Raw genomic sequence first — 72,089 nt, forward strand, 5'->3', positions numbered from 1 at the left:
TATAGAAATATTTTCCTATAATCAATCACATCCCGAGAATTCCTTTTTATATTATTGCTTCATTGTTGTTTGATTGTGTCGTAGCTGCTAATAGCAAACAAACTCCCCCTCCCCCAATTGACATTTGTGTCACCCCTTTAGACTTGTTTGCATGACTTTTTTGATAATTTCTATTCCTATGCTGATTAGACCACATTTGTACTTCCTAATTGAATTTGAACACATAGGGCTCCCTGTGGGAGTCGTCCCCAACTCTTCGTTGGGTTTTATACTGCTTAACGATCGTTTGCACCTAGAATTGGATCACGTGTGCTTCAAACGTTAATCAAAATGGCACCGCTGTCGGGGAGTAGAGTTGTTTGAAATTCTTTTATTAAAGTTGAATTGTGATCTTTTTGGTTGTAAGTGAATCGACTTAATTCAGTTTTTATTTGTGTTGCTTGTGTTGAACAGAGGAAGAGATAAGCGTAAACAGGAGTAATGATAGCCAAGTGGGCCACCAAGAAAAAATTGGGAACCTCAACAATGTAAATGACCCAACTCCATTGGGTGATGCGAGTGAAATACGTCTACCTCCAATTGAAGGGAATGTCGTCTTCCATGTCAATAGCACAATTCTACAGCTCCTCCAAAAGAAGGAATTATATGGAGGATTGGCCCATGAAAACCCACATGCGCATATTCGGAACTTCGTGGACGTTTGTGGTCTGTTCTCATTCAAGATCGTATCACGAGAATCAGTCTATCTCAAGTTGTTCCCATTCTCTTTGATGGGTGAGGCTAGTAAATGGTTGGCTGAGTTACCAAGGGATTCCATTACCTCTTGGGATGAGCTAACTACAACATTCCAAGTGAAATTTTTCCCCCGTCAAAGATGATGACCCTTAGGGATAGTATCCAAGGTTTCAAATGCTTCGAAAGTGAACCTATTCATAAGACATCGCTGAGGTTTAAGAAGTTGGTGCTTCAATGTCCAACCCACGGGCTGTCGAATCATATATTGCAGCGGTACTTTTATAGGAGCCTTGATTTGGTGAACAAAGGAGTTGTTGATCAACTTGTTCCCGGTGGTATAATGCAACAACCCTACGATGTAGCGTCTCAGCTTCTTGATGTTATGACCAAGATCAATAGGGTATGGTACACTCTTGAAGACCAAGTCTCTTCTCTCACTTGCAGAATGACAAAAGAGCAGATCAAAAAGGATCAAGAGAGAGAGCAAAACATGGCCAAAATGATGACCCAACTAGATCTATTCACAAAATATGTCATGGGTAGTGGTATGAGAATTGTTATTGCAGTTGGTGTTGGTGGAGTGAATCCCGAAGAAGCATATTTTAAAGCTATTTACAACAAGGAAGTGAACTTCCTAGCTAATCAAGGAGGCAGATATCTCCAAAACTATCCAAGACCGGGTGGAAACCTGGGTCGGAATAGAGATGAGGGATAGAGATATCGTCACAGAGAATGGTGTGATTGCAATGCCACTTGGAAGGAAAGAGAGGGGGACAAGGACAGGTATGTCCCACCCCATGAGCGTCAAAAGCCCAAGGAGTCTGAAAATGTTCGTATGAAAGACATGCTCTCACGTATTCTCAACAAAGTTGAAGGGTCGGACAAGGTGTTGAAAGAGATGACAGAGGATGTCTCTATACTTAATTAGATAGTCACCTCCCATTCCGTGTCAATCAGGAAGTTGGAGACCCAAATGGGTCAAATTTCTTCTCATTTTAACCCAAGGCCAAAAGGGGGATTGCCAAGTGATACCTTGGTGAACCCAAAGAATGATCCTTGAAAGGGTATTTTTGTCATGCCACGACATTAACTAAGGCGCTTCTTGGGAGACAACCTAAGTTTTCAATGCTTTAATTTTTTTATTTTGATTTATAGGTGATGATTGTGCTGGTTGAAAAGTGAAAAGTGTTGGAAAATGGGTCGTTTGGCACGCCAAAGTCTAGACGGCGACACGCTGAATAGGTCGGCGAGCCCGACTTTGCCGACTGTTTGACCCCCCAAATTGGTGGGAGTCTTGTAAACTCAGCGAGGTAAAATACCATTGGCGCATCGCCGAGTGGATCGGTGAGCATGACTTACTCCGCCAAAGGTGCCATGAACTGAAAAGTTTTAAAGGCCAAACGGTTTAAAATTTCAAAATCCTTCATCTTCTCTCATTGTTAACTATTGTACTCTCTCACCTCACTTTAGATTTTGCATATTTCATTATTTTTACCCACTCTTTTTGTGAAATCGTAGCTCAGAATTGTGGAACTTTGCCGCCTAGCTATTCAAATTCAAAATTTGGCACTAAGGTTGGTTTTCCGAACCCCATACTTTAATTTTGTGGTTGAAATCATATGCAATAAGTAATTTGTGGTTGTTTTGTGTTAGGTAATTGCAATAATTGTGTTTAATTGTTGGATTGCCGGTAATGGATTAAGATATGTGCCTAAATGCTTAAAATGAATCAATTCACGTGCTCTTGCTTGTAAAATTGAGTTTTAATTATTGGTTTGCAGTTTATATATGTTAGGTCTATTGGGGTGAAGTCTAAGTAACCCTGAATTGTGCTAAATGATGTAATTTACCCAATGATGGAGCGTTTGACGTCATTCTTAAGGGCAAAAGTTGTCAAATGGCCAATTTTGGCTGAATCAGGGGAAGTCTGAGTACCCTGGGGGCATGGGTTGTATGGTTCTAGCATGAATTTGATGGTGTTTGTGTTTAATTTGGAATTTTGGGTCTGCGGGCTTGATTTGAGAAATGGGGTTGAAAACTGGCATGTTGGGCTGTTTGGCGAGTCGAGCTCGCCGAATGGTTCAGCGGTTCGCCAAAGTCCCCCACAGATCGCCCTTAATTTTCAATATTGGTTTATTTCATTTTGTAACTTTCTGCGAGATGCCTGAGCTCGCCGAGTTCACTCAGCAACTCCCCGAAAGGTCCTCTTGATCGCCCTTTCTGCGCCCCTAACCCTTAAAATACATTGTAACCTTCGGTGAACTACTTCTAGCTCATCGATTAGTGTCGGCGATTTGCCGAATGGCCCTGCACATCGCCGACCTATCTTGAGTTTTGAGAATTTTTGCACTGGTACTTTAGGCGAGCCCAATCTGGCTCGCCAAAGTGACTCGGCGACTCGTCGAACGGTTTGGCGAGTCTTTCTGCAATTAAATTTCTACACTTTTCTTGAACTTTTTCTAACATGTTTCTATGTGGTTTGCAAGGATGGCTAGAACAAACATAAAAGATAGTGGCATGCCGCCCCAAAAATGGGCACGAGGGATCATAATAAATGAGGAAGTAGCTGCTTCCAGCACCCAGGGCAAGAAGTTACCTCCGAAGGGAGGCAAGGGAAAGGGCAAAGCGCACATAGCTGAAACACGTGAGTATAATTCCGGTAATGAGGGAGAGTCACATGATTCTCAGGTTTCATTCTCTGAGCCTGAGGACGACCAGTTGTCACAAGCCTAGAAAGCGAAGTTACGCTCTAAAGCTCTCCATGATCCGTCTAGGATTCCGGAGCCTACCCCTCCAGCTTCAGCTCCAGTGCCTCCTAGGCACGGACGGTGGTTCCCGCACCACCAGTTTAGGGTCCTCCTCCCAGTTACTCAACTGGTTAAAGGCCGAGGGATTGAGGACCATATTGAAAGAGAAGAGTTTGTCCACAGATAGTGTAGTGGACACGTATCTAGATATGTGGGACACTCTCCGGTTCCACAGATTCAAGATTTTCACCAGGCCCACTGACCCATACATTCCCACCTAGGTCCGAGAATTCTACTCAGCCTACAGTGATCTAGTACCTCAAGGGAAGAAGAAGGCTAGTACTTTCAAGCCAGTGGAGTTTGTGATGGTCCAAGGGAGGAAGGTTGGATGCCGCAACGGCGATATCAATATTGTATTTTAGAGGGATACGGATTTCGTACACGATTACCAGAGTATGACTACTGCAAAGACTTTGAACAACCTGAAGGGCTGGCTAGCCCCCCTAATTTCTGACACCACCCCGAGGTGGATTGTAGCTAGAGCACCTATCGAGAAGAAGGACCTAAGCATAGTAACTCAATAGTGGTTTAGATTCATCGGCAACACAATCATACTGTCACAGAATAAGTCCATTCTCCGCCACCCAAAGGCAGCTTGTCTCGGGTCTATCATAGCCAGGAAGCGGCTGAATTTGGGATTGACTATCGAGCAGGATATAGCCATGAGGGAAGACCACAAGTCCCTTCCCTTTCTAATACTGATCACAGAGTTGTGTGATCGGGTAGGAGTTCCTCGTGATGAGAACAAGGATGTTAATGTTACACCCATATTTTCCACCGATATCTAGCGCATAGAAGCCGAGTACATACGGGACGAGGCTGATAGGAGGAGAGAAGCTCCGATGGATACATCTATAGAGGTTGATATCGATACATTACCTGCAGAGGCAGCCTTGCCTACTCTGGCCTACGGGCTACTTTTAGTTCCACTCCTTCTGAGGCCCCGAGTTCTTCTATTGTTCCCCGGCCCCCTAGATCTGTTGCTAGTACTACTGCCTCCAGGACTCCGATCACCAAGGACATGCTTCTCAAGATGGGGCACCTAGCCCATTATGCCTATGTGCATGCTTCCCGGCTAGAGGACAAAGTTCCCTGGATGATTGAGAGAGTTATTACTGTTGCAATGACACCTCTCAAGTCTTCTATTGATGCCCTCATAGCGAGAGTAGAGCTTTGTGAGAGAGGGAAGGGTGTTACTGATGCGGTGATAACTTTGAAAGTCAATGATTCTGAGCTGAGGAAGAATGTGGGCCATCTGAAGTCCACATATTTTACTTCAGTTTTTGGGATGGTGGAGATCCCATATGATTTGATTGTTGATATTCCATCATGTGCTGAGGTACCTTTCGCCACCATTAGAGATGATTCTAGGGCTGATGTTGTTGCTGCTGAGTTCGAGGCCGAGACAGATGAGAAGTAGCTTGAGATGCGAGATGAGGTTGTTTATGAGGACTTGGTCGACCTAGAGGGTACCATGTTTGAGACAGCTAGACATGCCTCCTTGAGAGATACTTCTATGGCAGGTTCTAGTTGAGCCAAAGTTGATGAGACACCGGGCACTGATGCCCAACCTGAGAGTGTAACCCCGAGCATTAATGCCCCGACAGATGGAGTGACTACGATGCAGACTTCACCCCAGGATTAAACTAGCAAGATGATTTGTTTACCTCCCTCTATGTTGTTTTAATACTCTGTTTTGTTGTTAGTTGCATTTAAGGACAACTGCTTACTTTTATTGAGCGGGGTGAGGTATTTCCATACCTACCTCTTGTGATTGTTTTATGAATATTGGGCTTATTTAGCTTATTGATATATATCTCGGTTGTTGAATTGTGTTGTGGATGTTTTAGCTTGTGGCCCATTGTTTTGAACGAAAATAGTTTGTGAACCTAATCTTAAAATTTTGCCACCTCTTTTGTGTGTGCTTGTGGCTGTTCTTATGCAAATTTGAGTGTCGGTTATGGTCAATACCGATGACTTGAATAGTGCTCCTAATTTAACAAAATGAATGTATGCCTACTATGAGGAAAACGAAGTTACATAGGTAATATGTGAACTTTTAACATCTCATTGTGACTAGCTAGTTGTCGAATGAGTCTCTTGTGATGAACATTGCACGCTAGCTAGAAAGTGTGGAGTCTTTTTTTATATTGGTACCAATGCCTTGTGTGATGAGATTACTTTGAACATTGTGTGTGACGACGCCTAGAATTTTCCCCGTTGGTCCGGTTGGTTGAGTGATGCAAGCACTTGAAATGATCTTAGGCAAGAATTTTGAAGAGTGAACCAACTTGACAATATACCTCTTTTGTGGCCAACCTTGTAAGATGTGTGAACCTTGCTTGGCACCTTTTGAGCCTTACCCTTTTTCTTAGATGAAACTTGAGCAATTGTGACCTCTCTTTGTCCATTCACCCATAACTTTCCTGAAGTATGGTTTGTTTGAATAGCCAAAATCCTAAGTTGGGGGTGTGGTGAAAAGAGAAGGAAAGTCAAGAAATGTGAGAAATCCCCCTTTCTGTGATTGATTTGAAAAAGATGGAACCCAAAAAAAAGGAATTAAAAAAGAAGAAAGAAAAGAAAAAAACCAAAAAAGTTGTGAAATATGATGAGACCACAAATTGGACTCATTTAGGGCTTTATTTTAATGGAAATAGTTTCCTTGAATGCTTGTTTTATCTCAATACCTAATTAAAATGCTGAGGTTTCAGGTATTTGAAGTTTTAGTGGAAGCATGGACACTTAGGTACAAAACGGAGCAAATAGGGCTGAAAAGAACAAGAAATGGAATCCTGCGGATCGCTGAGTTTCACATGGCAAGTCGCCGAAACGACAAGAACCGCCCTTCGTTCCAGTACGCGAAGCCTTGAAGGAAGTGGATCAAAAGGCGGGGAAAGGAGCAGTCGACGAGTCACCAATCAACTCTGCGAAGCAGTACTGTACCGCCCAATGATCCAGAATGTGAGGATGCCAAAGGCAAGACACTGAAGGCGATGAGCAGACCAAAAGGCGGATCGCCGAGTTCATCAGCAATCTCGACTAATGTCGCCGAACAATCCTCCACAGCACAATCAGTGAAAACTATAAATACTATTTAGAATTGTAGTCTTAAGAGATTTTTTGGAATGGAACAATTATTATTTTTATTATTATTATTTTCACTTTAGAACATATTCTACCTGATATTTTTCTCTCAAGTTTGGAGAGGGTTTTGTAGAGAGTTGAAGGAAGGAGGACTTATTCCCTAAGTTTGGAAGTGGGTCTTCTCTATTCATTTTCCTTTTCTTAATTTAAGATTTAATTTCTTATACCCAGTTGATTTCATTATCATGTTAGGTATAATTTCTTGTTTCATGATGTGTGGATAAAAACCCCCATTCTTGGGGAGTGATTTAGCAAATATGGGTTGATATTCTTGTTGGGTCTTGCTTGCTGATAGGTTAGATGTATTTTAATGGTGATTTAACCTAGTGGTTGTGGTTTAATCTAAAGGGTATGTAGTTGCAAATACAAAGCCACCCATGTGTTTTTGGCTTGCCCGAGAGGGAGGTCGCGAAACCAAAACCACTAGACTGATGGCCTAAGGAGTGGGTCGACATGAGGTTCAGCCCGAGAGGGTGAGCCCTAGTCCCATATCCTAACACTCAACTCGAGAAAGTGATTGGGGTAAGGCGTAGGCTGGTCTTTATGCGGCAAATAGGTGTCCGAGAGGAACGCATTTGAAACGGGGTAAGTTGCCCGAGAGGGAACTTATTTCCATTTAAATCTTAATCTAGTCACTATTATTTTGCAAATGTCCTATCGAAAGCATGTACCCAACATTTTATCTCAACTTGTATTGCGGTCACATCCCAAGAACCTTTCCCCATACTTGATTTTCTTGTTTATTTTGTTGTTTTAGTACTTGTTACAAAAACCCCTTTGATATTTGACACTTTTGTGTCACCCCCTTTAATTTAGAATGTCTTTTATCGCAAATGTCTTTAACTACGACTAACTTGAATGAAATTCTAATTGGTTATTAATTCTCAAAACCGCTCACTTGGGAAATGACCCCAACCCTTGGTTGGGTTACTATATTATCGACGATCGTAGAAACTCATACCGTAGGATAGTGTCGCTGGTCACGATAAGCATCAAAATGGCGCCGCTGCCGGGGAGTGGTGTTATTTAAGAATTTTTAGTTCACTAGAATTTCTGTCTTATTAATCGTAAATTATTAACTTTACTCTTAGTTTTGTTTTCTTTGAGTTTTTGATTGTATGTAATCCCAAGGATCATTGGCAAGAATTTCTGTTTTCCATAGTTTTAACTTTACTAATCTTAGTTGTAGTTTTGCTTTGCTTGTTTGAACATCACAGCAGGGAACAAACGATGGATGATCATTATGGATACCACACGAATCATCCCCTGCTGAAACTACTGAACCTCAGGGACAACCTCTTAATATTTAAACAGGTATGGGATGAAATAATCCAGGACATGTGGTTGAAGTTTCAAACGGTGCTGCAACCATGCCCATCTCATGGGATGATGGATAAGGCACTACTGGAGTGCTTCTATAGGGGTCTTGGACCCAAGAATAGAAGCATAGCTAATCAGATTTGCGAGGGGGCATGCAATACCAGCACTATGAAGTCGTCGAAAAACTCCTTGATGGCATGGTAGCAACCAGCAAAAAAGCCAAAAAGAAGTAGGAGTGGGAGGCACTAATTACCCAGTTGGATGATCTGTCCAACCAAGTCACAGAATTGGAAGTACAAACCATGGGAAAAGAAAAGTACCACCCCCTCCGTGAGTGTAGTCATGGGAAGAAGCAGGGAGGTGTGCAAGGAGATAAAGCTCTTTCACTCATTCAAAAGAAAATGAAGGCACAAGAGGAGATGTTGAATGAGATGAAGGAAACTATCGCAATGCTAAATGAAGCATCAGCCTCTCACTCCATGACCATCCAGCTACAGGATGCTCAAATCGGCCAGTTGATATCAGGCCACTACCCACCATTCGCCGAGGATTCGCCTAATTACAACATGGGCGAATCCGAGGATTAAGAATAACTGATGACTTGCGTCGTTCCACGACGTTAACTAAGGCGTTGTTTGGGAGGCAACCCAAAACTCTTTCTTGCTATGTTTTACCTTAAGAAAATAATGGTCTGTTGTTTGTATAGGTTGAAATGAGTGAGATGATTGAAAGAGGATATGGAGGCAAGCAACAAGTCCAGTTGGCGGATCACTGAAAAGATTTGCGAACACAAAGCATTGTCAGCCAAAACCCTGTGCAACTCAGCGGTCTCGAAAAGAGTTGTGGCGCATCGCCGACCATGTCAGCGATTGCATTGTAGACTGCCATTGGAATCTTCACAGGAGTTGTAGATCCTGTGACATTTGGCGTACTAATTAAATATTTGGCATGTCACCGAATAATTAGTTGAACTCGATTTATATTACCAAACAGGCAAGAACTAGACTGTTTTTGCAGGCCACAGGTTCAAAAGTCCTATGTCACTCATTTTCTCTCACTTCTTCGACCTACCAAATTCACACCTTCACTCTATTTTTATATTTATTGCACTATTGGAATATTGTGGCTAATTGATTTGTGCGCGGATTTGGATTGCATTGTTGCCTAGCATTTCATTAGGAACTATTCAACATCAAAGGTTAGCAGTCTGAACATTGCATGTTAAAAATATTATAATTGTACTCATTTGCATAATGATGAAAGTGTTAAACCTCTGCTGAGTCTCTGAGTCACTGAGGTTACATATATTTTCGCTTGTGAAGTGGTATCTGTTGTATGATTCGAGGAATTTCCACTTAGCTATGCTTTGAGTTAAATTGTTGCATGGTGGGAATAGAAGTTTCTATGTGTTTTCGCTAAAATTGAGTTATATATGCATGGTTACATTAACTGGGGTTGCTGGGTGAAAATTGAAAGGTGGGGTTGATAATGGTCAAAATGAGCTGATCGGTGAAATGAGCAAACGTTGCCAAATTGTTCAGCAGTTCGCATAACAGTTCCATCTAGTTCTTTTATTCAATTTTTATGTACTGATTGAACTGTAACTCTCGGCGGCCAGTTTGGTTTGCATAACACACCCGGCGGCTCGCCGAAAGAGCCCATGTTCGCCTTTCGCCCACCCCTTTTGTATCATGGGTACATCAATTTACGCACATAGAAACACCAATTTTTCTCTTATTTGAATTACTATTTAACTTATCCTCGAAGTGGTTGCAGAAATGGCTAGACCAAATTTTGCAGGGAGAGATGACCACCCAGGCATGTAAAAGCTCGAGAATTTAGAAAAGAGGAAAAGAGAGCCGAGATGGCCAGGCAAAGAAAGTACACCAAGGAAGCTAGGAAAAAGAGACGAATTCCTTTCGATCTTAATGTCCGCCCATGTGAGCGGAGCTTAGTTAATGCAATGCATGCCTTCAGAGCAGCTCAGGAGATAGATCAGATAATTGCAGCAAATCTTGCTGCAGAGGCTAAGGCAAAGGCAAACAGTGGAGACCAAAATGACAATGCTCCAGGGACCATTGTTTTACTTCAAAAAGATGCACCGGGCACTGATGCCCAGACAAATGGAGCAACTGCTTAAGCAGAATCCCCTCTTTACCTCCCTCTCTTTTTTTCTTTATCTGACCTTTTGGACACTTATTACTTGCATTTGAGGACAAACGCTCTTTATTTGTGGTAGGGTGAGGCCCACACCTTTTGTGTTGACATTCATGTTTTGTTCTATATATATCTGGGTTGTTTGCTTTAAGTTGTGTTTTAAATACTTTTTTCTGTGGATGTTTGAGCTTATAGATCCTGCTGTTTTAATTGCAAAACAATTTTGATCCTTTGAAAAAAATTCGCCACCTCTTGTGTTGTAAGTGGCTGTTCTTTTGCAAAAATTTAAGTCTCGGTTTCGATCAATATCGATGACTTGAATAGTGTTCCCAATTGAACAAACATAAATGCACAGCTACGACGAGGCCAAATAAAGTTACATAGACAATATGTGCACTCTTTGCATCTCATTGTGACTAGCCATTTATCGAATTGATTTTCTTGTGAGGACCATTGCACGCTAGCGAACGTGTCTAGTCTTGTTTGACTGAAGTATCGATGCCTTGTGTGATTAGCTTACTTTGAACCATGAACCTAGAATTTGCCTAGTTAGTCTGATTGATTTAGAAAGGTGTACTCTTGAGATGATCTTAGGCAATTTTAAAGAGTGTGAGCCAATTTAACATATACCTCTTTCGGTGACCTACCTGTAAGCGTGTGAAACTCTTTTGAACACCTTTGAGCCTTACCTTTCTTTGGAAGAACCTTGATAAACCCTAGACCTTATTTGATCTGCTACCTATAATCCTCTTGGTTTGTGGTTTAGTGAATAGCCAACTTAGGCCTAAGTTGGGGGTGTGGTGAAAGGGAAAAGGAGAAGTCATGAAGTGCAAGAAAAGTCTTCCTTAACCCATGGTATTGCATAAAAATGGAACCCTTCAATTCAATTCAAAATATATATATATGAAATGTGGAATAAAGTACGAAGGGAATCGGGTTTCAAGCAATCCATGGAGGAGAATAAAACAAAAAAGGGTGACTTAGAAGTACTAGAAAAAGAATTGATAAAGGAAAAGAAGGGAATGCCTTGAGAATGCAACAACTCACGAGGAAAAAGTCACTAAGCCTAAATGACCATACCTTTGCACTCAGCCCCATTACAAGCCTTAGAAAGACCTTTTTGATCTTGAGTAAGCTGGATCGAAAGTCAATTGGAAAATAAGGGCAAACCTATGGGTGACGTACGGTGTGTTCCTCTTTTTGAGTGTGAGCATTGTATCTGATTCCTGATCTTAAATTGACTCATATATGTGTGTGAATATGGAATCATTCTTTGTGCGAGGGCATTTAGATATTTTTGTTGAGCTTGAACTTGCACAAGTAGCAAGTATTGCGAGCATGAGAATCTTTGGTGATGGTGTGTCACAATTTGAATCTTTGAGTACACAATTGATCATTGCATAAGTGAATTGAGTCTTGTTGTGTGCATTCATGATTTAGTCTTGTGTACCACTGTTTGAGGCACCCTTTTTGAACGGCTGAACTTAAGTTTGCTTGAGGACAAGCAAAAGTTTAAGTTAGGGGTATTGATGAATCCACAAATTGGACTCATTTAGTGCTTTATTTTAATTGAAATAGTGTCTTTGAATGCTTGTTTTATCTCAATACCTAATTAAAATGCTGAAAATTCAGGTATTTGAAGTTCTAGTGGAAGCATAGACACTTAAGGCGCAAAACGAAGCAAATATGGCTAAAAAAAACAAGAAATGGGATCTTGCGGATCGCCGAGTTTAACTTGGCAAGTCGCCGAAATGACATGAACCGCCCTTCATTCCAGTACGCGAAGTCTTGAAAGAAGTGGATTAAAAGGCGAGGAAAAGAGCAGTCTACGAGTCGCCGATCAGTTCCGTGAAGCAATATTGTACCGCCCAATGATCCAGAATGCGAGGATACTAAAGGCAAGAAACTAAAGGCGATGAACTAACCAAAAGGCGGATCGCTGAGTTCATCGGCGATCTCGACTAATGTCGTCGAACAATCCTCCGCAGCACAATCTATGAAAACTATAAATACTATTTAGAATTGTAGTCTTAAGAGATTTTTTGGAGTGGAACAATTATTATTATTATTTTCACTTTAGAACATATTCTAGCTTATATTTTTCTCTCAAGTTTGGAGAGGGTTTTGTGGAGACTTGAAGGAAGGAGGTCTTCTTCCCCAAGTTTGGAAGTGGGTCTTCTCTATTCATTTTCCTTTGCTTAATTTAATGTTTAATTTCTTATGCCCAGTTGATTTCATTATCATGTTAGGTATAATTTCTTATTTCTTGATGTGTGGCTAAAAACCCCCATTCTTGGGGTGTGATGTAGCAAATATGGGTTGATATTCTTGTTGGGTCTTGCTTGCTGATAGGTTAGATGTATTTTAATGGTGATTTCACCTAGTGGTTGTGGTTTAATCTAAAGGGTATGTAGTTACAAATACAAAGCCACCCATGTGTTTTTGGCTTGCCCGAGAGGGAGGTCGCGAAACCAAAACCACTAGACTGATGGCCTAAGGAGTGGGTCGACATAAGTTTTAGCCTGAGAGGGTGAGCCGTAGTCCCATATCCTAACACTCAGCTCGAGAGAGTGAGTGGGGTAAGGCGTAGGCTGGTCTTCATGCGTTAAATGGGTGTCCGAGAGGAATGCATTTGAAACGGGGTAAGTTGCCCGAAAGGGAACTTATTTCCATTTAAATCTTAGCGTAATCACTATTATTTTGCAAATGTCCTATCGAAAGCATGTACCCAACAATTTATCTCAACTTGTATTGCGGTCACATCCCAAGAACCTTTCCCCTTACTCGATTTTCTTGTTTATTTTGTTGTTTTAGTACTTGTTACAAAACCCCCTTTGATATTTGACACTTTTGTGTCACCCCCTTTCATTTAGAATGTCTTTTATCGCAAATGTCTTTAACTACGACTAACTTGAATGAAATTCTACTTGGTTATTAATTCTCAGAATAGCTCATTTGGGACATGACCCCAACCCTAGGTTGGGTTACTATATTATCGACGATCGTAGACACTCATACCGTAGGATAGTGTCGTTGGTCACGATAAGCATCAAAATAAAGTAGTGAAAATTGCAAAATAAAAGGGGTATTCGGTGGCTCATATGAAGTTGAATAATGGGGTGGATTATGAGCATGTTTGAAATGATTAAGAAAAGGAGGAAAGTGATGTTCAGAAAATACTTCATGAAGATAGAAGCCACTAAGCCTAAATGACCATACCTTTACACTCAACCCCGTTACAAGCCTTGTAAAGACATTTGTGATCTTGAGTGAGCTGAAAGGAATGTTGATTGGAAAATAAGGGCAAACCTATGGGTGAAGTCATGTATGTGTTCATCTTTGTGAGTGTGATAGTTGTATGTGATTCTGGACTTTAAATTGTTTAGAAATTTATTGTGAATATGGAATCATCTTTGTTGTAAGGGCATTTGAGTACCTTTGTTGAGCTTGAACTTGCATTTGAAGAAAGTATTGTGAACTTGAGCATCTTTGATAATGGTGTCAAAATTTGAATCTTTGAGTGTACAATTGATCATTGTATTAGTAATTTGAACCTTGTTGTGTGCATTTATGTTGAGTCTTATGCAACACTATTTGTTGGCATCCTTATTGAATTGCTGATCTTGAGTTTTACTTGAGGACAAGAAAAAGTTTAGGTTGGGGGTGTTGATGAGTCCAAGATTTGGACTCATTTAAAGCTTTGTTTTGATAGTTTTAGTGTCCTCAAATGCCTAATTTGTGCTAGAAACTGATGTTAAAGCCTTAATTTTCAGGCATGTGGACTAAGGAGCAAAGCAAGGACACTAACAAGCAAAAAGGAACAAAACAAGTTTAAGAAGTGGAGAAAAGCAATCTTGGTGATCGCCAAGTCCACTCAACGAACCGCCGAGTGGCTCTTCAGACCACCCAAAGTTCCAGTTTGCCAGCCCTGAGGGAAGAAACCAAATCGATGATAGATATGGGCAGTCGGCGAATCGACGATAGATATGGGCAGTCGGCGAATCGACGATCGGTTCCGCAACATCAAATTGGATCGCCCAAAGTTACAGGACCTAAGATGTTGAAGCCTAATGCAAAATGTCAATGGAATAGGACACTCGGTAGATCGCCGATCAGTTCGGCGAGGCGCGACTTAATCCGATGAGTGGACTTCCAGGCTTAATTTTGCGAAACTATAAATTGGATTTTAAATGTAATTTTGAGGAGTCCTCTCCCAGATATTACAGTTCCCATTCTAGACTTAGAGTTTTCTCTGGACTTTTGAGTTTGAACCGTTCAATTTTGGAGGATTTGGAAAGTGGGTTTTTGAATTTCATTCTTCGAAATCATTGTAAAGGCTTGAAGACTCTTACCCATACCATGGCTAATGCATTTGGTAACTGTTTCTCTATTTTTATGATGTGTGACTAACACCCCAATTCTTGGGGTGTGATTAAGTGATTATGGGTTGAATTAGCTTATGGGTATTCTTAGCTTATGGGTATTCATCATTACTAATTTAAATGATATATTGAAGTGGGTTTAATCATTAGCTGTGTTTTAATATATGAATTGGTGTTGCTAATGTAGTTCTAATTTTGTGTTCTTAGCTTGCTTGAGAGACAGGTTTTGGAACCAATGTTTTTGATTAATTGTTTGTGGGTAATGGGTTGATCTGGTTCAGCTCGAGAGACTGAATCCTAAACTCAATCCTACCCATCTAGCTCGAGAGAGTGGATAAATTAAGGTGTTGGTTATTCTTAATTGTTATGCTTGTGGATGTTCGAGAGAAATCACTTGAATCAGGATAGTTGTTCGAGAGCAAGCTATTTCACTCATAGTCTAGCCTACCCACTGATACTTAGTTATTTATTAGTAGTTTCAATTACCCATATAGCGAAATGTGCCTATAATCGATCACATCCCGAGAATTTCTCTTTATATTGTTGCTTCATTGTTATTTAATTGCGTCCAAGCTGCTAAGTGCAAACAACCCCCCCCCCCATATGACATTTGTGTCACCTCCTATATACTTGTTTGCATGACTTTTTCGATAATTTCTATTCTTATAGCTGATTAGACCACATTTGTACTACCTATTTGAATTTGAACACGTACCGCTCCCTGTAGGATTCGACCCCAACTCTTCATTGGGTTTTATACTGCTTAACGATCGTTTGCACCTAGAATTGGATGAGGTGTGCTTGAAACGGTAATCAACGAACTTAATCTAGAAGGTCATGGTTGTAGCTTGGCAAGTAGGGTAACCCTTTTCGGTGTGGGAGACACCAGGGGATCATGTTATAGCTCACATGGTCTCTATGTCGGTTAAGGATAATTCCCCACATTAATAATGAACTAAGGTTACTTCAAGAAGTATCGCATATGAGTTCAAAGGTTTTAACGATGATGTTAGCTTGCATTGACGATGGTTATATGACTTATGTTTTCTCACTCTCTTATATCATGTGTTAGCTTGCTCAATTGCATGTCATGAAATGAAATGTCCTTTTTCGCATGATTTAAATGTTTTATGCATTGCTATCATACTTGGTACATTGTTTTGTACTAACGCATACTCTAGCCTACATTTCACCATATGTAGGGTCCGAAATTTCGTGGCTAGTGGTTGAGTTCAAGATTTTCGAGCTTTGGTGAGCCCTCATGCATCAAGGATGGAGTTTTATTGTTTCACTTTCTTTCATGTATTTCTCTTTTGGACATGATGTATGGGCTAGGCCCAATTTCATTTGATTGTATTAGATGGCTATGATAAGACAAGTGTATTAGACTTCGCTTTTCCTTTATAAAATGTTTTGGATTTGGACTATTATTTTACTCTTATTGTTCTATTTCTTATGTTATGAGAGCTAAGTGGCTTGTATGGAGTCCTTCGGGGTTCTATATGTCATGTTACATTAGGGGGTACCCCTGTGTCGTGACACCTTTCCCATTTTGAAGAAGTAATCATCTTCTGATACCTTCCCTCCTTGAACTTGAAATTTGAAAGTTGAGGCTAAAATCCTATGTTTGGGGGTGCTGGTGAAAACTCATAAGGAAGATGTTTATTACTTGAGGGCTTCATTTTGAGCGATATAAAATAAAGAACCAATGAATGGAGGAAAAAGTGTTAGATAAAGAAAATCTTGAAAAAGAAGGATGGAAAGATAATAAGAGAAAATTGTTTCATGTGGATCATCTTAAGGATGGTGAAATTGAAGAATGAAAGAATTATCGTGTGTAGTGTTCAAGGAGGGTGTAGTCACTTTTATCCAAATGATATCCTAACTTTCCCTAAGCCTATATTACAAGCTTGACAAAGTCCTTTGTGATCTCAGACCGAATGATATTGAGTCAATGATGATTGAAAATAAGGGTAAGTCTATAGTGAGGTATTTATGTGCATAAGATGTTCTTTGTGAGTATTTATGCATTTGTCCCTTGTCTTGTAAATACCTGATGAGTGTATTTGGATATTTTACTTCTTGTGAGAACATCTAAATTGAGAAAGTGGTGATTTAAAAAATCCTAGTTAAGTCAAATGAGCATGTGAAGGAGCTAATAAGTTTGAGTCACTTCTTGAGTTTGAGTTGTTGTCACTTAATTATTCTTGATTCTTGAAGATGTAATGTGAAAATGAGGGGAATTATTTGTGGAAGTATTGCATTTGGCAACTATTTGTTAGTACAAACTGAAGTCATCTTTTTTTATGTCTAAGGGATAATTGGCGTGCTTGAATTAAATAGGTTCTTGATGTTGTGATTCTAGGTTACTTGAGGGAAAGCAATAATTTAAGTTTGGGGTGTGATAAATGGGTATTTTTGCTAACTTATCTTGTCTATAAGCTTATATTTTATCTTGTTAGGATGAGAATTATTGATTTTAATGTGGTTTTCTTCATATTTGGAGGAAAGTGAAGTGAAGAGTGGATTTAAAAGATATTTAAAGAAACCAAGTGAAATTGAGGCAAAAAGAGGACAAAAAGCTAAATTTGAATTGGCAGGTGCTTAGTCATCATGATCGTGTGATCAAAGGGTAGTGATTGCGGTCAACAGAAATTGGAGACCTTTCAATCGCGTGGTCAGAGATCATGATCATGTGATTCAGAATTTCTACACGTCGCGATCACGTGGGATAGATATCGTGAACGTGAAGAACAAATGTCAGGCGGCTGGGCAGAACTGGAAATTCACTATTTTGATCCTAAAATCCCATTTTTACTTAAATTGCTTTCCTAATGGAATTGATAACTCCTTAGACTTGCTCATTTACTTTGATTGAGTTTGAAAGAATCAATTGAAGTTGGCTAAAGTTGATTAGCGCAATTTTTGAGGTGTAATAACTCATATATAGGATGATATCTAGAAATAGTGATTCCTTGCAATGCATATAACTGAATTGATTGTTTGCTACTTCCCTAGGTTTGATAGAACTAGTTGATATATATTTGCCTATGTTCGAAAGAAATAGGTGGATAATTGTGATTCCAATGCATATATGATTTTACCCATGAATGAGTTTGCATGGGATTGAGTTTTAATGGGTCGTTTGAATGTCAATTAGCTTCCCATTCCCTTTGATATCTTTCTTGAAAAAGCTTTAGCCCCTATCGTTCTTGTTACTCGAACCATCTTCATATTATAATTATTGTATTTCTCGTTTGGATTCAAACTAGTAGCTTGTAATTCATTATCTTTTCTTTTGCCGATAAATTGTTTCTTGTGGAATTCAACTCCGACCTTATACGTCGAGTTATTATATTGCTAACGATTGCCTACTTGTTTAATTGTTTTACGAATAATTTGAGTGTTATCGTCTCAAATACATCTTTCCCTCGTTTCAAGATACATACATGCCAAATGCAAATGTCATGAGCATGGCTTTACACTAAAAAAAAAAGTCAAACCATTTTTAAAGAAATCACACCACATAAATAATTGGGTAAACCCCATCACAATACATTCGTACTAAACTGGAACTCGAGCCAATCCAAGTCTAAGTCCTTAGGCCCAAAAATACATTAAATAAGCGACAAAAGCTTGAAAATGACAAAAAGGGGCACACGAGCAACCAAACCAATACGATGCACAAAAATGTATGTTTTATGCCACCGCAAAGAATTCTAAGGATGCTATAACAACAACCAAAGATAAGGATCAACCTTAACTAAGGTTTATCGACTAAACATTATGTTAAATAAATTGAAAATGGCCATAAATATACTCTAGGGGTCATTTGGTTGGGAACAAGTTATCCCAGGATTAGTTATCCTGAGGTTAGCTAGTCTGGGATAACTTATCCCACCATGTATATGGGATAACTTATCACATCACTATGATATAAATGGTGGGATAAGTTATCCCAAACATGGCAAGCAAACAAGATACAAAAAATTAATCTCATCACTATTTATTTTTATCCCTCACACCAAACGACCCCTAAGGGTCATACAACCCTAAAGTCTTATCATTAAGTCCTCCTAACGATTAATACTACTCAATATATATACAATATAACTAAGACAAGTCTAAAGAGGAGAAACTAAGACATATCCCCTGATGGGCCTCCAAATGATGCCACACTATCAAATTAGCGATGAGAATGTCAAAAAAGCTAAACGATATCCAAATTGTAATAAAAAGTTTTGGAATGGAAAATCAGGTCGAACTATGATCATGGGACCAGTGTGTGGAATCACAAATTTACTTCGTCAAAAGGTCCCAATTAGCTTAATAAACTTGTGTTTCAAAATGGGCACTATCAAAGCACCAGACAATCCTAAATAAGTCCCATCATAACATAGCCCAAAAAATATCAAAAAGACAATTCAAGAGGATAATCAAACGGAACATATAAGTTAAACGGAATATTAACGACCCACACTATATCCCCCACACACTCAAACAACAATTTCCACGTACCTACATGAAATTAGCTCTAAATCGCCACAAGGAAATGGTTATTTTGAAATATGCATGCTGAAATTCATGATCACTAATATAACTGAACTCAAGTGTTCATCGCGACAAAGGAACACGGGTTGTGATCACAATTCACTAAAGGGGGTCGGGTCCATTGACCACCCCTCCCAATCGTGTGGGTCAAAGTTCATGGTCACGCCGATCATGCAAGTTGATCTTTGCAATCTCGTGGTTCTATCTCGTGGTCATGATGAGAAAATGCCCAGCACCAGTTGCATAAGCTCACTTTATTTTTTGAAAAATCCCCGACGAGGTCCCATGATTCTTTTCAAACCTTGTGAACGCAAGTGAACTATACTACGCCACCAAAATTGATATTTGTGCACTCAATAGAATTGACAAAACCACCAACCGAGGGTGTCTTGATGTAATGTTTGCTCAAGTTGTGTTTACACAAAGGTAAGTAAAGCAACAAAATGCAAATGCGACAAAATCATTCTGATTACCTTGGGATCTGAACCAAAGGTCGTCCTAGTCTAGAGCTAACCACGATAATGGAATCCTCATCTAAAAACACATTTTCAAGAATGTTGACCGAAGCTAACCCTTAGCCATAGTTTCCAAAACTTCTTTCCTAATGGCTCAAACTCACGCCAAAGACCTCAAGACCCAAACTGACCTTGCTACTAGCCCAAAATGGATCTTCCGGACTAACAGAAATCTCATACAACATCAAATTCTCTGGATTGATCAACTCTTTCACTTGAAACTCTCAAAAAGGGTGAAAACACACACAATTTACTCCCAACCACCTTAGAAAATGTGTCACCCATCCCAGCACACCGTAAATACTACACGTAAGCTTCAGGAAGAGGCAGAACAATAAAAGCACACAAAGAAAGAAAATGACTATGAGAAGCATTACATATTTTAAGCTAAAATGATTTTTTTTTAAAAAGAAGCTAAAAGCACCTACATGACAACCCCTACGAGCCTAAGCACCGCCTCTACATGGGGAACCTCAGCCCTGCACTGGGGTCTATATCTAACATAGTGGCCAACCTTGCCACAATCAAAGAAACCTTTATCACCCCAAGGTATGGAAGGAAGACTATCAGATCCATCATGGCCTCCACGACACAAAGTTTGGAGTGATGCCTGAACTAGTCAGCTTAATTGCCCTTGGGCTGATAAGAAAGTTGACCTCTACTTGAAAATCCCCTATCAAGGGATCGGTACCTACTATAGCTACCTTAAAAGCCAGTCTTCTTATTGATTCCCCCATAGGCCTCACGATGGAGCTCCTCTATAGTCCAGGCATGGTCAACTACATTGACAAAGGACCTACCCGCTGATGCTAAGGAATCTGTAGACATCCGTAGTGAGAGTCTCAACCCTTGGATAAAACAATAGACTCTCTCCTTCTTAGTGGGAAGAATCATAATAGCGTGCCTGGAGAGCTCATGCTCAATGAGTCTTTTACTCAGCCCTGCTCCAACCTAAAGATATGATCCCTTAGTCTATCCATAATAATGCGGGGTGCGATCATGGCAAAGAAGGCCTCAAAAAATTGCATCCAAGTCGGGGGATGTGTCTAGCTAGTCTACACTCTATGTATGAACGTCACCATTGCCTACCAGATCCATCTAGTTGATATGCCGTGCAATCCACCCATTTGCCTGCCAGATCCATCTAGTTGATAAGCCGTGTAGTCCACCCATCTGGATTTACCAGGTTAGTGTGTTTAATCACTCACGAAAATTGTTCAAGAACTTGTGAGCATCCTTTCTTGTAGCCCCTACAAACCTCCGACGAGGTAATAACAAAAATCGGCCTAACATCTTCTACTCTTCCAATGACATGGCGGCCTCAACTTCTGCACGCTAAGCAGCTACAAGTGCTGGTAGTACCTCTACCTGGGGAGCTGCAATGGCGGGCTACACTCTGGCCCCATTAGGTTGTGTTGCATATCCCCTAACAATGGTAGAAGCTGAGCGATGACCGTCTGTAGTCCCGGCACAACCTTAAGTAGAATTTAGAACGACAGAACATGTCTAGCAATGAGAAAAATGTGAACACCACCAACACAAAACATTATGTATCATGGGATATACTAATTTATATTCTCCTTTTTCATGTAGAAAAAAAATGGTTACACATTCTGATGTGGTGACTAATCTGAAAAATGTTGGCTCATATATTCTTCCACTAAATCCATTAACTTATAAAGAGTTGCAATAGAGACAAATAACAACTAACGTTGAGCCTAATTATGAAACATCCAACTCAGAGACTGTTACTACTCTAATATCACTGGGGTGTTTCCATGGAATTCTCCTGCAATGGATTCTCATGTTGCTGTTCTGTAACATCACGAGTCTCGGATTTCTTCTTCTCCTTGAGAATCACCTGTCTTGGCATCACTTCTAATAGAAAATTTCCACCGTTCCATACAGATGCTGAGACCTTAAGTATTTGGTACACCACATGCAACTTATATGATAGAAATATGGGCACGGTGAGTGCGGTAGTTGCCACGGTAAATATAGCCTGGAGGAGAATAAACATAAGCAACCGATTCTGATCACCAAGCAAACCACTTAAACGCCACCACATGTTGTTCGCTTTCTTCGCTTTCTTGGAGAGCTCCCTGTCAATATAACAAGTTCCCAAAATGGATGAAGAATTCTGAATCCACCCACTGTGACAAGGATGAAGAAAACAAAGAGGTACGTTGACAAAAATAATTAATTACCTGTAAGAAGTCATAACTTCAGGGTCTCGCAAGAGTCTCTGTCGACGTAGGACCTCTACAATGAGATAATAGAGAACTTGCCAGAAAAAGTAAGCAGCTAATGGAACAAAAAACAACCATTTCCAAAGGTACGATTGGTTTTCTACATAAGGCCATGATGCTCTTTCTGGAGTCCCTTCTGGATGCATAGCTCCAAAAAACACAGGATCCCACCACCATATTGTGAAGAAAACCAACCCTGATAATCACAAGTATATTCTCGGTAGGTACAACTCTATAGCCCATAGCTATATACATCTCGAAAAAATCTTCCAAATCCCAAAGTCAAAATTTGTATTTTGTTTCACAGTGATTACATAGAGAAGGGAGATGGGAACACCTCGTAGAAGAGGATGCTACCTACGGGGTTTGAACCTTTCTCGTAGTTATACAGAGGGAACGGGTGCTCACCAAGAGAGCCTACCTCAAACACAATGTCAAATTAAGTTCCCTAGCTACTTCAATGCAATTGACGGACTTCAACAAGTAATGAAGATCTAGTGTGTGAGCATTCTACATAATATGTAGTAGCAGCCACAGAACAAACAAATATGTATAAATAGGATCTCTTTATCTCTGGCTTTAAAACACAAACTTCGAGATGAAATGAGGATAACCAAGACATGAGTAGGGGTGAATTTAATATGCATTCTAGAAGAAGTTAATTTATTCGGACCTTATACACCATTTTCCTGATACTCCTCCAGAAGCAATCTTAGCTTTGACAAAAAAAACAGTTTTAGTATCGCCAAGATTATACTCCCGAGACTAAGAATGAGAGAAACAAAATCCCAAAATGGACAGTCCAACACAAAACGAGCTACATTCGACTCATATTATATTGCTCATCTCAAACCACAGCCATGTGATTTTTTGAGGGACATGCAAACAACAATATAAAAAAACTGAATGAATTGTAGTCAAGAATGTTTCTTTCAAAACAAGGCACTCTGTTTTAACATTAAGAATTTTATTTTGGAGCATATAACCATACATTGACTTGTGTAGTAAAGAGGCTAAATTTGTAGAGCAGGAATCCCACTTACCAGGTAAAAGATGTATGAAGACACTGACAGTTTTATCAACTGAACTAAAAACTAAGCTACAGCGCCAAACGATCAATGCCCAGGCTAGCGGACCCTGCAGTTGTATTTAATTTTCCTTAAAGAGAACTAAAACTTCCAAAGTGAAGTTAGTGTTAATAGAAACATACCTCTGCAAACGAGAAACAAACCATGAAAAACCTCTCATTAGTAGGAAAACCCAGAAGCATGATTATGAAAATTGTGTTTGCATAATAACAAAAGTCCTACAAAACAAGAAGAAAAAATAAAACAAAATAGTCATTTCCAGTAATTTTCAATCAGCTCAGTTATGGTAGTCAGGAGTGGAGATCAAATAATAGAGCGGATCTCAATATAAAGTTGAGCAACAACAAAAGCAAATTTAAAATGTGGAAGCAAATCACTATGATGCTCTAGCGCTGGGCACAATTAATATTGTCCTCTCTCCTGTTGGAACTTGGAACCAACCATTATGTTTTTTCCAATCTAATTTGAGATATGTGTTTAATAAATACTCCCTCCGTCCAACAATACTTGTCCACTATACTAAAAATAGATGTCCAACAATACTTTTCTATTTTATGAAATCATGAATAATTTTTACACTTAATTTCTAATTTATCCTTATCATAACTATAGTCATTTTTTTATTACATTTTTCAAGATATTGTATATTAGTATATGCAAAGGATTATATAGTAAAAATTACATTTCTATTTATAGTTTAGTCTTTCAAGGGGTGTTTTAAGGGGTGTGGCAAGCTAACAGTGGACAACTATGTCCACTATTGTTGAATAAAGAGTGTATAAAATTAATACAGAAGCATACGTTTACCACACAACTCATGAAAAGTGACCTAATACACTAATCTGCCCTTTAACTTAGCCTCACGTGAACATCTATCTCCTCCAATTTCTACCCTTAAACATGTGTAAAATTGAATAACACATTCATGTATTATGCCATTAAAATAATTGGAAAGCACAACTGAAAATGCGAAAAACTGTTGAGTGTGCTTACGAGAAGATAGTAATGCCATTTCTTGAATCTGTAGTAGATCCATCGAAGAGGAACAAAAGTAAGATAGAAGAAACAGTAAACATATCGAATATCCTGTGGCCCTGACGAATATTGGATATATATATATATATAAGACAAGAATGAATAAAGCAAATACTGACTTGCACCCAAAATAAAGCAAAATGCTCCAAAGCCAAGAACTCCCAAGAGATGAGTCACCTGCAAATTAATTAACAAGAGTAGTAATTAATTAGGTACAAGGAGTGAAAACTAACTAATTAAGTGGAAGACCTTGTTAATAAATGGTTCATGTTCCTCCGCACGTTGAGCGATCTTAACGGCTTGTTTGGACAACATCTGCTTCGTTCTCTCCTTCGTTTTCTACACAAATCAATTACTCTAATCAATTCATCATCATTTTAATTAATAAATTAAATGTTTTGTATTATAGGTACCGTGCCTTGGATCGATCTTTGAAGCGCTCTTTCACTTTCCCAAATGAATCTCCATTGTAATATTCCTCCATCCCTTGGTCTCTGTCTTTGCCTCTGCTATCAGCTCTGTCAAAATGATTCTCTCTCTAATCCTAATTATTTTTTATACTATTTTTAATTTCATTGTTTTGATAGTATGGTTTTTGAGAGATCTAGATTATGTTGGTTCCCATATTTATATTTATGAGAACATTACATAGTTTTAGAGTGACAATTACTAGTCGCTGTATATATATTTAATACACGTGTAAAGCTCTAAGAATTTGCTTTCTTCAAAAGGCCACACGTCGATTATACAAACTAGAGGATTAATATTGGCAAACAGACTTTCTTTTGCTTTCTAAAAAAACAATGAAATTTTTTCCTATTTTCTGGGTATTCATTAAATCATTACGTACAGATTTTACATTAGCTATTTAGTACTAAACCGTAGAGAAAATAGTTAAATAGTCTCCCGACGTATTGTTAAATTCTCAACTACATATTTTAACTTCATAGGAGTTTGTTATCTCCTTGAACTATTTAAAATTATAATTCTTCACATTAAATGCTTATTGTTATGCAATGTGTATTATAAATCAATACTACTGATAGAATCTGTAAAAAACGTATGAAACAGAATGGAAAGAAACTCGAACTCACTGAATGCACAGTATCCCCTTAAGGAAATTATTTTCCTCTAGTATCTGAGGTTTGAATTGGAATATTTCCTCCCATAATAGAATGATTTTATTCACCAGTATATTGATAACCAAAACAATGGTGTCAGCGAGTCATTCAACGGCAGTAAAGTACACGAATAAAAATTTGTGTAGAAGAAGAAGAAGTTCAGAAATTTTCATAAATAAAACATCTGTGAAATCAAAGGTATTTATAGCCAAGAAGCACTGGTTCTGAAAGGTTGCAACCTTTCAGAAACCACACGATCATTGATGAAAATTTGCAACCTTTCAAACGGTCATGGTTGTTCCTAAAAGTTGCAACCTTTCAGAACAGTCATCTCCAACGGTGGGAAGTTCAAATAAAACAGGAAAGATGTTTCGCGCGGATCCGTGCTTGGGTCGGGTCGTTTCAGCTAATTATTTAAATAAATAAAAATGTTTTGACCTTTTAATTTAATTTAATTAATTAAATAAATAATTAAAACAAACTTTGTCCAAAAATAATGTAACGACCCTAAAAACGAACTAGTGAAACTAGAGCTTAATGTGCGTGCGTTTGTGTGGTCTTGAGTTTTGAAGGTGTTTTGATGTTGTCCCGAGCCATGATTGAGGTGTTTAGGGGTTAGACGTCAAGGTACGACTCCCCAAGGACCACCCTAAGGATCCTTGAGGAGGACCCTAAGTCTAAACCCCAAGACCCCAAGGAAACTATCAAGTTGGCCAAAACTTGGTGACCTATGGATGGGGTTCACGCCCCGTAGGTCCATCCACGCCCCGTAGATGGCCTCCGTAGGTCAAGAGGCCTAAAACCAACTTGCAGCCCTAGACCACGGACCAGCAGCACGGTCCGTGAGTCCAGGGCTTGAATGGGCACTATTTTTGTGGTGCAGTCTCGGCCAAGCTAGGGGTGAGTTGGTAAATTCACCCCAAGTCCTAATTAATATATGGAAGATTATTTTAAGTGTTTTAAGGTATTTTAAGAGTATTAAAATGGTATTTTAGATTTCATTATTCACTTTTCCCCAAATCAAAACCTTTCCCTCCTAAAAAGTTCTCTCTAGAAACTCCATTGGAGATCAAGGTCAAGTTCAAGCTAGGGTTGCGATTTCAAGGTGTTTCTTCTTCAATTTCATGGGATTCTTCAAGTATAAGGTATGGTGATCCTTTATCTAGGGTTAGCTTTAACCCTAGAGTCAATTTCAAAGAAGTTTTCAAATTCTTCAAGTTTCTCAAAAACTTAGATTTCACTCAATCTCATGGGTTCTTGTATCAAACGTTTTCAAATGATAAACTATGATTATATTGATGTTTAATTGATGATTTAAGATGATTTTACTCCATGAACCCATGATTTCTCTCAATTCCTAAATTTGGCCTTATGAAGTGGGTTTGTTGCTTATGAATGAATGATGATGGATTTGTGCGTAGATTGATTTAGATTATTGATTTGCATCATTATCTATGTCTAATTATGGTGAATTGTTGGTGAATTGAGGATTTGTGATCATTGCCTTGAAAGGGTAAGTTTGACCTAATTACTTGATGTATTAGAATTGTGATTGAATTGTTGATCCACTTAAAAGGTGGAGGTGTTTACTTCCTATGTATGTTGTGATCATGGCCTTGAAGGCATAGTGTGAGGAATTGAAGTATTATCATGATGATGTTGTATATATGAATGTGATATGAAGCATGTGTGTGATCTCAATGAATGAATTATGATCTTGTCTAGAAGCTAATTGTGTTAGGATTGAATGTTATCTCTCTATTAACACCCATGAATGTTGATGATGGAATGTGAAGGGTTCTATAATGTAATGTTGAATGAGATCTCTTGAATTGGTAATCTTAGGCATCCTTTTCTTATATGATGAGTATATCTTGACTTGATGTCTTAATGTCTTGAATTGGTAGATCTAATATTGGTAGCCTTTTCATGAATGAATGAATGAGTTAATGATGATGTTAATGAATGTTGAGTCTATTGAAAGTCTATTCTCAATTGTACTCTATTGAATGCTAATGATGTGTTGATTGAAAGGATATTCTCGATCTTGCACTAATGAACTATAATGGGGTTCTTAGATAAAAGGCTATTCTCATCTTTGAATCTATGAGCTATCCAATGAATGAATCTTGGGTTGAGATAGATGCCCTCACGTGAGTTGAGGCGGGGTGTCTAGTAACAATCTCTTATCCCTTAATGTGATGAATGGTAAAATACTCTATGGGAATGTAGGCTAAGCACCGAGAGGATATTGAATGAGATGGAAGCTCTCACGTTAGTTGAGGTGGGGTTTTTAGTAGAAATCTCTTGATATGGATGTCGTCACGTGAGTTGAGGCGGGGTATCTAGTAGCAATCTCCATGTCCCTTAACTATGTGCCCACATAGGATAGCTAGTGGATCCACTTAAGCTATATACTGGTTTACCTTAGGCAAGTAGGCCAACCTTTACGATGTGGGACAGTACATCGGATTCCATGATCTAGCTCTCATGGTCTATGTCGGTTAAACGCTTATTCCCATCATGTGAGATGTGCATTATAGTTTCTTGAGGAGCTCTATGAAGTGTGGGTAGTAGTATGGGATGCTATCCATACATGGCACGAGTAGGCTTCAAGAGGGCTATAGTGAGTTCTCTAAGTCTTAATGACTATTGTTTGAAAGTCATCTAAATGATGTTATTGAGTGATGTTGACTCTTATATGTTTAAATGTAAAGATGTATGCTATACTTGGATTGTATTATGAGTTACTTCCTTGTCATGAATTATTGTATACGAATGTGCCTTGTCTGTGACTTCAAAGGAGTACTTAGTGTGAGTAGTAGTATGGGATGTTACTTGTACATTGCACAAGTATGACTTAGAGTTGTCTTAGATGATGGTATTAATGTGATGATGTGATTCATGTGATGTTTATGTGTCTTATATGCTCTAGTGTAAAAGTGAGAAGGATGAATGGTAAGTACAATTTTGGTGACCTTAAGGTGGTACCTTAGTGTGGGTGGTGGTACGAGACACTATCCATACATTGCACAAGGTATAGATTGAGGGTTACTTGAGGTGAAGGCTCAAGGTGAAGGTAAAGGGTTGTATATGTGATTTTGACTAATGTGAATTATGTGACTTTGTATGTTGGTTGTGACTTATATTATGCTTCTTGTATCAATGTTCATGAAGTTTTACAAAAATGGCATAAAAGTATGGCTTTCAATCAAATGTCCCTTTTTAAGCATGTTTTTGCATGGTCATCATACTTAGTACATCTAATATTCTAACCCCATTATTTTCCCTTTTTACCAAAGTGTAGGCTTCGGAGATGTTGGTGTTCTATGCTTGATGGATAAGTTTCTAAGGTGCTTCAAGATGAAGACTTGGTGAGTCCTCATAGTTTTGAAGACAATACCCATTATGTCCTTTTTTGTCTTTTAGTTTTGTTAAAGCTTTGTATGGGCTAAGTCCCAATGTTGTATTCAAAGTAGTAGATGGTTTGAGACATAGTGTACAAAGTCTAGAAAGTCTTGTCTGTTAGTTTTGTTAAAGCTTTGTATAGGCTAAGTCCCAATGTTGTATTCAAAGTAGTAGATGGTTTGAGACATAGTGTACAAAGTCTAGAAAGTCTTCCGCTTGCTTTTTAATAAAATGTCTTCGATTGTAAAGGAAAGTTTTTAATTCTTCTCTATTTTCAAGTATCTTATGCAATGAATGAGCTATGAGGCTTGTATAAGACCTCTTCGGAGTCGAGTACGCCGTGTTATGACTAGAGGGTGCACTCAAATCGTGACAAATAATCTCTCGATCGATCCTTTTTCAAAGCCAAAACCAAAGCCAAAGTCGAAGCCGAGCCGAGCTAGCAACGACGACGATGGCGCCAGGGGGGTCCCTCTTTCCAACCCTTTTACCAACTAGTAGAAGTGTTTCTCTATTTAAACAATTCAACTTTTCTTTCCACCACCAATGAGGGAGAAATGCCTTTTTACTAAAGCATAAGAGAACCTTTCAAATTCCTCTTTTCATATTCCATCCATTTCCCATAAACTCTTGCTATATACCCAACAATCTCCCACATGAATGGGGAATGATTAACGGACGAGTGTGTACTTTACAAGCAATGATTAATTGTGTTTGGATAAGTAGGTTTCCTGTTGAACCTTCCATAGTGAACATATGTCGGATATACTCGGTCAATTGGTAGATGTGATATCTTTGAACTGTCGAGCTTTGGTGTATACTAGACAACCATATATCACACAATAAACCTTTTACCGTTTATGGTTCTTACGGTTGTGTTCATTTCAGCCATGAACACCTCCTAGTTTCATGAGTGTATAAAGAAAAGGCTTTTTACATGTAACACCCCGAAAACTAGTAGACTAAACTAGGACCTTAAGTTAGGGTTCTAAGGTTTGGTATGAGGGTTAAGGTCGTAGAGAAGGCTTTTCCGTACTTAGAATGAGAGGTTTAGGGGTTAAAAGTCAATGGAAAAGGAGTAGGGCATATCATGAATGGAACTAGACGAAGGAAAAACCTTGAGGCAGCCTTGAGCCACTTGGCGATGGGCAATGCCATCGCCCAAGTGACTTGGCGATGGGCAATGCCATCGCCCAAGTGACTTGGCGATTATCCAAAGGAGCCAAGATCGCCTAGTGGGCAGCCTCCCCATGGCCTAGCTACTATTCCATTAGGCGAGCAAGGTCGGGGTTCGCCAACCCATTTGGCGCATCGCCAAGCTGCCTCCCCCATTGCCTAAGTGGCCTGCCCAATTTATGGGGTTACTGGAAATTTGGGCGAGCCAAGAGTCCACTTGGCGAGTCGCCTAGACCCTTTGGCAAGCCATGAGGGTGCAAAGGGCGAGGTAAGTCGTGAAGGCTTGTAATTTTTAAGTTAAGACGTTTAGGGTCCTTAGTTCTTTTCCAAAGTTTACCCCTACATTATTTTATTCCCTTCCTAGCAAGTATATAAGCTAATTAGACCTAAGTTTGCCTCCATAAAGTCATTCTCCCTAGAATCCAAAGAAAACCCAACTTCATCCTCTCCAAAGAATATTTCTCTCTCTAGAAAACCCCCATTGAAGAAGATGATAGAGCTTGAAGCTTGGATCAAGAGCAAAGTCCATTGTTGAGAGCTTGTTCTAGCTAGGGCTTTGATTAAAGGTATGTTTAGCTTATCATCTATGGGTTCTTCCACCCATAGAGCCCCCTTAGTAATCCCCCAATTGTGGATCAAAAACCCAATTCTAACTAAGGTTCTTCTTACATTGTGGGTAGGAGGTGGGTATGATTCCAATCTAGTGGATAATACCTAATTATGATTGATTTAGCTTTGTTTAGTGATATTGTGATGAATTTATGTGATTTCTATGGTAAATCCTAGTCTAAATTGATGAATGTGATATTTGTGGGTTTATGCCATTAGAGGTCAAATTGAAGGTTCAAAAGTGATTCTCCTAAATCAATGACATGAGTAGTAATTGTTCAAGGTTAGTAACATATAATTATGAACTGAACTAGATTTTATTGAATATGATGGGTCTTGACTTGTAAAGATGGAATTGAGCCTTTATGATGAATTATGACTAAGAATGTAACGACCCTAAAAATGAATAAGTGAAACTAGAGCCTAACGTGTGTGTGTTAGAGTTTGGTGTGAGGTTTGATGGTGCTTTATGTTTTCCCTAGCCATGGTTGAGGTGTTTAGGGGTTAGACATCAAGGTACGACCCTCCAAGGACCACCCTAAGGGTATTTGAGGAGGACCCTAAGTCTAAACCCCAAGACCCCAAGGAAACCATGAGGCTGCCTAAAATGGGGTGACCTACGGAAGGGGTCCACGCCCCGTAGGTCCATCCACGCCCCATGGATGGCTTTCAAATGATGCAATACGGATTTCATCAAGGCCATTTACTAGAAGTCAAGCTCAAGACCATCAAAGGATGCAAGGGTTATTTATGAAGTAAACAAAAAGCAAAACAAAAAATCTCCAGGACCAGTCCATTAAGAGAATCGGCTAGGGCTTTATTAAATTTTCTTACAAAGCAGTTTTTCTTTCTTATCCTCTTACTCTCTTCTCGGCCTTTCTCTGTTCCTTGTCTCCTCCTCCATCTCAAGAAGTTAACACTGCCATGGTTTTTCATTTCTTTTGGTTGTGGGTGATTGACACCTACCTCTGTTATCTCCTCTCTTCTTTCTCTGCTCACACAAGTTATTAGTTACCTCCCTTTATAGCCTTCTTTCCTTCAAATTCTATCAATATTTGACCTTATTTTGCATTTTGTAGAGGTATCTTCCGGTTGATGCAGTGGATTCGAAGATAGTTTTGACAGAGGTACCAAGTCTTGAGTGTTTTGAAAAACATCCTTTGTAAGGTTTTTCTCCTTAGTTGCTTCATTTTATTATATTTGTTTCCTCCTCTCTGATGTATTATTGTTTTTTTCATAAATTAGAGGTAGAGATATCCAGATGCTCCCGATCTCTTAATGAAAAGCTTGTTTTCCATCCCAATAATATATATTGCTAATTTTAATTGATTATGTTAACTGTTATCCATATTAGACTCTATATAATGATTGGAAACTGCATACTGTACTTTTGATTCCTAATCTAATGTGAAATAAATTTTGACAAAACAATGTGGCCTAGATGCAAAACATTCTTAAGGCTTTAGATGTGTCCATGATGCCTCATAATGTATATTTTTGTATTTTGGCACATACACGATATGGTATTGGTTATTCCTATGATGATTTTAATATATTGAAATATTATTTACAACTCCAATAATAATATTTATTTGTGCTTATTTGCGATAATTGTAGATGCAAGTATATGACATCCTAGACTTGGCGTTAGTGTTTAATAGCCAATGAATCGTTTAGACAAACAAGGTTTACTTAGTGCTAAAGATAAAGTGATTTTTCTACTTATTATTATTTGAGTGTTTTATAGATTTATACTAGATATCAAGATTCAATCTATTCTCTTTGTAAAATTTCTATTCCCCCAACCCCCTTCCCGCTTCTTAGCTTCGAATGACATATCAGGAATATAATGTGTCTATTCTTGAAAACACAAAGGTAATTTACTGAATTTGCAAAAGGGAGATGGACAATCAAGATGAAACTTAATTGGTTTCCTAGATAGTGTTGCATCATTTATTTTTGACATCTTAATATGTCTTTGTCCACCATTTTATCAGTTATTTTTTACTAGAATTTTTTTACTAAATTTAAATTTCTAGTTCATGTATAATTTCATACACTTTGTAGGATTTAGAAGTTGTTGCGGAAGCATACTATGTCATGATGAGTGCAAGAAGGATTATTTGTTGATTCAGGATTATTTGTTGATTCATGGTAAGAGAATTATCTCTTTCTTTAAATTTCTAGTTGATGTATAATTAATGAATGTTGCTTATGAATTATGATAATGTGTGATACACATGTTTTCTTAACTTAGTTTAACGTTATTGTTTTCAATGTATAGATGATTTTAATCACATATTTGTAATTATAAATAAATTTATTACAAGTCAATAATCACACTAATACAACTAAAATTATGAAAGAAAGAACAATCTAGATCACTTGTTCTTGTTTCTTCTCTCTTTTGAAAATGTTGCATATGGACTTTGCTTGGAAACATGTTTCTACGAGTTTCAATAGCTGAGGCTTTACATCGTAGCAAATTAAGTCATGTCGAACCTTAATTTACAATTCCATAAGGTTTCACACTCATTTTCTAAGTATACAACCTATTAAATTTAAAACCCCTTTTTGATTATGACAAACAAAGCAAGTATAACTATGCAAGTGTATCCATCTACTCACCTGATTCACCATATTGCTTATTGGAGAAACCGTTTTTGACCAACTTAGTTCTTTAATAAATAGAAATAAATATATCTGCTCCTATTTGTGTGACATAATTCAAACGTCTAACATAAGTAAGGTTGATTAGTGTGTTAAAAAACACATACGACAAAGAACAATCAACCAATAAATGATAAAGCTGATGAAGTTATGGTAAATTCATATTCTTTATAAATATTAAGGTACTTTCATTCTATAAATATTTTGTTAACTATCAATTGATTTACTTTTATTTAATAAAGAAAGAAATGAATGATCTTGTAGAGGTATGTCGTGAGTTAAATGTCCCTGGAAGTTCTCCCAATGATGAGTACTCACAAGTAATGAGGCTAGGTACTTATGGAAATAACTGAACTCTAGGAAAAGGAGAAGCTCCATGTTTTGTTTATGGCCCTATATATAAACGATCCCAAAATAAGTAAAGATATTTTGAAAAAGAGTAGAGATAGAAGTTCAAAAAGTAACCTCAACTATGAAAATTGAGATGGAGGAAAAGTTGTTTGAAGCAAAAGAGGAAATTGGAGTGATGTATAAGAAGTTGTCAAAAGCTAAGGAGGATACATAAATGATGAAGAAAAAATTATCATAAGCAAAAATGAATATGGATGCAAAAGTAGACGATAAAGTAAAGGTGGGGATACTAGCATATGTAGATTCTTTTGGGATTACTCGTGGCTCAAAGAGAAAATCATGTAGTAATGAGCACGTAAATAAATATGTCCACAAAAATATTATCTTTTAGATAGTATTGTTATTTAGTTGTTTTAATTATAATATTTTGTGTCTTTTGTGATAGCTCAATGGAAGATCGCCAACAATCACTGTCACCCGTTTCAATTGTTGAACAAAAAAGAGTGAGTTGTGACTTTGTTTTGATTATATCTTTGTGTAATTTAATTAGAAGAATGTCTAGATAAAGTATTGGTACTTGGATTATCTATGCTAAGTCAAAGCAACTGATTGCAACATCAACATAGAATAATGAGTAATCCATTTGAAGTGAAAAGTTGAGCAAGTAAGGAAGAAGCATTAGTAAGTAATACTATTATCTTTCACTTATCGTTCACCCTATTATAGGAAATTAGTAAGTCAAGAATGAGTGTGAATGTCCTTTGTATATACATTTCAAATGTTTTCTGCATATATATACATTGTTCGAGCTTAAGATAATAAGTTCAATCGAACTCGATCTAGATTCGCCTCAATGTTGTTAGTGTGAAATTGAAGCTCTATATTTTTGTGTGATCAAAATATTTGGTTAAAAAATAAAAGCACAAAGTGTGTCGCACGGATCCCTTAGAAATATTGCCTAAAGGAGTAGCTATCACTAACCAAAAAAAGTGAATACTGCTAATGGATGACTTAGATAAGCTACTAATCATATGTGTCTTATCATCGGCTATGTAATCAGTAATTTTTTTCTTAATTTGTTGAGGTCCTTTTCATTTATTAATAGATTCACCACACCTGTGTTGCACGTGTATGCCTTGTCTTCAATTTCATATACCTGTGAATTTGTATATGTAACCTACAATTTAGGCTTATGACAAATGGATATGTATATACAATTTTAGTAACTAGTTGTTTAGTAATGAACGCTTCGGCCTCTTAGTTACGTCGTGTAATGAAACACGCGTCCCCTTTAAATTTTTCCAAATCATTGCAGCCTAACTTTTTATATTTTATTATACACAAAAGTAACGTTTTCTTTGGTTGTAATCTGGTATTGAACAACGGGTGGTGGCGTTAGTGTAGTACACAGAGTGACATTAAAATTAGAATGTATGTAAAAGTTTTAATGTTATTATCTTTCTGCCAACTAATAATATTGTCCTGAAAGTCCTTTCATGCCTTGAATTCTTGTAAGGTATTATTGAACCCCTTCATATAACTACACTCTTCTCACGGAATCAACAGAGTGTTTTGGTATATGTTTTATCACTACACTCTATTTTGATATTTTCATTTCAAATGCCATGTGGGAAGAATCTTGTTGATTACACTTGAATTTGGAGATGAGAATGATTATGTTAATTCAAGGTGTTCATATGTATGTGTAAAGGTCAAAGAAATAAGAAAGTAAAGTATAAACTTGATTTTGATGTAAACATGAGGTTAGCAATTACATATATAAGCAAGATATGGTGCAAACACAAGGTTAGCTGTGACATGAACTTTGTGGAAAACATAAGGATAGCAGTAACATATATAGGAAAAGGCTATAAGCTAGATTAAATGCAAACATTGTCACAACCCGATTTCTCAGGTCATGATAACACCTACTATAACCTACCAGTAGGTAAGCCAACCCGTAACCCGAAATGTCAAATAATGGGTGTAAGGGTAGTAACGAGCTAGAAATAAGCAATTCAACATATATAAATTGAGGAATAAACAGAAACAACATATATATATATATATATATATATATATATATATATATATATATATATATATATATATATATATATATATACATAAAACAAAAAGACCCCTGCCACAACCTGGAAGTCACAGGAACAGACTACAAAAAATACAAGTCCCATAAGTGAACCACAAATAAACTAACTTATCTCAAAATACAAAAGACTAGTCAACTAATAAAGATAGAGATAAGTATGATCCAGAACACCATGTGCTCATCCCTCGCCTCCGAATACTGATACGTCTGGCTTGAACTCAACATTGATAGTTGGTGCTCGTACATACATCACAAAAATGATGTAGAGTGTAGCATGAGTACCAAAACAACAGGTACTCAGTAAGCATGATAGGCTGACTAAACAGGAAAAGTAAAGGCAATATAAAAAAGGGAGAATTAAACACAATAGAGGTCAAAGAGCAAGAATTTACGGAAATACACATGAAAGCAGAGCAAAACTGAAGTGAATTTAGTAAATAGCTAACTAAAATCTAATTGGTCCCCATGAGACTAGAACGTACACTCATGGGCAAGTTCAAAAAAACAAATGGAACCCCAAAAGCCTGATAGGTACACAATAGCTATAGCTAATACGAACAAAACAACCTGAATATAGAACCAGGGAGAGCATAACCTAGACCTCAAACCATGGATAGGCATCCCAAAGTAACCAATAAGATCATCCCAAGCTACAAACTCATAGACCAGACCTCGAGTTGTGGATAAGCCTCCAAAAGAACAAATAAGATCTAACTTATATCGGTCAACTCATAGAGGAACCCGAATCATGGACTGTAGTTGTAGATCAAATGACCAGACCTCGAATTCACAACCAATAGTAAGGCAGTATGATGAGACCTCAAATCTTCTAACATATGGATGTTGAAGAATACTATGCCAAATCATCACCATAGGACCAACGTGGAAAGACGTCCATACTTAGGTAATCTGTACAGTACTCCATGCCCGGACCAAATCCAATCCCATGTCACCAAGTGAAGCCCAAAATATTAGCCATAAACCACAGGGTCGTAGAAAGATAAAACCAAGGATAGAAGGTCAATGGAGCTAAGTTATCACCTATTCTAAGGCTTACTCTATCAGACCCAAGGCTGTTACATAAGTCTATGGGAAGCTAACCGTCCCAAATGATGTTGGAGGAAAACTAATGTCTATCAGCTCTAGAATTGGCAAGTGTAAGGCAAGCACTAGTCCACATCTTTCTTTTATTTGACCAATGGGCAACATTCAAAAGGAACACAATTTCTCTTCCCTATAATTAGTAGTCTATCTCTTCTTATCTACATTTCAGGGGAAATTTTGACATCTCATGTGCTTTGGAATTTGAACTTGGAATGCCCAATAATTGTATCAAGGCTCATCCTCATTCCAGAGTTAGATGTAAGGTGTATAAGTTCTCAGATGTATTTCCTCATACTCTTAAATTTATACTAGTTCTCCATGGGGATATCTTGATAGTTATTCAACAATAAATGTCCAGTTAAAGAAGATATATGACTATATTTCTTAGAAATAGAGAGAGAAAGGTCATCCTCTTTGTAAACTCATTTGTGGTAGTCTCTGGTAAAATGGTCATAAATTATTATTTCAGAACTCTAAATGAGGCAAACTTAGTGGTGCTTGAAACAAGACTCATAGAAATGTAATTTGATAGGTCATAGACTGCTTAATTCATCATATTATGAGAGATATTATTGTTTGAAGTTGACCTAAGTAGAATCTTATATCAAAACCCAATCGGTAAGGAAGCATTCAACTCAACTTTGTGCTAGGGGATTCTTGTGACCTTAATTCATCTCCAAATCGATTCCCACATTAAATAGTTGACCTTAACTTAGAAGGAAAATTTAAGAATGACCTAATACGACCTTATACACAACTGAAAAATGGTTCGGGTCTTAGGTTAGAAATTTTTGGGGTGTTACACCATCCACACAACCCCTCTTCTTGCACCTATGAGTGTCTTAATCAACAGTACTGTACAATGAAGAAAGCATATATAATGAACACTTTCAGTTATCAAGACAATCAATAAACACATATCAATTTTAATTCTGATAGCACTCGACTATTCAAATTCACTAGAATCAAGACGTATATTAACCCAATTTATACTAGGAAGTTTAAAAATACAAGTTTAAATGTTTAATTATTAATAAATATAAAGTTGAATAACAATGTGAAAACAAAACAATCTCTTAAGAACTGGTGTTACATTGTGATGAGCAAAACTAAAATGATGTGGTTCAAATAACTCAACTAGTACAGAGATCAACAATGTAAATGCAAAAACATAATGCTAGAAAGCATTATATCTATATTCTTGAGATAAAAACAAAATTCGAACAAAAATTACTCAATTCAGCCAAACAAATATGCCATGAATGTAGTTGAACTATCATACATAGCCAACAAATAATTTACAAACTAGATTGCAGGTAGTAGTAGTAAAAGTTTCTATTAAAGAGTTAATTAATAAAAGTCATTTCAGAAAGTAGTTGTCGAGACAACAATGTCTAGCTTTCCTAAATTTTCTCCAACTATCATGTCTATATCCTTATCAATCACTTTGTTGTTGCCCCATTCAGCACATCCAGCTATGATTCTATGTCTTGTCTTATGAGGTAAAATATAATCTCTACAGGAAGTGCTTGTTGTTCCATTCTGTAAGAACATCCACAAGCTGAAAGACAGCTCTACAAGTATAAGAAAATAATATAGAGATTATAAACGTACTTTTAGTGCTTATTTTTCAAGTCTGTAACAACAAGCACTTCCCATGGGGATTATTTTTCCTCATGATACAAGACCTAGATTGATGTGCTGAAGGAAGTAGCAACAAAGTGATTGATATAGAGATAAACATGAAAGCTCGAGAAAATGTAGAAGGCCAGATATTGTTGTCTCGACAACTACTTTCTATATTGGCTTTGATTAATTATCTCTTTAACATAAACTTTTACTGCTGCTACCTGCAATCCTGTTTGTCAATTGTTCTTTTGACTATGTATGATAGTTCAACTATATTCATGTCATATTTGTTTGGCTAAATTGAGTAATTTTGGCTTGAATTTTGTTTTTATCTTAAGGAATTAGACATATTTTTTTCTAGTTTTATTTTCTTGCATTTCCATTGTTGATCTCTATACTAGTTGAGTTATTTGTACCATGTCTTTTTAGTTTTGCTCTGCACAAAGTAACACCAAATCTTAGGAAATTATTTTGCTTTCACATTGTTATTCAACATTATCTTTATTATTAATTCAACTGTTAAACTTGTATGTTTTAGATTCCTAGTATAAATTGGGTTAATGTACGTATTGATTCAACTTACTTCAGATAGTCGATTTCCATCCCAATTCAAATTGTTTTGTGTTCATTGATTGTCTTGATAACTGAAAGTGGTCATTCTATATGCTTTCTTCATCATATGGTTTTATTGATTAAGACCCTCATAGGCACAAGAAGAGGGGTTGTATGGATGGTGTAACACCCCAAATATTTATGATAAGACCCGAACCGTTCTTTATTTGCGTATATATTCGTTATCAGGTGATTCTTAAATTCTTCATCCGTGTTAAGGTAAATTATTTAATGTTTGAATAGATTTTGAGATGAATAAAGGTCACAAGAATTCTCTAGCACAAATTTTAGTTTAAAGCTTCCTTACCGATTAAGTTTTGGATATAAGATTAAACTTTGGTTAACTTCAAACAATCATATCTCTCAGAATATGATGAATAAGGTGACATATGACCTATCACATTAAATTTCTATGAATCTTCTTTCCAACGCCACCTAGTTTGCCTCATTTTGAGTTCGAAATAAAAAACTATGACTGTTTTACCAGAGACTACCACAACAGAGTTTTCAAAGAGGATGATCTTTCTCTCTCACTTTCAAAGAAATATAGTCCTATATTTCTTTGAAAGTGAGAGAGATAGGCCATTCTCTTTTACAACTCTATTGTGGTAGTCTTTGGTAAACGGTCATAACTTTGTATTCTGAACTCTAAATGAAGCAAACTTGGTGGCATTGGAAAGAAGACTCATAGAAATTTAGATTTATAGTTCATAGGCCACTTAATTCATCATTTACTGAGAGATATAATGGTTTGAAGTTAACATAAGTATAATTTTATGTCAAAACTCAATTGGTAAGGAAGCTTTCAACTCATCTTTGTGCTAAGGGATTCTTGTGACCTTAATTCATTTCCAAATCTATTCCCACATTAAATAATTGACCTTAGCACATAAGGACAATTTAAGAATCACCCGACATGACCTTATACGCAAATGAATAATGGTTCGGTTATTAACTTAGAAATTTTTGTGGTGTTAGCACCATCCACACAACCCCTCTTCTTGTGCCTATGAGTGTTAATAAACAATACCATACAATGAAGAAAACATATATAGTGACCACTTTTAGTTATCAAGACAAACAATGAACGCAAAATAATTTTTTATTTTGATAGCACTAGATTATCCCAAGTTAGTTGAATAAAGACGTATATCAACCCAATTTATACTAGGAAGCTAAAATATACAAGTTTTACAATTTAATTATTAATAAAGGTAAAGTTGAATAGCAATGCCAAAGAAAAACAATCTCCCAAGAACTGGTGTTACAATGTGATGAGCAAAACTAAAATGATATGGTACGAAAAATCAACTAGTACAGAGATCAACAGTGGAAATGTAAAACCATAAAGCTAGAAAGCATAATGTCTATTTTCTTTAGAAAAAAACAAAATTTAAACTAGAATTACTCAATTCAGCCACACAAATATGACTTGAATGTAACTGCACTATCATACATAGCCAACAAACAATTTACAAACTAGATTGCAGGTAGCAGTAGTAAAAAAATTTGTTAAAGAGATAATTAATCAAAGCCATTTCAGAAAGTAGTTGTCCATACAAAATTGTCTAGTCTTCCTACATTTTCTCCAGCTATCATGTTTATCTCTATATCAATCACTTTGTTGTTGCCCCCTTCAAAATATCACTCTATGTTTTGTCTCATGCGGTAAAATAATCCCCACAGGAAGTGCTTGATGTTCCATTTAGTAAGAACATTCACAAGGTGCAAGAAAACTCTATAAGCTAAGAATAGAATATAGATATTATAGACATACTTTGAGAATCACTGCACAAGATTGTAGATGCAAGTATAAGAAGCTAAACATCACTTATAAGCGTTCTCATCACTAAATCTTTGGTACACATGAACTCCACCAGAGCAATATAATAGGAAATGCAAATCCATTTCAAGTAAAAATATGCCTAGGCAAGGGTGCACTTCTACTTTGCAACACTTAGCCCTTCCCGAGGACTTTTTTTTCACAAAATTGATTTACATTTCCCATTATTTTTAGGTATGAGAAATATACTACTCTGGTGGAGTTCATGCGTACCAAATATTTAGTGATGAGAACACTTATAAATGATGTTGAGCTGCTTATACTTGCATCTACAACTCTGTGCAGTGATTCTCAAACTACGTCTATAATCTTTGTATTCTTTTCTTATACTTATAGATCTATCTTACACTTTGTGGATGGTCTTGCAGAATGGAACAATAAGCACTTCCTAAGGGGATTATTTTACCCCATGAGACAAGACATACATGGATGTTCTGAGGGGGCACCAACAAAGTGATTGATATGGAGATAGACATGATAGCTAGACAAAATGTAGGAAGGCTAGACATGATAGATTGATTAATTAGATCTTTAACATAAACTTTTACTGCTGCTACTTGTAATCTAGTTTGTGAAATATTTGTTGGCTATGTATGATAATGCAACTACATTCATGGCATATTTGTTTGTCTAACATAATGCTTTCTAGCTTTATGTTTTTGCATTTGCATTGTTGATCTCTCTTCTAGTTGAGTTATTTGTACCATATCTTTTAGTTTTGCTCACCACAATGTAACACCAGTTCTTGGGAGATTGTTTTGCTTCCACATTGTTATTCAACTTTAGCTTTATTAATTATTCAACTTCTCGAATGCTTCCGACCCTATGAACTTAACTTTTTTTTGGGTCAATATCGTTAATGGAGAGGCAATCAGTGAAAACCCTTCAACAAACCTTGTATTGTAACCGGCTAAACCTAAGAAACTTATAATATTTGGAAGGGATAAAGGTCTAGGCCAACTCTTAACCGCATACATCTTCTTTGGATCTACCTCAATACCCTTACCGAAAAAAATGTTACCAAGAAAAGCCACAGACCATAACCAAAAATCACATTTACTAAACTTTGCAAAGACTTGTTGGTCCTTGAGGACTTGCAACACATTCCTCAAATGATCGGTGAGCTTGTCTTTACTACTTAAATAGATCAATATATCATCAATGAACACAATTACAAGCATGTTGAGGTATGTCTAATCACCTACAAAAAAACCCTGAATTGCCAACAAAAGTATCCGTTGCTAAATTGATTAAATTGGTTGGCAAATGATTTTTCCAACCGAATACCAACTAATGTTAGTCTGTTGCTAAAAAGCTTGTCACTAAATTTTACCAACCCATTTCAGTTAGTTGGTAAACACATAAAAACTTGTTGGTAATTGTTGAAATGTGGCCTTGGAATTTTCGTTGGTAAATTCACCAACCAATTTTCGGTTGGCATATTGTTGGGAAGTTTACTAACAAAGAGAAAAAGAGTTAGTAAATTTGGTTCTTCACTATTCAATTATGTTAGTGTTACGTTGGTAAATATAGTAAAATAAAATAAAATGTTGTTAGTATTTGGTTAGCAATTATATAACAGATAACAACTTGGTTGGTAAGCTCGATAGTAAATTCACCAAAATACATTGGTAATCAGTTAGTAATTTCAGTTAAGAAAAAAATGTGTTGGTATTTCGTACCAACGAATTTTAAATCTGTAACTAAGAATGACTATCTACTCCTGTAACTTATGTTACTAATTGGTTAGTATTTTAGAAACACAAAAAGCTCATTAGTAATTGGTTAGGAAGCTTACTAACTTATTGTGATTTTGTTGGTAATATATATCATTTATGGTCAATATTCGGTCAGTGATTGGTAATGTATATTGCCATATTACTAACTAAATGGTAATTTGATAGTAAAGTTTCACTTTATATATTTATATTAATCAATAGCTTTTACGAATCTTAAAAAGTCCGAAAACATAATAAAATCCAGTGGTTCTTTGACAAATTACAACTTGAATAAAACAATGCAAAAGCTAAGATGAAGAGTTCAAAACAAATCCAAATACAGAAACAAACAATGAAAGATCTGCTACAATAGTTTTAAAAACAAACCATGAAAGATCTGCCTACAATAGTTTTGCAATTTTAAATGACTCGTATCATTATTTGATGATGGGTCATGTCTAAGCTAATGTGGTGTACCAGTTGGAGGTGTACCAGGGGGTGGTTTAGGCAGCCCAGCTATGAGGATGGGCAAACGTTCTTGGAGAATCTTATCAACTTGCTCTTGCATTTCTAGTTGCATTTAGTGTTTCATTTCTTCACGCAATTCATGTTGTATCTCTTCTCACATGTCCTCCTTCATCTCCTCCTTCATTTCTTTAACGTATTCCTTCACCCGAGCATCAAAATCACAATCTTGAGGCTGAGCAGTTGAAGCAGATAATGAACCAATGTTCTCATAGAAAGTTGCTTGAGAACCAAGACCATATATACATGCCTTCTTAACCCCACCCACTTCATCCATGTAAATCATTGAAAAATCAATTGTCCGAGACTGACCAGATTCATCTACAAGTTGAGATGCAGATGTGATCTTAGACATAACAGCATCCTGAAAAAAATAAAATATATGATATTACATTAAGAAAAAATGTCTAGCAATTATAAAGAGACAACACAATTGCTATCAGTGAACTGCATCATTGGTAGTAGCCATTTTAGACAAACTTTAATCAGTAGAGGCAGCAGTCAAATACCACATTATATCACTAGCAAATTTTCATATAATACTACATGGATAAGATGATAGAAATGTTAGATGCAAATTTATGATTTAGAATCCTTATAATTATCTTATAGTACTAGATATCCATATGGACTCAGCCGAATGTTGCCTATGTGATAGGAAAATCACACAAAATTCCCTTCATTTGTTTGTTGACTGCACATGGACCAGAAAACTTTAAAAAGGCCTCATAAATTGTCTGAAAATGCAACTTCAAGCTGGAGACATTCTTTTATCAAGTATTTTATTCATCTTCCTAAAAAATATAGATACAGTAATCTGTTGGATCCCCTTACAACCAATGGCATTCCTAGTCAGATTTGAAGATAGTAAAATTATCATAGTTACAAGGAGAGATGAGATAGATTTCATTGATAAGGGGATAGAGAGGCCTACATTAGCAACAACCAACAAACCAGAAGATTGAAAGTGGGTCAAAAGTTGATATCTACATTCTTTTTCTTTACTATACGAATGGAAGGTTTGTTTCATCTATCCCTGTTCATGTAGGCCTTCACCTGGATATAGAGCTCATTCAAGGTATGATAAAACTTAGTAATTTAGAGGTCATCACTTAGAGAAGCAAGCTTTTCAGCAACTTCTTTACTCTCCATGTAAACATGTTGACTATTGAAACCATTCACCACTTTGAGCTTCTTAATGTCTTCATTAACTTCCATTTACTCGAAGGAGCCTGCTTTTACCCTTAAATTGCCTCAATTAGATGCTTAGAATCACTTTCAGCTACTATGGATTGAATCCATTCTCTAAACACCAATTGATACAGAGCTAACCCTGTAGGAAATAAATGGCATACAGGTCACTCACTAGTCTGGAAATATAGGATGAAGAATAAAGACACCATTGAACCCCGCATTTTCTGGAAAATTCACTCAGGTACCAGTTTGTTTTGGTGGGACAATTGGTTGGGGGATGGGACTTAGCCCAACAATGTGATCACATCACCAGTCTCAACAACACTATGGTCTCTCAATTTTTGTTAAATGGGCAATGGAATGAGGCTATGGTTAGACGATATGTTCCTCCACTCTTGGTTCCTAGAATTCTGAGCACTCAGATTCACTACCAAACTGGAGTTCAGGATATAGCTATTTGGCAACCCAATGAAAGTGGCATCTTCTCTTGCTCTTCAGCCTGGGATCTCATTCGACAAAAGAAGGACAAAATTATTTTTTACTCACATATCTGGCACAAACAGGTCCCCTTTAAAGTTTCCTTCTTTCTATGGAGAACTTTGAGGAACAAGATTCCAACTAATGATAAGATTTGTAGCTTTGGGGTCGAGCCAGCAAGTTGTGTCTGCTGTATGAGCCCTGGCCTGGACAGCAGTGAGCATATCTTCATAACAGGTAACTTTGCTAATTATATTTGGAAATTTTTCTCTAACATGTTTGGTTTGCAGCACTTCTATGTTTCATTAAGACAACATCTATTGAGATGGTGGGGTTTGGAACCTACTAATGAGGTCCATAAACTCATTATCCAAGTCCTACCTATCAACATTTGTTGAACTTATGGAAGAGCAGCTAAGTATGGAGGTAAAAAATCCAGCACTGTCAGAGTTCAACACATGATCTTGAGAGACACTTTGCAGCTACTCAAAAATCCAGCACTGTCAGAGTTCAACTGGGCAGAACTGATCACTGCAGTAACTAGGTGCAAGCAGGAACTCAAGATAAGTGTCATTAAGTGGGAAAAACCTCCTAAAGATATCCTCAATACTGATGGAAGTGCTTTGAACAATCCTGGTAAAATTGGGGGAGGAGGAATACTTAGAGACTGTCAAGGCAATTTGGTTTATGCATTCACCATTCCTCTTGGAATTGGAACAAACAACCAAGCTGAGACTCAAGCAGCTGCACATGGGATCTACTGGTGTGTGCAACATGGCTAACGGAGGATTATCCTTGAAGTGGACTCAGAATTGATTACAAAGTGGATCAACAAGTCAAGCCTCCATGGAAGCTCCAACAGTATGTCAAGGACCTCATGACACTTATCAACCAGCTGGAATTTTTCCAATGCATTCATGCATTTAGAGAAGCAAACTCCACTGCTGACTTCATGTCCAAAAGAAGCCACAAGTCTGATATTATACACCACTTCTACACTTATCAACAATTGCCAAGAGTTGTCAAAGGAAGCTACTTACTTGAGAAAATGGGGACTGTTAACTTCAGGAGGAAAAAACTAAAAAGGATTAAAAAGCCACCATGAAGATTTCAACTGCTCCCTGTTTGTATAGAATGCTCTATACTTTTTGATGCACCTTTTCTTTTCAATTAGGCTATGTCTTTGTTAGGTTATAGCTTCTTTGAATAGGTTTAGTTTCTCTTGTGATGTAAAGGGAGAGTCTCCCTTATTTACGTTTCCTAGTTTCTTGTATCGAGAGGAGTCCTCTCATAGGTGCGTAGAGGCTAGGTTTCATTTTTAGTCATTGGGGAAGGGTTGGTCAACCTTATTAGGAAGACCGACTCATGAACCATCATAGGATCGGAGGTAAGGTTTATGTCCCCCTCCTTGTACTTTGGTTTTATTTATTTATGTTAAGGCCTAAGGGTGTTGCTAAGCCCCTGACCCCCCAAGGGTCATTAAATAAAATAAAAACACCAATTGATACCAAAGATTAAAGTAGAGCCCTCAGCCCAATTTTTAGTACCCTTGTTCAAAACCAATGAGTACGCAACAATCAGTAGACCATCTTTGTCCCTAACAATACCCCCTCCACCACACTTATCATTTCTACAGCTGAAATTAGCATGTATTTTGACACATACCTATAGGTCGGATTCAGTGTACGTACAAAATGGTCTTATCGATCCTAATGTTCCTGTCCAAATTACAAGTTATCTCCTCCCAATTGGGTCCCAAGTTGATCTCTTGGAACTAACATTTTTCTACTTCATTTAGAGTAAAAGAAATGTTGGTTAGACTTCTTGACATACATCTTCTCAGTACCAATTTATCCCACATCTTACTCTCCAAATTTCTCAAGTAGTAATGATAGGGATAATATTAGAGATCAAAGCAATCACAGAATTATGACTCCTGAATTTCTATCAGTTAACTGAAATTTTTATATAGGATAAGTTTACCAATGAATACCAAACATGTCACATACGATTTTCCATAGTTTCTTGGCAATCACACCATTATAGAAGAGATGCTACATTCCATAGCATGTGACGAGCAGCAACAACATCTAGAAGATTGGATAATCTTCATCTAGATAAACCTATTATTTGTGGGTAATCTGTCCATAATCTTCATCTAGATAAACCTATTTTTGTGGGTAATCTGTCCCTCAAAAATCTCTAAACAATAAGACACATCTTGAAAGGCACCATTTTTTGCCAGGTCATAGAGTTGATCCGTGTTTGCTAACATTTCCTCCTAAGAAGCTATCAGGTTGAGACTCAGGCCACTGATAAAGAACCTTTCACATCAGTGAAGCAAATAGAAATATCAAGCTTAGTAGGAAAAATTATGCGAGTTAGATAAACAAAGAGGGTTCTTGGAGGGTACTTAAGGAGGACACACTAAAAGCAAATTAAAATAAAGCTAGTGGAAGCTACATATGGGAACTTATTGTTTATGATCATACTTAAAGGCTAGGAATTGGATAATTTTTAAATAGCAAATTGTAAATACAAAAGAAAGTGCGAAGATATTTGTCTTTAATATATTTTTATGATTCACAATAACATATTTCTCTACATTTTTTCTGTAATAACAAAGATTCCCTCTATTACTTATAGATATGCAAGGATCTCAGATTCAATTTAATATAACCACAACATTAACCTTCCTCGTCGTTAACCTCCAATATTATAACATGTGCTTAATGCTTGGGATAAGCATGATGAATAATTAGGCAAATCCTCAAGAAAAATTGAGAAAGATAATCAGCAATATTTGACATTACTTACATATTTGTTCTTCGACTTCAAATCCACAAACTCATCGTTTCCTTTGGTATGTGTCTTTTTCAAAAGTTCGTGCAGATGAGGTGGCAGGCCAAGTACAATTGCCTAAAATTGAAATCACATCTATCAAAGTTATTACATCAGTATAACTTTGAAAAAACTATAACTTGACAGAATGAAAATGATTGTACCATTTGTCTTGCATGCTCTCAGTGAGTCTGGGAGCCTCCAGTATGGCGTGAGCCGTGAGGGACCAGATCCTTCACCACATTTTTCACTTAGTCGATTTTTTGAACATTTTGCAGATTTAGCCTTAAAATTCTCAGTATCATAGTGAGGCTTCCAGCTCTCCCAAATAGATTTTGGGATATTTTTTCGTTTCACCTCAGAGGATCTTGCTTCACATAACATGCCCTTGTATTGTATTGAACTTTTTTTTCATAAAATGATCCTTTATGGAACCTTCAATTGCAGTATTCCAATGGAATCGCTTCTGTTTAAAAAGATGAAGAAAAATATCACATGAATTGATATAACAAAAATTCTGAATGAATAAATTCATTACAAAATGACAGTAAAATAGAATTTATGGGTAGAATGGGTACATGAATATTATAGTAGAATGAGACACAATCATGTATGAGACGATGTACCAAACCAAGCATCATGGGTGTTGAAAAAAGATCGGAAAGGGCAGAAGTATATTGAAGAATCTGGGAAGAATGTGGCTGAACTGGGAAGTATAGCCAAGTTCTCTGTTAGGAAATTATATGTGCAGTGTAGAGAAAATTACCAAAAAGTCCCATGAAAGAGGTTAACCCGCAATAACAGTGGTCCGCCTAAATGGACCTTCATTCGGTACTTGGCTATACTGGACAATTATACACCAAAGATAGGCTTCTTGGCTGGGGCATTGTTGATCATATGAGTTGTTCAATGTGCGGAGATGCACATGAAACTATAGAGCACTTGTTTTTTCCATAGTCCATCCCACAGCGTATGGGCTAAGTTTTTAGAGTGGCAGGGCATAACAGCAACTCCTAGGGGATGGAAGGATGAAGTAGACTAGGCAAGTAAGTTAATGAAAGCCAAGAGTCCCAAAACAGAAATCTACAGAACTGTCTTGGCTGGTAGTGTATACGATATTTGGATGGAAAGGAATAAACGTGTTTTCAAAGGTACACTAAGACGACCTACAACCATAGTTAGACAAGTTATCCAAACGGTGTTCCAGAAGAGTAATAACAATAAAAAATTGGCTACACTGTTAGAAACTTTTTTTTTTGCCAGGTGAACTACTTTGCAGGCTTAAGCAATCTGGATAGTTGTTGTTTGATTCTTCCTAAAACGAGTCAACGAGAATTCAAGTCTAACATATATGTACATAATCTTGTCGCAACTAATATACAAAATGTCATGCTATATATTCTAAACGTGGAAAGGTTTCCAAGGTGTTGGAGATCGATTCTCCAGTGATTGCAATCTTTGTTTTAATTGGAAAACTTCAACCTGCAACTAGAAAGCTCTTATCCTTTCTCCAGCAAGGACTCCCCCTTTTGTATGCAGTTCCTTCTGTGTATCATCCATAATTACCTTGAGGAAAGCCACATCATGCTCAAGTCTGGCATTATCCACATAAGAGGTAGTAGTACCATTAACTGGCTGAGAAGCAGGCCCAGTGGATGTCAAACGATTCCCAGATAGCAAGTTCCCAGTAGCTTTACTTAAGCTTGATCTGCGACCCATCGACAATTCATTTTTTTTTCCATAATAAGTACCTCAACCTCATTTGATGGATCTTTCTTGAAACGACCAAAAGCCACAAGAAAATCCCTTTCCTTATGCTGAACAAGGACGAGGCTGAATCCCTTGGTTGTGATAGAAGAAGCTGGTGAAGCAACAGCAACAGACCATTCAAGTTTTAGAACATCAAATATTAAAGTCTCAGCATGTCTTCTTTTCCTGCTACCACCCCCAGCAATATACCATTTAGTTCCACAAAGCACTCCACAACAACCAGCTCTGGGTGAAGGATGGAATCCACATATTTTAGTTCTTGACCATGCCATCGTCTCAAAGTCAAGCATGTATAAGTCATTTAATGTCCTCGACTTTGATGATCCACCAAAAATCAGGAGCAATTTATCATCATAGAGGGAAGACACATGGTTTGATCTTGGTGAAGGACATGTTCCCGTGCAATGATGTGGAAGCCATGTCAAGGATTTAAGATCAAACATATGCAGATCGTTTAGCTTCCTCCTCTTTGCATCTTCACCCCCAAATAAAATCAAAACTGAGCTTGCTCTAAGGACAGTATGACCACTACGCGCAACCGGAACATCTCCTTTTGCTTCCAGAAGTGGCCAGCATTCAGTTTCAGTGTCAAACGCCCAGACTGAGACTGTCACTTGAAGGGTCTGTTTTTCCTCCAACCATAAGAATCTTTTTCCCCCATTTAACCAAAGCATGACCCTTGCATGCTGGGATCTATTTTTTGTGATTTCTCTATGGAGTATTTTTCACAAAATTTGTAGTACTGAATGAGACAATCGGTACTACCAACATAATAGTTTGTTCGACCAAAGATGAGGCAACCTAAGTTTTTCTTTTATCTAGCTGTAGGGATCTATTTCCATCAGCTATATTTTTCATATTTTCTTGTTTGAGTTGTACGGTTTCACTTTTGTAATAAAATCAATTGTTACAAAATGAAATGATAGTATTGTTTTACCTTAAACGCCTCCCAGTAGAAGTCCTTAATCTCTGGTGTAACTGACTTCGAATCATGTCCTTCGGGATCCAATTTTTTCTTAAAAGATTTTTGTGATCGCCCGGGATACATTGTTACTCGGCTCCAAACTTGTATAAATATAACAAATAATATTTCAATACTCAATTTTATTTATGTAAATCAAGCAGTGGCTAGAGTCTATTATCAGTGTCTTTAGCAATAATATAAGAGCTTGAAGAGGTAGAGGAAGTAGAGGAAGTAAGGAAGAAAAATATGGAAGTACTATAAAAAAAGACAAGGACTAGATACTAATTATAAAATCCTGCCTTAGTATATCCTAGCTGGGAGGAGCCAATGTTTATCATGAATTCAATACATAGATTCAAATCTAAGCTTAGTCTGAAACAATTTAAAGAAAATTCTCTACTGAAATCTAATGATATACTACAAAATATAAGAAAACATTTGAACATGTCGTGCAAGAGAAAAAGTTCAGGGAACTGCACATGGGGAATTTCATCGCCACATTCTATAAATCTGATTCATTACCACATTGTGTTTCCACATTCAACTATGACTTCTTATAGAAGAGAAAGGTAGAAATCAGTGAACAAGCTACTTTCTTTGAGAATGAAATTTTTTTATATTGATTTAAAAACACCTCAATTCTGCAATTCACTCCCCATTAATACAATTTAAGAAAACCAACAAAACGTCAAAAGATTTATAGAAAAATAGTATTGAAAGAAAATCAACATTGCTTATTTTCTTGCCTGAAGCAAAACAGTGTAAATGAAATAATGTTGTACACTTACCTTTCTCAAAAAAATAATGTTGTACACTTACCGTCCCATGATGATTTCAATTGGGATGCGGGTACCATCAGTTGCATTTGACAAAGTTGTGGATACGATGTCATTTCTAGGTGTTTCGATCCCCACAGATGTAGATGATACTGATATGTAGACTGCAACTGAATCTGGCGTAACTGGTGTCGGCAGTTCAGGCAATGATGGTGCTTGATCAGGTGCGACACTTGACATTAGAGGAGATGTCACTGGATCTACTGTCCTTTTTCCAGAATATCTACTTCGTCCACCTCCCCTGGGTGCCATATCTGCAATTTCAGTGTTACCTGTGGATGAAATAAGAACATAATGATAGAATCATGATTTGATGTAATTATAACAAGAATAGGTAATTAGTTGATATATCACTTCAAGAACAAGATGCCTCTGAAAAGTTAAGAAAAGATGTGTTAATCTGGATAGTAGATAAAAATATAAACACTTTCAGGACTAAAATTATCCCATCACTATACCAAACATAGATCTAGAATGAGAGTGAGGGATAGTTGTTCAAATAAAACAACCTGGAGAACTATTAAAACCAAATAAGTATCCTGGTAAAAGAGACAAAATATAAAATCAACTTATATACTACGTTTCAGTCACTCTAACTCTTATATTTGAAGAGATTGGAACACTTTGACTCTATTCACTGCCAGTTTCATAGTATGCCTCTTCATTCTCATTTTCATCATCTGATTCTGATTCTGAATCATCCTGAAACTCTGTCTCATCATCTAAATTATCATCCTCATCTCTTAAGTTCATGAATTCGCCATTTGGATCATTCCGGACAATAGTTTCATTGTCGGACACCACATCAAATCTTAAACCATCTTCATCACATTGAAATGGCTCTGAAACATCTACTTGAGGAGACACTAAAGATGACGGAGGCATATCCACAATACCCCGAGCTTTTGTTTTGCACACAGCCCACCAATCACTCTTATCACGTCGTAAGCTAGGATAAGTAGCATAATACGCTTGAGTCGCTTGCATTGCTAAAACAAATGGTTCATACTTCCTCAATTTCTTTCTATGATTGATATCCACAAGTTTATATTGTGGGTGAAGCTTCATTCCTACATTTGGTGTGGGGTCAAACCATTCACATTTAAAGAAAACGGTTCTTTTGATCGGTGTACTGCCCTTGTACTCCAATTCAAGAATTTCAGTAAGCACACCATAGTAGTCATTGTCATTTGCACTGTAGTTAGTTCCTTTCATGGAAACACCACTGTTGTTAGATGCTCTAGAAAAACTGCGACCTTTAGTGTGAAATTTAAAGCCGTTGACATTATAACTAGTGTATGGCTTCACTGATCGACATGGACCTTCTGCAAGCGCCTTGATGAACTGATTATCTATGTGGACTCGAGCCTGTTAAATTAAAAAAAATTAGAGTTTCTTATAAGTGAAGTATAGATGGAAAGATATTGTGCAAGTGCTCACATATCCTGTGAACCATGATGCAAAATCTTCATCAAGTTTCCTATCCACTTCCTGCTTCGTAATTTGTGGAAAATTTTGATGAAGAGAGTCAATAAAGTTACTTTGGATCACATATAAAAAAAAGAATATGTAAGTTTTTTTTTGATAATTTTAGTGTATAAATGAAAACAAAAGTTTGAAATCTTACTCAACATATGGCTGCACTTCTCTGCAATTTAGTAAAATATAAATATGAGCTACTTTAAGTTCTTCTTTGGTAAGATATCTCCGATTTAGTTCCCCAAATCCTCGACCTGGATAGGTGAATATAGAAAGATTACCAGCGTATCCATGTTGTTCACCTATACCACCATCGTCATTCCGTTGCACTTTTCTATGCCTTGTGTAAGCAGGAGGCTCAAAGTAGTGCGAACAATATGATGAAACTTCCTCAACTATATGTGCATTGCATATGCATCCTTCAACATGTGCCTTATTTCGAACATTATATTTATATTTTCGGAGATTTCTGAAAATAGCACAAAAGCTCAAGGAGTTACTAACTCATAATGCTGAAAATAAAGTACTTAGATAACCAAGTTTATTTTGCTGGTTAGGGACAAATGAAAGAAATCGCATATTGACTGTGTTGTCATATGAAATAGGTGACTTACCATTTAAATACTTAGGAGTTCCTTTTTTTATAGAAAGGATGATAGTTTTGCAATGCAAATCTTTAGTGATAACATTACAACAAAGATCACTAACTGGATGGCTAGAGAACTATCAAATGTTGGGAGGCTTCAGGTAATTAGAGAAGTATTGTTTGGTGTACAAGCACACATGTCACATCTGTTTTTACTACCACAAAAGATTATTAAACTCATCGAACCTGCTTGTAGAAACTTTTTGTGGAAGATCAGACCAAGGTGACTCTTTCTAAAGGTGCAAGAGGCCTGAATATTAACTTAACAGGTCTGGAATCAAGCTGCAATATGCAAACTATTGTTGTTATTGAGTCAGAACAAGGAAAAACTATGGATCATTTGGGTCCATGCATACTATTTAAGATATAGAAGACTACCAGATCATATAGAGGTGCCCGACATGCTTCCTGGATGATAAGAAAGATGCTTCATATGTGGAAATTCTGGCAGATTATCAATTTATATACACAACAGATCACAGGGGGGAAGTACAAAATAGCATATACTTATAAACTTTAAGAGGTGTTGCAGAAGATGTTCTTTAGAAAAAAAATATTGTATGTCATTATATTTCATGTTGTGAAGACTCACCTATGCCTCTATTTAAGAAGTAACAGGAGGTTATTTGAGCTTTTAAGTTCTCTTGTATTAGAGTTATGACTTTTCTATTAGAGATACTGATTAGGATTGTAATAAGGATTGCAAGGTTATTTAGGCATTGTCTGAGAAGGGAAGGTTTCTGGTTGGCTCCTCCCTAAGCTTTGTGATTAATAAAATCAGTTGAATTGCCAAAAAATAAAGTATTTGAATATATAAATGAAGTCTTACCTCTCAAATGGATACATCAATCGATATTGTACCGGACCAGCTAGCCTTGCTTCGTAAGCGAGATGAACATGGAGATGCTCCATTGAATCAAAGAAGCTAGGAGGGAATACACGCTCTAATTTACAAAGTATTTCAGGTATTTCTTGTTCAAGTCGTACCATATCCTCTTCACGAATTACTGTAGAAGTGACATCCCTAAAGAAAAGACTCATCTCAGTAAGTGCTTCCCACACTTTTTTTGGTAATAGCTCACGGAATGCAACAGGTACCAATCTTTGCATAAATACATGACAATCGTGACTTTTCATACCGAATAACTTGTGTTTTTTCATGTCCACACACCTTCCCATATTTGAGACATATCCATCAGGAAATTTTAGATTTTTCACCCATTCACACAACAACTTTTTGGACTCCTCTTTTAGTGTGTAAATAACTTTCAGGTACTTTCAATCAACAACATGTAATTCAGGGCGTCAAGCCGTCAACAGAACTCTTTCAAGTCTTCTCTAGATTTGAGGTTAGCTTTTGTTTTACCATCTACCTCCAGCACTGTATTGAACACATTCTCAAAGAAGTTCTTCTCAATGTGCATTACATCCAGATTATGCCGAATGAGATTGGTACTCCAATATGGCAATCCCAGAATATGCTTCTCTTCTTCCAACAGAAAACTTACTAATACGATGATTAATAATATCAGCCCCAAGTTTTGTTACCTTTTTAAGTCCCAGTTCTTCTATCTCTTTTAAGACATCTTCACCTGACCGTAATGGGGTAGGCTGCATGGTTACTACTATGTTCTTTCTAAATGAACTCTTATCCTTTCTGTAAGGATGATTTAGTGGCAGAAACTTACGGTGGCTGTCAAACCAGGACTGCTTACCGCCTTTTGTCAAAGTAAAAGCATCAGAATTCTCCATACAATATGGACATGCTAGCCTGCCCACAGTACTCCACCCAGACAACATCGAATATGCAGGAAAGTCACTGATTGTCCAGATCAAAGCAGCTCGCATTTTAAAATTATGTTTCTTAGAGACATCATATGTGTTGACACCTATATTCCATAGATTCTTCAACTCAGAAATCAAAGGCTGCAAGAAAACATTTAGTTGTTGCTAAGGATTCTTTGGTCCAGGAACTATAACAGACAAAAATAAATAGGGATCTTTCATACACATCCAAGGAGGCAAGTTGTATGGTGTCACAATTATTGGCCAGGATGAATATTGTTTTCCTGTTTGCTCAAATGGTTGAAACCCATCAGTGGATAGCCCCAATCTAACATTACGACTTTCCTCTGAAAAAGATGGATGCATCTTATCAAAGTGCTTCCACGCAGGCGCATCTGAACAATGGCGCATCACACCTTCCTCAACTTCATGTTCAGTGTGCCATCGCATGTGTGAAGCAGTTGCTTTGAAAGCATACATTCGTTGCAATCGTGGAGTAAGAGGAAAGTAATACATCTGTTTGAATGGTACAAGATTTTTCTTCGAAACAGATCTTTGAATTGTAGGCTTGTACCTAGGATGATTACAAAACTTGCAATTTACAAGTTCACTATCCTCTCCCCAGTAAATCATGCAGGCATTGACACAACTATGAATTTTCTCAACTGGCATGTTCATTCCCCTCATTAACTTTTTAGTTTCATAGAAATTTTTCGGTATCACATTATCAGGAGGAATCATCTCATTCACATATTGACAAATGTCATCAAAACATCTTTCAGAGAGGTGGTGTTCAGCCATGATATGCAACAAACGAGCAACAACAGATAATTTTGAGTGTGTTTCACAACCAGGCCACACTTCTTGATTTGCAGAATCAATCATATCATAAAAACGTTGAGCATCAGGATTAGGTAATTCTTCCATATCATCTGGAACAAATGTTGGACCAGCAGCCTCATGAACCATTCTATGATATGACATAGTTGGTCCAGGATCATCTAATTCACTCATATCCACTGGCAGGTTATTCATAGTATGATCCCAGTTGTGCATTCTTTCATCTTGATCTTTATTTCTTTTTTTTTTTGAGAATTGGTAAACAAGTCTTGATCTTTATTTCTCACAACTTCATTTTCTCCATGCAAGTACCATACCTGATATCCCGGTACAAAACCTTCTTTTAATAAATGTCCATGGACAGTATGAACATTTTCAAAGTTTCTATTCTGACATTTCTTTCGGTTACATGGGCACCTCAGTCTCTCGCCATCCCTCCCTTCTGGATGACTCATAGCGAATTCGATAAATTGGTGTACACCCCTTACAAATTCAGGATCATATAGACCTTTGTATAATCTTTTGTACATCCATGGACGATTTGAACTCATTTTACTTCTAAACCTTCTTTTCTGATACTGTGAGAAGGGTAAATAGTGAAACAAAAGCATGCAAAGAATTGAAAAGATGAATTTGCAGTATAATAGAAAATGGAACAGAGAAGAATGTTGTTTGTTTGAACTCTGAACTGGAACTCTTTTGTTTTACATCAAGTATGCAAGTTGTATATATAAACTAAATAATAACATTTTCTCTTAAAACAACTCCAACAAAGTCTTATTGAAATAAATAGCTAATCTGATATCATTCCTAAATAACGAGAACTGAAATATTTGACCAAGACAACCTAAATAACCATTTAAAATAGTAAAAGAAAACATATGAAGATCACTAATTTTTAACAAATAGCATTACAATTATAAAATATTTGAATAGTTATAAAGGGTGCAATTTATAATCAAACTAGCAAGATAAATGTTTCTACTCAAGCTTCTTTATTTAGTAGGTTAATTTAATTAAAACTTCATTAAACTGGGGAATGGAGAACATATTGTTTCTGGAAAGAAAAGTTGCTAGGACAAAGAGTCTAAAAGATGAATTCTCATCTCTTTTTCAAATTGCCAACAATCAAGAATCTACTATTTCTCAGTATTGCCAAGACAACTCTTGAACCCACAGTTCATAGGAGTTGGTTTTATCTCGACTACCTTGTATGAAGCATGCCTTACCCAAAACAATCTTAGCAAAATAAAAATTCAGCTTGTAAATGAATGTTATATGTGCCATATGTTGGAGAGTACTAGGCATCTATTTTTACAGTATAAAGCAGCAACTGGAGGCTCGAGTAGAACTAAGAGAACTCCTCAACCAACCTCACAACTATCTAGATTAGGGAAATCCCCTTATCAAGGGAATTCAAAAAGAAAATTTCATATTCGATCTTATTTAGTCTATAAAGTCTATAACCCATGAACCACATACTATATAAACACCATATATTAACCAAGCAAATAAAGAATGTCAGAAGATTTACAATTAATCAAATCAAACAAAATGCGAGAATAATCGTGATAAAGAATACATATTGTTTAGCCAAAGGATTGTGGAACTGAGAATTCAAGAGTAGTAGATGAATTGCAGATGGCTATATTTGGAATTGTTTTAACATGAAGTGTGAACGTGGGCAACAATTGGAGAAATAAAAAAATTGAATAGTGGCGCGAGTATAGCTCTATATTTTAGGGGGGTGGATTATTTTAGCGGTAATTTTTTTTTATTTGGACTACTTTTGCAAAAACAATTAGATTATTATATTATTTTCTTGCACCATAAAATACAAATTGATTCCAAAAGAATTATAGCTAATCTTATAAAAAACTGGATATGCCATGAAATCATCAATATAAATATAAAAAATTAAAAAAAGTGCAAGAATTTTAACATGCATCGGAGTCTACACCAGGGGCGGCTCTTGCTTAGAAAAATTAAGGCGCATGCCATAGGCCCTCAATTTTGGGAGGCCTCAAATTTTTACCAAGAACAAATTATGTGTTTTTATTTTTATAAAAATAATAATTATTTATAATAAAAAGTGTATATATATATATATATATATATTCTCCTTAACTCCACTCAAATAGAAGAAATCAAGAAAACGTTGTTTTGTCTTATTACATTTCTAACATTCACATTATTTATTTATTTTAAAACTCCTTTTTCACTCTTTTTCTACAAATCTTTGATAAGTTAAAGTAATACTCTATCATAAATCTGAATCATTAGTTGAACACTGTTGAACAAAGTGAATCGCAATTTTTATTTTACTTAAATTTTCAATCAAAGTTAGGTATATCAAGTTATCAATGTCTTGAATCAGATTTTATGGTTCTAACTCTTATTTTGCTTAAAGTTTGTCAACTTATTCCTTAGAGAATTATGTTAACAATTCATATAATGATTGCTTTAGTAAAAGGATATTTTTCAGCATTGAATTGATAAAATCTTACCTAAAATTAATTTAAAAAATTTTAAAAGTACTCAAATAAATCATCTATTAAAAAGTTGAAGTAATAATGTGCATCTAAACAATTAGAAAAATAATTTTTAAATAAATATGTATGAATTTTTTTAGGCCTCAAATAAAATTTCGCTTTAGGCCCCCAGTAACGTTGAGCCGCCCTGGTCTACACAACAGGTATCTCAACACAAAACAAGCAACACATGCAATTATTTGAACAAAGAGAGGATGAAAGGGTAACAAGACATACGCTGGACACACTAAAATGGGTCTTTTTAGCAGAAATCGATGCATCTGAAAGAGCTTGAGTTGCAAACTTAGGTGATTTACAGCTGCTGTGAATTTTACTTCATCCGTAGCTCTCCAATCTAGGGGATTTGTAGATCTCATCACATGTAGCGAGTTGTAGCTCTCCGATTTAGACGATTTGTAGCTCCGATGTGATGAACTATGAAAATGCAGCGACAAATGGATGGTGATTTGCAATTTCCAACCTGATGCAACGAATTTTCAGTTCATCAGCTCTCCGAATTTAGGACAGATGAAGATTTAGAAAGAGATTCAAGAAAGGAACCCATCAACTCTTCAAATTTATTTTGAATTTTAATGATGGAGATTTTGCTTGAAATGAGATTCAAAACAAGCCCTTCTCTTTAAAATGAGAATTGAAGCCATGGATTCCAAAAACTTATCTTCTCCAAGATTAGTGAGCTAAGATGAAGATTGAAACCCTTCATTACTTTTTTGTCCAGAGGAAATAACGTTGAAGAGCTTTCCAAAAGTCCAAACGCCATTGTTGATTGTTGTGACCGACAAATTATAGAAAAACATATTTTCTAGTATAATATCATCATTTTATTATTATTTATTTAATTATAAAAAAATACAATTAATTATATGGTATAGTCTAGTTGTTTTAATTTGTGGGGTTTGTGTGGCACATTAAAATAATTGATTTGTTTATATTTCTTGCTTAAAGTTACTGTTTTCTCAGATCTAGTAGGAGATCTAGTGCTCCTATTGTTGAGTAATTTATTATATTATTAGTTGTTTACTAACTCCAAAATTATTCTCTTGTCCACAATGATAATGTTTTAATGAAGGGCACGTTTACAGATAGATTAAAGGAATAATACTATTATTAGAGCATTTCATGGATTATTGACTAACAATTTTAGTTTTTCTGTTAATTTGATGTAAATATGGAAATAAAATAAACAACCATCTTAATCATTGATGAAGCAAGTTCGTATTTTGATTAAAAATGAAAAATCAAATAAATAATTATTACTCTTTCTATTCCATATTAATTGAATTTGTAAGACAATGCACACATATTAAGAAGAAAAAATCTGTCAATTTTTTATCGTTATATGTGATAGGGATGGAATTTGAAAAGTTATTCAAATTTTTTATATAGTTTTTAAAAATATTTTAAATGTTAATTAAAATAAACAAATTAAAATAAAAGAGTACAGAATGAATGAACAAATTATCCTTGTCTAGATACATGAGCTCATGCTAGCACGGACCTAGTATTTGTTACTTTATATGTCTCAATTTATATGACATAGACGAAATTTGGAGAGTCAGCCAAATATTTATATATTTTTTTTAAAATGAAGTTACGAAATTTGAGAGTCAGCCAGATATTTATATATACTTTTTAAAAGTAATTTATTAATTATTGTGACTTATAATACTTTTTACGTCATTTTCAAATAATATATGTTACTTTCTTTATCCCAATTTATGTGGCATAAATAGAGTTTGGAGAGTCAATTAAATTTAAATATTAAAAATCGTTAATTATTGAGATTTATAGTACTTTTTTACGTAATTTTTAAATAAGATATGTTATTCTTTTTGTTCCAATTAATGTAACATTAATAGAATTTCGAGAGTCAGACAAATTTTTATATTATTTTAAAATATTTAGTACTAATGAACAATATTGAAAGTGTATTATTATTAGTAAAAATTTAAACTTAGGTAATAATATGTGAAATATCTAAAATTTAGTATTAGTTTATTTTATTTTACATGCTCAAATATAACCAAAGAAAGCGTAAATAACGTATTACTTCATTTTTTTTAACAATAGAGTGGGTCTGGTTAATTCATTACATCAACAACTTTTATGCCTTTTTAGGCATTAAAAAAGGCTCAATAATCAGTATATTTACTCAAATTTACCAGTGTATTGTAAGATTGTAAGAAAATGCAAAAGAAGGGAGAAATTAGACTTTCAAAAAGTAGTACAATTTATCAATACAAAGAGACAATGGAATTTTTTTTTTTTTTTTAAAAAACATTATGAAGTGCTCAACTTTCAAGCAAATTGTACAGACAATATAGCATACTAAAAGACAGAATTATACATTAAAGTAAAGAATTGCCCTTGTCTAGGAAGGAGGCATTAAATGCTTTAATGTAAAAACATTATCTTTTATATTTTATTTATTATATTATATAGATGAACTATTTTACAAAAAAGCCTATAATAGATCTGATTGTATCTTTAGAAAATACTTATATTTAATTAGGAGTGATATTTAATAAGGAGTGATAAAGGTAATAATTTGTTTGGGTGTTGGTCTGTTAAATTAAAAAATTAATAAACATTATAAATTGATCAAAGTCAAATTTTGGTCAAAACTTAAAAGTTAAAACGCCTAATGACACAAACTGGAAAATGAAAACCACGAAATTCGAACCCACCATCCTATTAGATGAAAAAGGATCTTCTAGAGCTAACTGAGCCGACGAAAATTCTAATTTGAGCACTTTTATAAAAAAAATTGACCAAATTCGTGTTTTGGCCAAAACTTTAATGTTAAAATGCCTAACAGCACAAGCTGAAAATGAAAGCCTCAAAACCCGAACCAACCATCCTAATTGACGAAAAATGACCTTTTGGAGCTATCCGTGCTGACGAAATTCTAATCTAATCATGTTTAACAAAATCATTGATTAAATTCAAATTGTTTGGCCAAAACATAAAAGTTAAAAAACGCCTAACAACACAAACTAAAAATAAAAGCCTCAAAACCCGAACAAATCTTCATATTAGACAAAAATTGACCTTTCGGAGCCAACCGTGCTGACAGAATTATCATTCGAACACATTTACTAAATATATTGACCAATGTTAAATTTTTGCCAAAACTTAAAAATTAAAACGTCAAACGGCACAAACTGAAAACGAAAGCCTCCAAACCCGAAACCATCCTAATAGATGAAAAATAATCTTCCAGAGCTAACCTCACTGACGAAATTCTCATCTTAGCACATTTACCAAACACTATTGACTAAATTTATATTATGGCCAAATGTAAAAAATTAATAAACATTATAAATTGATCGAAGTCAAATTTTGGTCAAAACTTAAAAGTTAAAACACATAATGACACAAACTGAAATGAAAGCCACGAAACTCGAACTCACCATCCTATTAGATGAAAAAGGATCTTCTGGACCTAACCAAGCTGACGAAATTCTAATTTGAGCACGTTTACAAAAAATTGACCAAATTCAAGTTTTGGCCAAAACTTAAAAATTAAAACGCCTAACGGCACAAATTGAAAATGAAAGCCTCACAACACGAACCAACCATCCTAATAGAACAAAAATGACCTTCGGGAGCTAGTCGTGCTGACAAAATTCTATCTAAGCATGTTTACCAAAAATATTGATTAAATTCAAATTTTGGCCAAAATATAAAAGTTAAAATGGCTAACGGCACAAACTAAAATTAAAAGCCTCAAAACCCTAGCCAACTAACTTATTAGATCAAATATAACCTTCCAGAGCTAAACACGTTGACAGAATTCTCATCCGGGCATGTTTACCAATAATATTGACCAAAGTCAAAGTTTGGCCAAAACTTAAAAGTTTAAATGCCCAACGGCACAAATTAAAAAGGAAAGACTCAAAATACAAACCAACTATCCTATTAGACCAAAAATGACCTTCTAGAGCTAACCGCATTGAAATTTTTTAAATCTGAGCAAATTTATTAAAAATATTTCCAAAAGTCAAATTTTGATCAAAACTTAAAAGTTAAAACGCATAACGGCACAAAATGAAAATGAAAGCCTCAAAACCCTAACCAACCATCCTAGTAGATAAAAAATGATCTTCTGGAGTTAACAGTGCATACAAAATTCTAATTTGAGCACGTTTATCAAAATATTGATGAAATTCATATTATGGCCAAAACTAAAAGTTTAAACGACTTACAACACAAACTGAAAATGAAAGCCTCAAAACCTGAATAAACCATCCTACTAGATCAAAGATGACATTCAAGATTTAAGAGTGCTGATAAAATTCTAATCTTAGCAAGTTTACCAAAATATTGACCAAATTTGAATTTTTGCCAAAACTTAAAGGTTAGAATGCCTAACGGCACAAACTGAAAATGAAACCCTCAAAATCCAAACCAACCATTTTATTAGATAAAAAATGACATTCCAGAGCCAACCGTGCTGACAGAATTATCATCTGAACACATTTACTAAATATATAGACCAATGATAAATTTTGGCGAAAACTTAAAAGTCAAAACGTCTAATGGTACAAACTAAAAAATGAAAGCATCAAAACCCGAACCACCATCCTTATAGATAAAAAATAACCTTCTAGAGCTAACCGCACTGACAAAATTCCCATCTTAGCACATTTATCAAAAATATTGACCAAATTCAATTTTTTTCAAAAACATAAAAATTAAAACGTCTAAAAACACAAATTGAAAGTGAAAGCCTCAAAACCCAAATCATCCAGCCTATTAGACCAAAAATGACCTTCTGGAGCTAACAGTGTTGACAAAATTCTAATTAGCGCATGTTTACCAAAAATATTAACCAAATTAAAATTTTGGCCAAAACTTAAAAGTTAAAACGTATAACGGCACAAACTGAAAATGAAGTCTCAAAACCCGAACCAACTATCCTACCAGATGGCAAATGATCTATCGGAGCAAACCATGCTGACGGAGTTCTCATTCGAGCACGTTTACCAAAAATATAGACCAAAGTTGAATTTTGGCCAAAACATAAGATTTAAAACACGTAACGACACAAACTGAAAACAGAAGCCTCAAAACCCGAACCAACCTTCCTATTAGATAAAACATGATGTTCCAAAGCTAATCACAGTGAAAAAATTCTAATCAGAGGATATTTACCGAAAATATTGACCAAAGTCAAATTATGGCTAAACCTTAAAAGATAAAAACGCCTAGAGGCAAAAACTGAATATAAAAGCCTCAAAACCCCACCCAACCATCCAATTGGGCCAAAAATGACCTTCTGGAGCTAACTGTGCTGACATAATTCTTATCTGAGCACGTTTATAAAAAATATTGGCCAAAGTCAAATTTTTGCCAAAACTTAAAATATCACGTTAACTTAAATTAGAGAGAAAATATTAATTAAGTATTACATCATTAAATTTTCTTTTGTTTCAACACTATGATTTACCAAACAATTTAACTTCTCAATTGGTAAATTTACCAACTATTCAAGTATCTGTTAGTAATTTAATAATTTACCAATACATTTTATCACAGATGATAATAGTTACTACTAAACATTCATGTGTAATATACCAACTAAAACTTAATATATTGGTAAATATTACCAATGAATTAATGATCGATTGGTATATTACCAACTATTTTAATTATGTTAGTAATTTACAAACTACAATTTTATTCGTTGGCAAAAATTTCAATTGATTAGCTATTTGTTGGCAAGTTTACCAACAAATTACATTTCATTACTAATTTACCAACACATTTATATTTGGTTGGTAATTTAGGAACAAAATATTGTCATTGGTAAATGGTTTGTTAGTAATTCATTGGTAATCTGTTGATAAATTATATAACCAAATTTTTTGTCATATTTACCAACTGATATATACTTCGTTGGTAATATTACCAACAAAAGATGTGTGTTAGTAATATTTCAGTTGGTAATCCATTGATAGAAAGTTGCTAAATTTGGCGCCATTTTTTACCGCTGTATTTACCAACTAAATTACTTAGTTGGTAATCTGTTAGAATTTCGTTGTTAAGATTTCAAATATAATTCCTTTAGAAATATGTTGGTAATTTGTTAGTAAAATACTAACCAACTTAAGTTGTTAGGAAAATCTGTTAGCAATTTGGGGTTTTTTTGTATATTCATAAAATCCGTAAATTTGGCCGGAGCATTGGTCAAACGAAACAACATTACCAAAAACATATAATGACCATATCGATTTAGAAAAGCCATTTTTGGAATGTCATTCTCGTTCACCCTCAATTGGTGATAATCGAAGCGGAGGTCAATCTTGGAGAAGTAATTTGCTCCTTGTAGTTTATCAAACAAATCATCTATCCTTCAGAGAGGATATTTGTTCTTAACAGTAACTTTGTTCAATTTTCAGTAGTCAATACACATACGAAGCGAACCATCTTTCTTTCGAATAAATAAAATTGGAGCATCCCATGGAGAGATACTCGATCGAATGAAACTCTTATCCAACAAATCCTTAAATTGATCCTTTAAGTCCTTGCGTTCTGCTAGATCCATACAATTAGAAGGAATAGAGATAGGTTGCATATTTGAGATAGGTTAATAGCGAAACCTATTTCCCTTTCGGGAGGAACACACCGATCATCGGAAAACACTCCTAGGAACTCATTAAGGATAGGACTAAATCAAGAGTAGGGACTTCAAAATCCATATCCCTAGTCCTAACAAGATGGTATATGCAACCATTAGAAATCATTTTTCTAGCCTTAAGACAAGAAACAAACTGACCCTTAGGCATATAATTCCCCTCTTCCCACTCTAGAATGGTTTCATCTAGAAAGTGGAATTTGTCAACTCAGGTTCTACAATCAAGAAAAGCATAACATGAATGTAGTCAATCGATACCAAGGATAACATCAAAATCTAACATATATATCTCTATAAGATCAACATGAGTTACTCTATGAGATAAGGAGACATGACACTTTCTATAGACTTTCTTAGCCATAATAGATTCACCAATGGAAGTAGAGACATAAAAGGGATCTAACAATACATCAGAAGAATATCAAATCTCATGGCCACATATGGCGTCACAAACAACAAGGTAGCACCAGGATCAAGCAAAGCATAAACATAAATATGAAAGACTTTCAACATACCGGTAACTACAATGGAAGAACTATCTTGCTCATGAGGAGTCTAGAGTGCATAAAACCTATTTTGCTTGGGAGCACTAAACTTGAACCACTAGGCGGAGTTTGCTTACCCTCTCTTCCCTTATCCCTTAGCGATGGAAAATCCCTTATTTTATGATAACTCTTACAACAACTGAAGCAACAATTCGTGACGGCTAAGCACATACCGTTATGCTTCCTTCAACACTTAGCACAAGAAGACAATGAAGATCCATCACCATTCCCTCCTTGAGGCTTAGGGTTAGACACCATATATTTGTTGAACTTAGGAGGATCATTGGAGGAACCCTTACCAGAAAACCTTTGTCAAAATTTAACGACCATGTCCATCCAATCTTGAAAGTTAGAAGTTACCATCACCGGTCCTTTCATTCTTTGTCTTCCTAGATCTCCCCCTAAGTTTCTCCTATTATATTTGTTGAGAATGAACCATAAGATGAGAAATGTTCATATCATTAATAACCATGGCAGTACGACATTCCTTAACAACCATCCCCGACATGCCCAAAACAAACTTACTCATCCTTGCCCAAGAGTCGGAAATCATAGTAGGAGTATACTCAGACAATTGTGTGAACTTCAAAATATATTACTTCACGCTCATGTTTCGTTGACGAAGGTTGCTGAATTCAAGTACATTTGCCTCCCTCATATCAAGGGGAAAGAACCTATCAAGGAAAGCAACCTTAAGGTTTTCCCAATTAGGAGGACCCGCATAAGCCACCCTCTCTTCCTTCCATTGGATGAATTAAAATTAAGCAACACCCTTGAGTAGATAAGAGACCAATTCCACCTTTTCCACCGGCGTCACTCCCATGATCAGCAACACTTTATACACTTCGTCAATAAATTCTTGAGAATCTTCCTCAACGTCAGAACCATGAAACTTCAAAGAATTTATTCTAGTGGAGTATGTCACTCTAGTTGTCGCCATACCCATATTTGAGTTCACGGGGACCACAACCTCCCTATTGGCTTGAGTCATCATGGATTGTGCCAACACTTGAAAAAAAGCCCTAAAATCTGCATAGTCACTTGCTCACCCAAAAGGACGATCGAAACTTGAGGAGCTTCTTGTTCCATATTCACATTTACAATCCTCATAATGAAAGCTCTTCGAAGGGCCATATCCTGAAAATCATCGAATCAAGATTAGGAGAAAGTACATATAGGGTTACACTTTATCGCACGACTTAGAGTAATGACAGAACTGGAGTTTCCTAATGATATTATAACTTCTTATTCATAAATGTGGCACGATTCACAGTCATGATCTAGACTCTACTTGATGTGGCTTATGAGACATTGTAGGATCTTTCTAAACCTTGTGCTTTGAATACCATGTTTGTCATGACCCAAAGTAGACCCTAGATGGACATGACGTATAAAACCGTGAGAGGCCATATAAAATCCACTTAGCATATATCATACATAATAATAGAGTTTAAGAGTTTCAAAGGTATTTTATATCATCGAGAGTTTGTCAAAAATGATGCAGAAGTTTAAATAGTCTCAAAGCCATCTATTACATCAAGAGTGTTTGGGACGAAAGACATGCATCACATACAATATCTGAAAAGTAAAGACAATAAGCAATAAAAGGTTCGGTCCTTAGAACACGACGACTCACCACCTCCCAAAATAGCTAAAGTGATTTCTGGCAATGGGGATGCGATATCAGAGCGTCAAACCCTACATTTTTAATGTAGGAAAAAGTATGTGTTAGTACAAAGAATGTACCAAGAATGAAAGCAATGCATAAAATAAATGAAATCATGCTAAAAGGACTTTTCATGACATGCAATGACCAAGCTAAATCACGAGGTAAAAGGGTTAGAAAACATAAATCATAAAACATGGTAAATGCGAGCTAAAATCTTTAAAACATTCGTGAGATACTTCTAGAAGTAACCTTAGTTTAATGTTATGGGAGATTAACCTTTAACTGGCATAGAAACCATGAGAGGTATAACATGGAATCTTTTGTCTACCCTACGATGAAAATGGGTGTCCTACTTGCCAAGGTAAGACCATGAACATCTAGCTTATAAGGATCCAGTAGCTAATGTCTATCTAATACAATCATCCTATGGGGGCACATATGTATGGGATAAGGAGAATTCTATTAGAAACACAACCTTAAGTTACAAGAGAGCTTTTATCTCAATATCATCTTTGTGCTAAGCGTAAATCCTACAAAATAGTCATTATCTTAACTTGTCTTATCATTCAGAGGCATGGATAATCGCCACTTGCCTTTTCATCCATGGAAGACATATTAAGTAGCCAATCTAAGCTAGATTTAATTAGAATAGCTCCCAAATCTTGATTCAAAATTTAATTAAGAAAACCTTACAACTCTAAGAATATTTTATGTGAGAAAACCTTTTTACACTCATGCTGTCATGTGTATGTGAGAAATCCTTTCACAAAAACAACAATATAGATGCTTTCCTCTCAAAGTAACTTAAATAATTTTCATCGATTTCCTAAAGAACATGCATACAACCTGACACACTTTCTAGCAACACCATCCCAAATCTGAAGAATGATGGTCATTGTATGGCAGTCACTACTCGAGGGGGTAAACAGACCATTGATCCACCTATGTCGTCTGAGGTTGAAATTGTGGTTGAAAAATATGATGATGAGATTGAGGTTACTAAAGTCCAAGAATGCTACAGAGAAGGAAGCGGAGATAACCCAAAAAGTTGTTCCCATGCTTAGACCTCCACCTCCATTCCCACAAAGGTTGGTAAAGAAAAATGAAGAAGGAAAATATTGCAGGTTTATTACTATGTTGAAACAACTTTCCATCAAAATTCTATTGATAGAAGCTTTAGAGCAAATGTCTGGGTATGCGAAATTTATGAAAGATTTGGTGACTAAGAAGAGTGTCGTCAGTTTTGAAGATGATGATGGGTTGCAACATTGTAGTGCTATTGCTACTAGGTTGCTTGTGCAGAAGAAAGAGGATCCTCGTGCTTTCACTATTCCTTGTACCATTGGGTTGTTGTATTTTGCGAAGGCGTTGTGTGATTTGGGTGCTAGTATTAATCTGATGCCATTGTCTATTTACAAGAAGTTGGGTTTAGGGGCTCCAAAACTGACTGCGATGCAATTACTAATGGCTGGCCGATCGAACTGTGAAGAAGCCCATTGGTGTTCTCCAAGATGTACTTGTGAAAGTGGAGTCATTTATTTTTCCAGCGAATTTTGTGATACTTGACTGTGAGGTTGATTTTGAGGTTCCCATCATCCTAGGGAGACCATTCCTTGTTGCTGGGTGTGCCTTGGTCGATATGGAGAGAGGGAAGATGAAGTTTTGATTGAATAATAAAGAGGTAACTTTCAATGTCTGTAGGTCTATGAATCAGGAAAGCGATCTCAAGTCAGTATCAATGGTGAATCATATTGTGGAGCGAGGTTCTGATGTGTCTATTGAAAAGAGGTTGGGTGTTAATGCACTTGCAACAGTAATGATGAATTTTGAGGGAGATGGTATTAAAGACTATGATGAATTGGTTTCCGCACTTGATAGGTTCGAATTCTGTTCCAAACCGAAGAAATTGGAGTTAGATATGAATAATCGTGACTCTCCACCCGTAAAACCGTTTGTTGAAGAGGCTCCAAAATTTGAGCTCAGGGATCTACCATCGTTTTTGAGGTATGCACTCTTGGGGAGAGATGGTACTTTACTGGTCATCATTGCAGCCGATTTGAGTGAGGTGCAAGTTGAGGCATTGGTTTCTGTGTTGAAGAGGTTCAAGCGGGCTATTGGTTAGACGATTGCGGACATTATTGGGATTCCTCCTGACATTTGTTCTCATAAAATCCAACTCATTCTGGACTACAAGCCTAGTATCGAGCACCAAAGGAGACTAAATCCGCCTATGCAAGAGGTAGTGAAAAAGAAAATCATCAAATGGTTAATGTTGGAGTCATATATCCCATTGTAGATAGTAGTTAGGTTTGTCTTGTTCAGTGTGTTCCTAAGAAAGGTGGGATTACTGTGGTTCCTAATGCGAAAAATGAGCTTGTGCCGATGCAGCTAGTGAATGGATGGAGAGTATGCATTGACTATCAGAAATTAAATGCTTGGACAGAAAAGGACCATTTCCTTATGTTGTTCATTGATCAGATGTTGGACCGCCTTGCTGGTAAGGGTTGGTATTATTTTCTTGATGGTTATTCAGACTACAATCAAATCTCCATTGCTCCAGAAGACCAAGAGAAGACCACCTTCACTTGTCCTAATGGGACTTTCGACTTCAAACGGATGCCATTCGGGTTGTGTAATGCTCCAACGACCTTCTTATGTTGCATGGTGTCTATATTTTTTCAGATATGGTGGAGGACACTATTGAGGTATTTATGTATGATTTCTCTGTGGTAGGTGATGCTTATCGTGACCAACGACACTAACCTACGGTACGAGTGTCTACGATCGTCGATATATAGTAACCCAACCAAAGGTTTGGGTTGTGTCCCAAGGGAGTGGTTTTGAGAATTAATAGAAAAATAAAATTTAGTTCTAATTAGTCATAGCTAAAGACATTAACGAGTAAAAGCATAGTAAATTAAAGGGGGTGACACAAAAATGTCAAATATCAAATGGGGGTTTGTCACAAGTGTAATAAAAACAACAAAATTTAAGCAGGTATGGGGAGAAGTTCTTGGGGTGTGACCGCAATATAATTTGATATCAGTCGTTGAGTACATGCTTTCGATAGGAAATTTGCAAGCTAATAGTGACTAGGCTAAACTTTAGATGGAAATAAGTTCCCTCTCGGGCATTAGATGGAAATAAGTTCCCTCTCGGGCAACTTACCCCGTTTCAAATGGGTTCCTCTCGGACCCCCATTTGCCGCATGAAGGCTAGCCTACGCCTTACCCCACTCACTCTCTCGAGCTAAGTGTTAGGATATGGGACTAGGGCTCACCCTCTCGGGCTGAACCTCATGTCGACCCACTCCTTAGGCCATCAGTCTAGCGGTCTTGGTTTCGCAACCTCTCTGTCGAGCAAACAGATGGGTGGTTTTGTATTCGCAACTACAAACCCATTATATTAAACCACAACCACTAGGTGAAATCACTATTAAATTACATCTAACCTATGAGCAAACAAAACCCAACAATTATATCAACACATATTTGCTAAATCACACCTCAAGAATGGGGGTTTTAGCTAGACATGAACAAGAGAGAGAAATTTATACCTAAATGAGCTTGCCTTCAAATGAGTATGAAAATTTAAGTCTTGTTACATGCCAATAATGAAGAATCCAAGAGACCCAACTCCAAATCTAGAAGATGAAACCTTCTTCTTCTTCTTCAAGTCTCCAAAACCCTTTCAAACTTATAAGAAAAAATATCAAAAAGTACTATTCTAATGTTAAAATTATAATAATGGTTTGACTCTCCTAAAATTAATAAAGATTTTAGTATTTATAGACTTCAGAAAATAGTGCTGGCGGATCTCTCGGCGAGGTTAGTCAGAATCATCGAGTAACTCGGTGATTCGCCATTTGGTGTAGTTCATCGCCTTCTTGCACTAGGCTTCAACATCGTCGTGTTCTGTGTCATTGGGCGACATAGTACTTCGTGAAACTATTCGGTGAAATGCCGACTGCTTCTTTCATTGCCTTTTTGATCCTGCTCCTTCAGGGCTTCGCGTATTGGAACAAAAGGTGGAGTGCGTCCCTTCAGCGAATCGCCAAGCATGCTTGGCGATGCTCAGGCTTCAGCTTCTTCGTTCTCTTCAGCCTCTTTGTTCCTTTTTGCGCCTAAGTGTTTATGCTTCCACTAAAACTTCAACTACCTAAAACTTAAGTGTTTTTATCAGTTATCGAGATAAAATAAGCATTCGAGGACATAATTTATATTAAAATATACCCCTAGATGAGTCCAATTTGTGGACTCATCAGTAGGTGACTTATTTGATGGTTGTCTGATGCATTTAGCCGAGGTACTGAAACATTGCGAAGAGTGCAATCTTGTGCTCAATTGGGAAAAGTGTCACTTCATGGTGAAAGAGGAGATCGTTCTGGGTCATCGGATTTCTGAGAAGGGTATTGAGGTTGATAGAGCTAAAGTTGAGGTAATAGAAAAGTTTCCACCACCTATCTCTGTTAAAGGTATTAGAAGTTTTCTTGGGCATGCAGGCTTTTATAGGAGGTTTATCAAGGATTTCTCCAAAATTGCACACCCATTGTGAAAATTACTCGAAAAGGAGTGTAATTTTAATTTTGATGATGTTTGTCTGAGAGAATTTGGAGAGTTGAAAGCAAAGCTAGTTTCCGCACCTATCATTATATCACCAGATTGGGGGTAACCATTTGAAGTGATGTGTGATGTGAGTGGAGTGGCACTTGGCGTGGTATTGGGACTGAGGTGAGAGAAGATTTTTCATCCTATTTACTATGCCACCAAAGCTATGAATGTGGCGCAAAAGAACTATACAGTGACTGAATAGGAACTCCTTGCTATGGTTTTTGCATTCGAGAAATTTCAATCCTACTTGCTTGGTACTAAGGTCATAGTGCATATTGACCATTCTGCATTGAGGTATCTGATTGCTAAAAAGGATACAAAACCGAGGTTGATTAGATGGGTATTATTGTTGCAAGAGTTCGATTTTGAGGTGAAAGATAGA

At 36.4% G+C, this 72,089-nt stretch overlaps 1 protein-coding gene and 1 pseudogene across 1 annotated transcript; both read right to left on the reverse strand.

The window, feature by feature from the left end:
• Window positions 1–21,373: 21,373 nt before the first annotated feature.
• Window positions 21,374–44,077, reverse strand: LOC125813519 (glycerophosphocholine acyltransferase 1-like). Its single transcript, XM_049493009.1, has 11 exons — window positions 43,972–44,077; window positions 43,671–43,789; window positions 42,961–43,223; window positions 24,402–24,501; window positions 24,233–24,322; window positions 24,103–24,160; window positions 23,942–24,042; window positions 23,071–23,166; window positions 22,904–22,997; window positions 21,819–22,056; window positions 21,374–21,713 (listed from the first exon to the last, which is right to left on the reverse strand). The coding sequence occupies exons 1-11, from the start codon at window positions 44,075–44,077 to the stop codon at window positions 21,374–21,376; spliced, it is 1,605 nt and encodes a 534-aa protein (XP_049348966.1).
• A 4,560-nt stretch (window positions 44,078–48,637) lies between these two features.
• LOC125813520 (acyl-CoA-binding domain-containing protein 6-like) lies at window positions 48,638–50,189 on the reverse strand (annotated as a pseudogene).
• Between the last annotated feature and the right edge of the window lie 21,900 nt (window positions 50,190–72,089).

This window comes from Solanum verrucosum, unplaced genomic scaffold (genome assembly GCF_900185275.1).
Source record: "Solanum verrucosum unplaced genomic scaffold, falcon-dt-bn FXZP01000134.1, whole genome shotgun sequence".
Taxonomy (NCBI): Eukaryota; Viridiplantae; Streptophyta; class Magnoliopsida; order Solanales; family Solanaceae; genus Solanum; species Solanum verrucosum.

Bases quoted from the DNA above. Each gene is read 5' to 3' on its own strand.
- LOC125813519 (XM_049493009.1), bottom strand. From the start codon at position 44,077: ATGGAAGTTAATGAAGACATTAAGAAGCTCAAAGTGGTGAATGGTTTC. The intron at 24,323-24,401 runs GCACGGTACCTA...TGATTTGTGTAG, and splicing joins GCTTCAAAGATCGATCCAAG to AAAACGAAGGAGAGAACGAA. The intron at 22,998-23,070 runs GTATGTTTCTAT...ATACAACTGCAG, and splicing joins TTTGTTTCTCGTTTGCAGAG to GGTCCGCTAGCCTGGGCATT.